We start from the raw sequence: 70,900 nt of genomic DNA, 5'->3' as shown, positions 1-70,900 counted from the left end.
AGTGTTTCTACCCCCGGTGAGTCTACACCAGTGATGGGTGGCTGCATTCTAGATGAATAGGCCCTAGTTTTTTTTAGCAGGCTAACCATCTGGTTTAGTCTATAGAGGTATCTGGATGACAGGTTCCAAGTAGTAGAAACTGGCTTAAACTAAAAAGATGTAGCAGAAGTTTTGGCATGGGTCCTCTTGCAGGACACGAGTTAAGTTTGGACTGATTTTTCCACTAGGGGTACCTTATCCGAGGGTCTGTAGTCTATGCTCCTGAGATGTGCAGGCGAAGTTGATCCAGTAGTACAGTATAACATGGGGCTTCATTTTTGAAGCCAAAAATGGTCTAAACTTCTTTTTTTTTTTTTTTTTTTTTTTTTTTTTTTTATATTGTCCTAGAGGCCAGACGCATTGTCAGGTGGTACTGGGATGCAAGGTCTACAGTCTCTAGCTACAGTAGATGGGCAGATGGTTGACACATGGATTTTTAGGGTTAGGTACTTGGTGGAGGATTAGACTGTGGAAGGGAAAGGTTAGGCACTGGGGGGGGGGGTTGTTAGGGTGAGGATTAGGGTCAAAATAACATGTTTCAATTTACTGACTGGGATCCACAGCCAGAGATCCTGACCAGGTGTGGATTTGAAGATCTACAGTACTCATACAAAGGTCCTCAAAGCACCTTAACAGTCCAGGTTTTAAAAATATCCATGGCTGAGCACTTATGGCTAAATCAAACTGACTGAAGTGCTATGTGAGGGGTCTATTTGCTAAGCCTTGGATGGAGATAGTGGACTGAGTGAAGTCCCAACAAATCTGCTCCTAGCTGTCCTTTTTTTTTTTTTTTTTTTTTTTTTTTTTTTTCAAACACAGACAGTTAGGAGCTGATTGGCTGGGACTTGACTCTGTTCACTTTATCCTCATCCAAGGCTTAGTAAAAAGACCCGCTAAGTCACCAGTAGCTCAGGCATTGATATCCTTAAAGCCTGGACTGTCGGGGAGCCTTGCTTTTACTCTATGCCATGTACTGGCTACTGTTACCCTCTTGTAGAAAAGGCCACCACAGAGTGGGCTGCATCTTTCCAGGAGAGATAGACCTGTGACTGCACAAGATCTCTTGGCAGCTACTGCTGAGGCTTCTGGAGTATAGTAATCTAGTATGTTGTCTTCAAAGGGGAGAACACCTGTGTACTGACACATGGCTGACTGGTCTTGTAGGACTCAACCATACTCTTCCATTGCAGGAAAGGAATACTGTTATATCTGAGGGTCTGTAATTTGCACTTTCACTATGACCTTCTCGTTAGCCAACATTTGATTGGCTATTCCTTTACAAGGTTCATTTTAACCAGTCTATAGACTGGTTTCTAGGATCTGAGGCTCTAGCCTTAATCTCTAGGATTTAATTAACTTGGAATATGTCTGTTTTAGATTTGCTTAGAGGAGCAGGAAGTAATCATTATCACATAGATTGGATGTTGGCAATTCTGCTTTCATTTGTTTAACACTGGGATACTGTTGGTGGGTTTTCTCTTCTGTAGACATGGTAATGTGAGCAATGAGGCCATCAAACCAACATGGGTTCCGTTCCATTCCACCGCATCCTCAGAAGAAAGGCTGTCCTTCTCCTTGCAGTTGATGACTGGTAAGTGAGGTGGTGGTTATGGTGGTACTGGGTCTAGTTTGGTCTCTAACCCTCTGATTACCTTACAGATGACTGGAGCACCCCCAGACCTTCCTCTGTCTTCCAGCTGGGGGACATGTTCAACATAGAGGCATCTGTGGACACTCAGAACCACATCCCTATGATGCTATTTGTAGATGGATGTGTGGCCACGCTGTCTCCTGATGTCCAGTCTGACCCACACTATGACATCATTGCCTACAATGGGTATGTTATACTAGTGACTGTCCAGCTGCTGTGGTCATGGCTCCACTTTCTGCTAAACCTGTCCTGTTGTGCAGGTGCCTGGTGGATGGTAAGCAAGAAGATTCCTCTTCCACCTTCACATCCCCAAGGACCCAGCTAAGCCAGCTCCGGTTCATGGTTGATGCTTTCCGGTTCACTGGGACAGATGTCTCTCGGGTGAGAATTGGGATTAGATAGGCCTATACCTGATCTATGGTAGATAGTGCTGACAAGTGTTCATGTTCCATCCTATTAGCTGTATACATTAAGGCCTATAGTCTTTCCTGTGTCATAAGTATTATCTCTCTCCCTCCCCAGATCTTTATCACTTGTTCTCTGAGAGCTGCTGCAGCCACTCAGGTCCCTGATCCCATGCACAAGGCCTGTTCCTACATGAAGGTGTCCAGCAGGTGAGTTTGTTCTAATGTAGCTTCTATACATCTTGCACTTACAGCAATCAAGGAATATAAATATTGTGAGGAACTTGTTGCATCAGATTTTATCTGAGGCACAAGTTTTCTTCACTAAACCAAATGCTGACCTATATAAAAAATTAGTTTGTAATTGGAAGTAGCCATTTTGTGAGCTGCCTGTGTTCTCATAAGCTATATTCAGGCCACAAAATGGCTGCGGAATCACACTATCTTAGTGTAGCTATATGCTGTGTTCTCAGTAACTCATCAATCAGACTCTAGGGGCTCTATTTACTACAATCCACATATTGAATGCAGATTGTAGTGTGATATTATTTGACTGAATTCACGTTGCGAATTCAGGCAATATCACAAGGATTTACAACAAATTCCTTGCAGGGACAGGGCTTGTGAGAAAGCTCTGTCCCTGCAAAACCCCTCTGCACACTAGTCATGGCATTTTTGCAAAAAATACAGTGACAAATTGCCCACGCATATGATAGGCTGCTGCACCCCGGTTCTAAGCCCTGCCACCTGCAGATCAGACCCCCCCCCCCCCCTCCCTTAATGGTACTTGCCTGCGTGATCCGGGCCTTCGGTGTTGTCCTCCATGCGGCTGGTCGGGTGATTTCCCATACTGCACTGGGAGCTGATGACCGGGCTGCAATGCAGTATGGGAGAACAGCTGACCGGAGGGGAGACCTCACCGGAGGCTCGATCACCGGTCCCTGGAAGGAAAAAAAATAAATAAATTTAATCGGTTTGTTTAGACCACACAGCTGACTACTGGGACTGACTCCTGGCTCTACTCCAATTGCCCTGTTATAACTATAGGTGATACTAAAATGTGAAAAGGGTGTGAAAACACCCTTTTTCACTTTATTTTAGTAAAGTTAATAAATAAAGCCCTAGGACTCCCACCACCCCTAACTGAGCAGTACGAGACTGTAATGTGCGCTATCTAACTAGCCCGAGGCCTGGTTTGTCTCCTTAGCTGGACGGCTGTGGATGGCCCCAACTCAATCTGCCAATGCTGTGACTCTGGCAACTGTGCTGCTCAGAGCAGGAGCCTGGGACCCGTCCACGGGGGACCCAGAGGAATTGGCAAAAGAGAAGTTGCAGATGGTGAGTTCTGTACCTGATTCTTACATTGGAAATGGCTGCCTATGCCGGGTTATTTACACGAAGCATGGTAACTTTATCTCTGATTAGAGGGATTGAGGTTTAAATAATGGTCCACACTAGTGGGTGGACAAGAGTGTGGTTGCTTATGTTCCAACACTTGGATTCCACCAGTAAGTGTCTGCTCAGCATCTTGAACATTATTTGGGGAGATTAAGTTGCAGCTTCATATATCTTACCAGATGCTGGTCTGATTACTGTTCAGGTTCCTCTAGGATCCAATCTTCTAGCTAGAACTGTTTGGAGACTATTCCAGAGTCTGCGTTGCTGTTAATCTGATTTGCTTTTCATTTGGTCTTAACACTGTACAAGTAAGGCAATGGGCGCCCCCCCCCAGGCTAGGCACTTTCTGGGCTTGGGTGTCACTTACAGAAGATGGTATTCTCTCCTGCAGGCCCATCTACAGAAGAACATGGATCAGCGACTTTGGGTCCTCTGCTGGTGGTTGGAGCAGAACGTGTCCAGGCTTCCAGAACAGTGGCAGAGTCCGGGAACCTAGAGCAGTGGGTGCTGGTGGCCATTGTGTCTGTCAGTCTGGTTGTGTTACTTGGCTTTTTTGCTCTGACTGTAAAACGCATTGTGAAGAGACATGCTCGTGTACAGGCTCCAGGGAAATAAAATGCTTCACCAAGTCTTAATTCTTGTGTAATATTGTATGATGGGTTCAAACAAAACAAAAATGGTTTTATTGTCCTAGTACTGGCTTCATATAATCGCTGCTGTCAATGTTGGCTTAGATACAGCATAGACCCAAAACTTCAACAATGATCAAGGTTTTAGTCAGTGCGTTAGCTCTGGAGTCTGTGCTGTCTTCTGACCACACCATTCACCTGTAGGCAAGCACTGTCCAATTTAAAACTAAGTTGGTGGCATGGGTCTAGTGCTGGCTTTGTATAATCCCTGTAGGCAGTGCAAAATCTGCAACAATATCCAGTAACTGGTGTGAATGCAGCAGTGACCAAACACTTACACAATTATCAGTGTTATAGCCAGCAGAACACAGCGGTGCTTGTACATTGTCCATTGGGCCAACAGTGGTTCTGTCCTTTGCAATCTTTTTAACTTGGACACTTGCATGTATAGATGGTGTCCCCAGCATGTTTTTCTAAAAACCATTGCAGGCATACAATTGGTAAGGTGCTGGTGCTAGCTGCAACATTCAAGACGACAATAAGTGTTATATATTTAGCAGAGTGGTTCTTAACTGACCTAGTGGGTAATGTTTCAGGCTTTCTGCCTGTGGGATGACTGACTTGGCAACATGGCTTTAACTTGCATGTGCATCATTAAAGAAACTAACCCATGACTGGTTAGTGGTACCTGGGGACTGGAGATGAGTATTGGCAGAGGTGTGTGTGATGGAGGTCAGTCCATGCAATTAACTTAAAAAGGGGATGCAGTTTAAACAAAGCTATTGCGGCCAGTACACAGTGCAGTAATAGGTCCTGCCAGGAATACATTAGTGCAGGTGGTGTGCGGTACCTGGAGCACACACCTGTACATACACTCAGTGCAGTGTAATGTAATCTGTGACAGTGGTAATACACGGGCTCTATTGTGTCTGTGCAGTATCTCCCTCAAGGAGACACACAGGGGCAGGTCCTTGTCTCATGGAGGGCAGAGGAGAAAGATCCGATGTGCTTTGGGTTCGAAGGGACAGACTCCTGGGTACCCTGGAGCAGAGGAGATGGCACTGAGTGTTCTCTAACACTGAGAACCACTCATAGCTCTATGTAATACTGGGCTCGACACATTTTTGTAAAATCTAGGAGCCAGACCATCGGCTATTACCAAAATATATGAAAGCTTGTATAGACACCACACATGCCCTTTCAGTGCTTCTCAACCGCCTCCCCCACCCCATACAATCAAATCACCACACATGCCTCTTTGATGGTAATCCGATTCTGCAACATGCCCATACCAGCCCCTTGTAAAAGTGCCCCCAGTAGTAAGCCCCATGTAATAGTGTTGCACAAACAGAAGGTAAGAATACTTACCTTTAAAACCCGATCCTGCTGCTGTCCGCTGCTCTTCGGAACTATGGGAGAGACTTCATGACATCTCTCCCATAGTGCCCGTGGGGTGTGCTTGACGCCGGAGTTCAGGTGTGAGCTCCGGCTGCAGGGAGCCGGTCACCTGCTGGTAAAATTTCAGCAGGCGCCCGGCAAATGAGGCATCCCTGCGGCGGGGGGACACCCTTGGAAAACTCACTTGCCAGGACTATAATCTTAGTCGCCATGGCATCTGTGACTTGTTGAGCCCTGATTTAATATACTGCAATCAGGCTAAATTGGAAGAGTGTGTGTGTATATTAGTGGTGAGCGGGTTCGGATTTCTGAAATCAAGCGCTCCACCCCCCCCCCCCCCCCCCCCAATCCGAGTCAGGCTCGCTTTTTAACGCCTGACTCTGATTTGAAATTGAGGCAAAACTTCTTCATCCCGCCTTCCGGATCTCGCGGGTTTTGGATTCTATAAAAGGTCGGCTCACTCTGGCTGTGGACAGTGAAGAGGGAGGGTGGGAGCTAGGGCTGGCTGGGCTCTGTTGTGCTGCTGTCATAGGGGCTGGCTGGACTGTGTTGTGCAGTGTCCCATAAAGGCTGTAGGCCTAGAGGGGTGCTGTAGTGTTGTCCAGGGGGTGATCTGTGCATCAGGGGTGCTTCCCCAAAGTGCGCTCCAACAAAAATAAAATCTTTTTCTCCTGTTTGTGAATTGTGTGCGCAGTAGCCGCACATGCATCAACAAAGTAGCGCCAAGCGTGTGCCTGTGTAATAAGTAAAGGGCCAGCTGGCTTGTCCGTTAAAGGGTGCTGTAACCCCCCAAAGTGCACTCCAAACAAAATAAATATTTTTTTATGTCTGTTTGAATTGTGTGCACTGTGGCTGCACGTGCATCAACAAAGGAGCAGCGCCAAGCGTGCGCCTGTGTCCCATAAGTAAAGGGCCAGCTGGCTCATCTCATAAAGGGTGGTGTAAGCCCACAAAGTGCGCTCCAACAAAAATAAAATCTTTTTTTTGTGTGATGTGTGCGCAGTAGCCGCACCTGCATCCTCAAAGCAGCAGCACCAAGTGTGCGTCTGTCAAAAGGTAGTGTAACCCACAAAGTGCACTAGTCTCCAACAATAATAAAAAAATATTATCTGTTTGTGTGCGCCTTAGCCGCACGTATATATCAATATAACATAAATGGAGGACCAAACTTTCTCCGATAAAAATAAAATAGGGAAAGACCAAGAACCACTTCCTTAGTGCTGAAGCTGCTGCCACTAGTCATGACATAGATGATAACATGCCATCAACGTCATCTGCCAAGGCCGATGCCCAATGTCACAGTAGAGGGCATATACAATCCCAAAGTTCAGGAAAATGACCTTAAAAAGAAAATTAAATCATCTGAGGAGAAACGTAAACTTGCCAATATGCCATTTACGACACTGAGTGGCAAGGAACGGCTAAAGTCTTTCCCTATGTTCATGACTAGTGGTTCAGATTCACATGACGATGGAAGCCCTCACCCTGCTAAAAAAAAAAATCAAATGAGTTAAGCTGGCAAAAGCACAGCGAAGAACTGTGCGTTCTAAGAAGATATCACAAATCCCCGAGGAGAGTCCAAGTGTGGTGGTGGTTGCGATGCCTCACCTTCCCAGCACTGGACGGGAAGAGGTGGCTCTTTCCACCATTTGCACGCCCTCTGCAAGTGCTGAAAGGAGCACCCACAGTCCACTTGCTGATATGCAAATTGAAGATGTCACTGCTGAAGTACAACAGGATGAGGATACTGGTGTAGCTGGCGCTGAGGAGGAAGTTGGCGAGGTGGATTCTGATGGTGATGTGGTTTGTTTAAATCAGGCTCCGGGGGAGATCGTTGTTGTCCGTGGGATGAAAATGCCCATCACGGTCATACCTGGGCAGAAGACCAAACATTCCACCTCTTTGGTCTGGAAATATTTCTATCCAAATCCGGACAACAACTGTCTTGCCATATGTACCATATGTAAAGGTGAAATAAGTAGGGGTAGGGACGTTAACCACCTAGGAACATCTTCCCTTATACGTCACCTGCAGCGCGTTCATAAAAAGTTACTGTCAAGTTAAGAAGCTTTGGTTAAGACCGTAAGCAGTCCAGGGCCACCTAAATCCCTTCATCCTGTTGTATCCAAGCGCCTGCAAACCACACCGCCAACTCCCTCCTCGTCAATTTCCTCCTTAGTCAGGATCGGAAGTAGTCCTGCAGGCCATGTCACTGGCATGACTGACTCTCTTATCCGGGATTCCTCCGGAGGATCCTGCATTGCTACGCCTACTGCTGCCGCTGCTGCTGTTGCTGCTGGGAGTCGTTCATCATCCCAGAGAGGAAGTAGGAACGCCACTACTTTTACTAAACAATTGACCCTCCAACAGTCCTTAGCGAGGAGGATGAAGTACGACAGCAGTCATCCTGAAGCAAAACGTATAACTGAGACCTTGACTGCTATGACGGTGTTAGACGTGCGTCCGGTATCCACCATTAGTGCAGTGGGATTTAGACAATTGATGGAGGTAGTGTGTCCCCGGTTCCAAATCCCATCTAGATTCCACTTCACTAGGCAGGCGATACCGAGACTGTACAGAAACATCAGAAAAAGTGTCCTGAAAAATGCATTTGTACCCAATGTCCACTTAACCACGGATATGTGGACAAGTGGAACAGGGCAGACTAAGGACTATATGACTGTGATAGCCCACTGGGTAGATGTATCACCTTATGCAGCAACAACAGCAGCGTCACCAGTAGCAGCATCTCAGAAACACCATCTCGTTCCAAGGCATGCTACTCTGTGTATCACCAGTTTTAGTAAGAGGCACACCGCCGACAACCTCTTAGAGAAACTGAGGGAAATCATCGCCCAGTGGCTTACCCCACTTAGACTCTCCTGGGGATTTGTGATATCTGACAACGCCACCAATATTGTGCGGACATTACATCTTGGCAAATTCCAGCACGTCCCATGTTTTGCTCACACAATAAATTTGGTGGTGCAGAAATTTCTGAAAAGTGACAGGGGCGTGCAAGAGACGCTTTGGGTGGCCCGAAAAATTTCTGGCCACTTTTGCCATTCAGCGACTGCGTGCCGAAGACTGGAGCGCCAGCAAACACTCTTAAACCTGCCCCGCCATCACTTGAAGCAAGATGTTGTGACGTGGTGGAACTCAACCCTCTATATGCTTCAGAGGATGGAGGAGCAGCAAAAGGCCATTCAAGCCTATGTCCACCTATGACATAGGCAAAGCAGGGGGTATGCACCTGACTCAAGTGCAGTGGAGAATGATTTCTGTGTTGTGGTTTTCCAGCCCTTCGAACTTGCCACACGTGAAGTCAGTTCAGACACTGCCAGCTTGAGTCAGGTCATTCCCCTCATCAGGCTTTTGCAGAAGCAGCTGGAGAAAGTGAAGGAGGAGCTAAGACAGAGCGATTCCGCTCGGCATGTGGGACTTGTGGATGAAGCCCTTCATTCACTTTGTCAGGATTCCAGGGTGGTCAATCTGTTGAAATCAGACCACTACATTTTGGCACCGTGCTCGATCCTAGTTTTAAAGCCTATGTGGTGTCTCTCTTTCTGGCCGACACAAGCCTGCAGAGGTGCAAAGATCTGCTGGTGAAAACACTGTCAGCTGAAGCGGAAAGTGACACGTCAACACCTTCTTCTTCATTTTCTCCCGCAACTGGGGCTGCCAGGAAAAAACTTAGGTATCCTAAGCAACCCGCTGGCGGTGATGCAGGGCAGGCAGGACCAAGTTTGGACATCTGGTCGGGACTGAAGGACCTGGCAACAATTTCTGACATGTCTACTGTCACTGCATATGATACTGTCACCATTGACAGAATGGTGGAGGATTACATCGGTGACAGCATACAAGTAGGCATGTCAGACAGTCCATACCTGTACTGGCAGGAAAAAGAGGCAATTTGGAGGCCCCTGCACAAACTGGCTCTATTTTACCTGAGTTGCCCCCCCCTCCAGTGTGTACTCCGAAAGAGTGTTTAGTGCAGCCAGGAACCTTGTCAGCGAAAGGCGTAGGAGGTTGCTTCCACAAAATGTGGAGAAGATGATGTTCATAAAAATGAATTATCAACTCTTCCAGGGAGACCAGCCTCCAAAACGTACAGAGGGACCTGTGGTGGTGGATTCCAGCGGGGATGAATTAATACTCTGTGAGGATGAGGATGTACACAACACTGAAGAGGGTGAGGAATCGGTGGATGAGGAGGATGAGGACGACATCTTGCCTCTGTAGAGCCAGTTTGTGCAGGGACAGATTAATTGCCAGCTTGTTTTGTGGGGGCCAAAACGAACCAATCATTTCAGCCACAGTCGTGTGGCAGGCCCTGGCGCTGAAATGTTTGGTTTGTTAAAGTGTGCATGTCCTGTTTATACAACATAAGGGTGGGTGGGAGGGCCCAATGACAATTCCATCTTGCACCTCTTTTTTTTCTTTGCATTATGTACTGTTTGGGGCCTAGTTTTTCAAACTGCCATCCTGTCTGCCACTGCAGTTTCACTCCTAGATGGGCCACGTGTTTGTGCCGCCCACTCGTGTCGCTTAGCATAGTCATCCAGCTACCTCGGTGCAACCTTTTGGACATAAAAACACTAGTGTGAGGTGTGAGGTGTTCAGAATAGACTGGAAATGAGTGGAAATTAAGGTTATTGAGGTTAATAATAGCAAAGGAGCAGAAAAACCCACAAATTCTGTAGGGGTGAGCGGGTTCGGATTTCTGAAATCCGAACCCCCCCGAGCCCCCCCGATCCGAGTCCGATCCGAGTCAGGCTCGACTTTTCCCGCCAGACTCGGATCTGAAATCGAGGCAAAACGTCATCATCCCGCCTTCCGAGTCTCGCGGGTTTTGGATCCTATATAAGGTACCCGCGTCGGCGCCATTTTCTCACTCGGCTGTGGACAGTGAAGAGGGAGGGTGGGAGTTAGGGCTGTGTAGTGTAGTGTAGTGTAGTGTAGTGCTGCTGTTGTCCACTACTTCAAAGTCCATAGGGGCTGGCTGTGTTGTGCTGTGCTGCTGTTGTTAATAGGGGCTGTGTCCACTACTTCAAAGTCCATAGGGGCTGGCTGGACTGTGTTGTGCAGTCAGTTCTCCATAGGGGCTGTGTCCACTCCAAAGTCCTGTGCAGTGTCCCAGTCCTAAAGGGGTGCTGTAGTGTTGTCCAGGGGGTGCTCTGTCCATCAGGGGTGCTCCCCCCAAGTGCTAAAAAAATAATATATTTTCTGTGTTTGTGAATTGTGTGCGCAGTAGCCGCACGTGCATCAACAAAGTAGTGCCAAGCGTGCGCCTGTGTCATAAGTAAAGGGCCGGCTGGCTTGACCGTTAAAGGGTGCTGTAACCCCCAAAGTACACTCCAGTCCAAACCAAAAAAAAAATTATTTTCTGTGTTTGTGAATTGTGTGCGCAGTAGCCGCACGTGCATCAACAAAGTAGTGCCAAGAGTGCGCCTGTGTCATAAGTAAAGGGCCGGCTGGCTTGACCGTTAAAGGGTGCTGTAACCCCCGAAAGTACACTCCAGTCCAAACCAAAAAAAAATTATTTTCTGTGTTTGTGAATTGTGTGCGCAGTAGCCGCACGTGCATCAACAAAGTAGTGCCAAGCGTGCGCCTGTGTCATAAGTAAAGGGCCGGCTGGCTTGACCGTTAAGGGTGCTGTAACCCCCGAAAGTACACTCCAGTCCAAACCAAAAAAAAAATTATTTTCTGTGTTTGTGAATTGTGTGCGCAGTAGCCGCACGTGCATCAACAAAGTAGTGCCAAGCGTGCGCCTGTGTCATAAGTAAAGGGCCGGCTGGCTTGACCGTTAAGGGTGCTGTAACCCCCGAAAGTACACTCCAGTCCAAACCAAAAAAAAAAATATTTTCTGTGTTTGTGAATTGTGTGCGCAGTAGCCGCACGTGCATCAACAAAGTAGTGCCAAGCGTGCGCCTGTGTCATAAGTAAAGGGCCGGCTGGCTTGACCATTAAAGGGTGCTGTAACCCCCAAAGTACACTCCAGTCCAAACCAAAAAAAAAATTATTTTCTGTGTTTGTGAATTGTGTGCGCAGTAGCCGCACGTGCATCAACAAAGTAGTGCCAAGCGTGCGCCTGTGTCATAAGTAAAGGGCCGGCTGGCTTGACCGTTAAAGGGTGCTGTAACCCCCGAAAGTACACTCCAGTCCAAACCAAAAAAAAATTATTTTCTGTGTTTGTGAATTGTGTGCGCAGTAGCCGCACGTGCATCAACAAAGTAGTGCCAAGAGTGCGCCTGTGTCATAAGGGCCGGCTGGCTTGACCGTTAAAGGGTGCTGTAACCCCCAAAGTACACTCCAGTCCAAACCAAAAAAAAAATTATTTTCTGTGTTTAGCCGCACGTATATATCAAATCGATATAACATAAATGGAGGACCAAACTTTCTCCGATAAAAATAAAATAGAGAAAGATCAAGAACCACTTCCTCCTAGTGCTGAAGCTGCTGCCACTAGTCATGACATAGACGATAACATGCCATCAACGTCGTCTGCCAAGGCCGATGCCCAATGTCATAGTAGAGGGCACATACAATCCCAAATGGCAAAGTTCAGGAAAATGACCTTGAAAAAGACATTTAAATCAGCTGAAGAGAAACGTAAACTTGCCAATATGCCATTTACGACACGGAGTGGCAAGGAACGGCTAAGGTCGATCCCTAGTATGTTCATGACTAGTGGTTCAGCTTCACATGACGATGGAAGCCCTCCTCCCACTAAAAAAATCAAAAGAGTTAAGCTGGCAAAAGCACAGCGAAGAACTGTGCTTTCTAAGAAGATATCACAAATCCCCAAGGAGAGTCCAAGTGTGGTGGTGGTTGCGATGCCTGACCTTCCCAGCACTGGACGGGAAGAGGTGGCTCTTTCCACCATTTGCACGCCCCCTGCAAGTGCTGAAAGGAGCACCCACAGTCCACTTGCTGATATGCAAATTGAAGATGTCACTGTTGAAGTACAACAGGATGAGGATACTGGTGTAGCTGGCGCTGAGGAGGAAGTTGGCGAGGAGGATTCTGATGGTGATGTGGTTTGTTTAAATCAGGCTTCGGGGGAGACAGTTGTTGTCCGTGGGATGAAAAAGCCCATCACGGTCATGCCTGGGCAGAAGACCAAACATTCCACCTCTTTGGTCTGGCAATGTTTCTATCCAAATCCGGACAACAACTGTCTTGCCATATGTACCATATGTAAAGGTGAAATAAGTAGGGGTAGGGACGTCAACCACCTAGGAACATCCTCCCTTATACGGCACCTGCAGCGCGTTCATAAAAAGTTACTGTCAAGTTCAGAAACTTTGGCTAAGACCGTAAGCAGTCCAGGGACACCTAAATCCCGTTGTCCTGTTGTATCCAAGCGCCTGCAAACCACACCGTCAACTCCCTCCTCGTCAATTTCCTCCTTAGTCAGGATCGGAAGTAGTCCTGCAGGCCATGTCACTGGCATGACTGACTCTCCTATCCGGGATTCCTCTGGAGGATCCTGCATTGCTACGCCTACTGCTGCCGCTGCTGCTGTTGCTGCTGCTGGGAGTCGTTCATCATCCCAGAGAGGAAGTAGGAACACCACTACTTTTACTAAACAATTGACCCTCCAACAGTCCTTAGCGAGGAGGATGAAGTACGACAGCAGTCATCCTGAAGCAAAACGTATAACTGAGGCCTTGACTGCTATGTTGGTGTTAGACGTGCATCCGGTATCCGCCATTAGTGCAGTGGGATTTAGACAATTGATGGAGGTAGTGTGTCCCCGGTTCCAAATCCCGTCTAGATTCCACTTCACTAGGCAGGCGATACCGAGACTGTACAGAAACGTCAGAAAAAGTGTCCTCAGTGTCCTGAAAAATGCCGTTGTACACAATGTCCACTTAACCACGGACATGTGGACAAGTGGAACAGGGCAGACTAAGGACTATATGACTGTGACAGCCCACTGGGTAGATGTATCACCTTACGCAGCAACAGCAGCAGCGTCACCAGTAGCAGCATCTCAGAAACGCCAGCTCGTTACAAGGCAGGCTACGCTGTGTATCACCGGTTTCAGTAAGAGGCACACCGCCGACAACCTCTTAGAGAAACTGAGGGAAATCATCGCCCAGTGGCTTACCCCACTTAGACTCTCCTGGGGATTTGTGATATCTGACAACGCCACCAATATTGTGCGGGCATTACATCTGGGCAAATTCCAGCACGTCCCATGTTTTGCTCACACAATAAACTTGGTGGTGCAGAATTTTCTGAAAAGCGACAGGGGCGTGCAGGAGACGCTTTGGGTGGCCCGAAAAATTTCTGGCCACTTTCGCCATTCAGCGACTGCGTGCCGAAGACTGGAGCGCCAGCAAACACTCTTGAACCTGCCCCGCCATCACCTGAAGCAAGAGGTTGTGACGCGGTGGAACTCAACCCTCTATATGCTTCAGAGGATGGAGGAGCAGCAAAAGGCCATACAAGCCTATACATCCACCTATGACATAGGCAAAGGAGGGGGTATGCACCTGACTCAAGCGCAGTGGAGAATGATTTCCGTGTTGTGCAAGGTTCTCCAGCCCTTCGAACTTGCCACACGTGAAGTCAGTTCAGACACAGCCAGCTTGAGTCAGGTCATTCCCCTCATCAGGCTTTTGCAGAAGCAGCTGGAGAAAGTGAAGGAGGAGCTAAGACGGAGCGATTCCGCTCGGCATGTGGGACTTGTGGATGAAGCCCTTCATTCGCTTTGCCAGGATTCCAGGGTGGTCAATCTGTTGAAATCAGACCACTACATTTTGGCCACCGTGCTTGATCCTAGGTTTAAAGCCTATGTGGTGTCTCTCTTTCCGGCCGACACAAGCCTGCAGAGGTGCAAAGACCTGCTGGTGAACACACTGTCAGCTGAAGCGGAACGTGACACGTCAACGGCTCCTTCTTCATTTTCTCCCGCAACTGGGGCTGCCAGGAAAAAACTTAGGTATCCTAAGCAACCCGCTGGCGGTGATGCAGGGCAGACAGGACCAAGTTTGGACATCTGGTCCGGACTGAAGGACCTGGCAACAATTTCTGACATGTCTACTGTCACTGCATATGATACTGTCACCATTGACAGAATGGTGGAGGATTACATCGGTGACAGCATCCAAGTAGGCATGTCAGACAGTCCATACCTGTACTGGCAGGAAAAAGAGGCAATTTGGAGGCCCCTGTACAAGCTGGCTCTATTTTACCTGAGTTGCCCCCCCTCCAGTGTGTACTCCGAAAGAGTGTTTAGTGCAGCCGGGAACCTTGTCAGCGAAAGGCGTAGGAGGTTGCTTCCACAGAATGTGGAGAAGATGATGTTCATCAAAATGAATTATCAGCTCTTCCAGGGAGACCAGCCTCCAGAAGGTACAGAGGGACCTGTGGTGGTGGATTCAAGTGGGGACGAGTTAATACTTTGTGAGGATGAGGATGTACACACTGAAGAGGGTGAGGAATCGGTGGATGAGGAGGATGAGGATGACATCTTGCCTCCGTAGAGCCAGTTTGTGCAGGGACACATTAATTGCCAGCTTGTTTTGTGGGGGCCCAAACGAACCAATCATTTCAGCCACAGTTGTGTGGCAGACCCTGGCGCTGAAATGATTGATTTGTTAAAGTGTGCATGTCCTGTTTATACAACATAAGGGTGGGTGGGAGGGCCCAAGGACAATTCCATCTTGCACTTCTTTTTTTTCTTTGCATTATGTACAGTTTGGGGCCTAGTTTTTCTAACTGCCATCCTGTCTGCCACTGCAGTGTCACTCCTAGATGGGTCACGTGTTTGTGCCGCCCACTCGTGTCGCTTAGCATAGTCATCCAGCTACCTCGGTGCAACCTTTTGGACATGAAAACACTATTGTGAGGTGTGAGGTGTTCAGAATAGACTGGAAATGAGTGGAAATTAAGGTTATTGAGGTTAATAATAGCATAGGAGCAGAGAAACCAACAAATTCTGTGATTTTAGCTGTTTTTATGCTTTTTAAAAAAAAAATACAGATCCAAAACACAAAACCCAGAACCCAAAACACGGAAGGGTGGTTTTGTCAAAACCAATCCAGATCCAAAACACGAAGAAAGATCCAGATCCAAAACCAAAACACAAAACACGAAAAGTGGCCGGTGCACACCCCTAAAATTCTGTGATTTTAGCTGTTTTTATGCTTTTTCAAAAAAATACAGATCCAAAACACAAAACCCAGAACCCAAAACACGGAAGGGTGGTTTTGGCAAAACCAATCAAGATCCAAACACGAAGAAAGATCCAAATCCAAAATCAAAACACGAAAAGTGGCCGGTGCACACCCTTAGTGTGTATATATATATATATTATATATATACACACACAAACACACACACACACATTCTCTCTAAAAAAAACTGTTTAGCTGCCTATTTTATACAGTTCTAAATAGAGATGTGTGCTGACCCCAATTTTTTTGGATCTGTATCTCCCCTGGTTTTGGATCTCTTTCCTTGGTGGTCTTGGATTTATATTTTTTCCCAAAAAATGACAAACAGCTAAAACCACATAATTTGGGCCTATTTTTGTTCCTACAGTGTTATTAACCTTAATCATTTTCAGGCATTTCTCACCACCTCACAATATTAATTTCACTATTTTTCACCAATATAGGCCAAAGGCTGCAGTGAGCTGGCTGGCTAAAGTAAGCAACAGAGCAGCAGCACAAACGCACGGCACAAAAAAATATAGGTCATCTATGAAACATTGCCACACAGCAGTGGCAGACAGGATGGCAGTTTAATGAACTATAATAATGTCAGTCGGCAATGTTCCAAATTGTGCCAAATGTAAAGGAAAGAGGTGCAAGATGGTATTTCCCTCCCACCCACCCACTCTTATGTGGGGTATTAAAAAGGACATGCACAGTTTAACAAACCAAGCACTTTAGTGACTAGACTGACACTTTCGTGGCTGAACTCCTTGGTTTGTTTGGGCCCCCACAAAACATTTTTTCTAAGGACTACCTTCAGTTAGTGGTGGAGATTGCATGTGCTGGTCCAAACTGCTGGTAGCTGATACTGGACTGCTTGTTACAAATTCACAAATGATTATAATTTTGTTAAACAAATTGCATGAACTTGCTGCAAATGAATTAACAGGGAGGAGGTGCTTAGTTGGTTAACATCCCTTCCTCTGCTAACTTTGGCTTTACAAATGGAACAGATGCCTTCACAACTGTTGTCTAAATTTAGATTAAAATAATTCCACACCAAAGACGTGGCTTTTCTGGCTTTCTTTTTTCTTAATCATGAGCAAGAACTGCTGCCACTGGTGGCTGATTGACGCAGACCACATCCTCCTCAGCATCGGATAGGACACAAATTTCCCCCTCATCCTCCTTTTGCACTTCCTCCACACTATCATCCTCATTTTTTATTATTTCCCCATCTAATAATAGCACAGCTGTCATGGTGGCCATGATCTGCTGTGAAACTGGATGACATCTGTTATACTTCCTCTATCAAAGAACTGTTTAATAGTCAGTTTTTTATATATATATATATATATATATATATATACAACTAGTAGTCGTCTTCTTGGTCCCTTTCTGGGATGAAGATCCACCCACAGCAGCAGCAACAACAGGCGTAGCACTCAAGGATCCTTCTGAGGAATCACGGATAGGAGAGGAGTCAGTCATGCTTATGAAATTGGATGCAGCAGGACTACTTTTGATCATGAATGAGGATGATGATGCAGGTGTTGGTGGTGGAGATTGCAGGTGCTTGGATCCAGATAGAAGGGAGCAGCTAGGTGACACTGGACTGATCTTTATTTTTTTTTGTCCCCAAAGTTTTAGAATTTGAAATACTCTTTCCAATTTGATGAATGCACTGCATGTGACATAACAGGGAGGAGGTTCCAAGATGGTTAAGGTCCTTACCTCTACTCACGGTTACTTGGCAATGGTTACAAATGGCTTGGTAAAGGTTGTCCGAATTTGGGTGGAAATAATTCCACACAATGGAAGTGGATTTTTTGGTCCTTTGCCCAGGCATGGCAACAATGGGATTTTTCCCACCATGGGCAACAACTGTTGCCTGATTTACAGTTTTTACACAAACATCCTCACAATCAGCATCCTCATGATCCTTGTTGCTATCGCCAACTAGATCAATATCCTCCTCGTGCAATTCCACAGAAGCATCCTTGATTTCTATGTTAGAAGGCACACAAATGGTGGAAGGAGGATCCTCTTCAAGTGCAGTATTACTAGAAAGGTCAGGTCAACACATGGCAACAGCGGACACACTTGGACTCTCCTCGGGGATTTGTAATTTTTCAGAACACACAGTTGGTTCCGGTGTCTTACACATCTTAACAATTTTAATTTTTTTGTACCTCTCCTAAAAGCAGAGGGGCTTAAATTATCATTATAACCATCAGTCATCATAACTACAGGCCAATGCCTTATCCTTTCCTTGCCACTTTGTGTAGTAAATGGCATATTGCCAGTTTTTTGTTTCTCTAAAGCTGGTTTAGCTTTACATTTTTTTTGCTTTAACAGGGTAAAAGTTGATTTTTTTCTAGCCTGACTTAAGCCCTCGCACATCGGCCTTCATAGATGACGTTGACGGCCTTTTATTGTCATCATGCTTGCTGCTGGCAGCTACAAGACTGGTATGTCAATCCTGCTCTCCGGTCATGTGACTGTCCTCCATACTCACTGTGCACACAGCCACACACAAATTTTTTGACATTTTTTTTGGAACACTGGGGTGAACCCCTGAAGGAGACAGCAGCCCCTTGACAAACAGCAGCACAGCACCCCTGCGCACCTACGCCGATGACAGGTGTGGCTAACATGCACACAAAAAAAATTGTTGTTTTTTTTTGTCCAGCAGCCCCTTGAGTGACAGCAGCACAGCACCCCTTTTTTAACACTGGGGTGAACCCCTGAAAGAGGCAGCAGCCCCTTAACAGACAGCAACACAGCACCCCTGCACTGATGACAAGTGTGGTTAACACAGAAACATTTTTTTTTTTCACACTGGGGGTGGGTGAAGAGCATCCCTGAAGGACAGAGCACCCCCTGGGCAACACAGCACTACAGCCAGCCAGCCCCTATGGACAGGACAACAGCCAGCCAGCCCCTATGAACAGGACAACAGCCAGCCCCTCTATAGACAACAGTCAGCCAGCCCTTATGGACAGGACAACAGCCAGCCCCTATGCACAGTGTCAGCGTGCAACAACAGCATAGATCACAGATCCCAGCTCCCTCCCTCCTCCCTCTTCACTAACCACAGCCGGAATTAAAAAATGGCGGTGATCACGGGACCTTTATAGAATCCAAAACCCGTAAGAATCCGACAGCGGGATGATGACGTTTTGCTTCTTTTTCAGATGTGAGTCAGGTGGGGAAAACTCGAGCCGACTCGGATCTGTTTCGGATCCCTGTAGTTCGGGTGGGTTCGGATCACTGATATCCGAACTTGCTCATCCCTAGTTACAAATGACAGGAGCTGATTCTCCACTTTATCTCTCTCCAAGGCTTAGTGAAAAGACCCGTAAGTTCTTTAAGGGATCTGGACCCACTAGAAGATAATAGGCACTACGGTTCCTCATAAAAAAAACAAAGTTACATATAAACACATAAAATTTCCAGTTCTTAAATCCTCCATGACTGTCATTAATCTTTAGGGGTCTATTCATAGAGCAGTGATTAGTCCTATTTAGCTAAAAACCGGGCTTTTCCCTGCTTTCAGCGATTCAGAGAGGGGGTTACCATGGTGAAGGTTATTCCTTCTCCTGTGGCACCCCCACTTCATGTATGAATCGCATCACCATGCCGTTGCACGGTGAGCGCAATTCATAAAGGAACGGAAATCTCAGCTGTCCGTTCCTCTCCTGCATACAGATTCGCTATCTCAGGATGGCGTAATCCGTACCGCTAGCCGAACAGAGCAGGGAAGCTGCATACTTGCCTGCTGTCAGCCGGACACTTGCCCCGCCCACTTTTCCCAGCGTCCATTGCAGTAGATATGACCTGTTGCTCTCAGACGCTGGTGCATGCGCAGTGAGAATACAGACCTATTGGGGTCCCAGTGATCGCGGAGGGACCAGACACCGCCCGAAGACGTCGGACACGTAAGTCTAAATGAATGGCTACTAAATATTAGAGAAGTGCGGTTCGGTTTTACTAGGATTTACTCGGATATGTTTGGATCTCAAAAACGGCATCATATTGGCTATCCGGCTGTCACATGTTTTGGATAGCGAATAAGAGAAATCCCAACTTGCGATAAGAATCGAATAAAACCGAACCCGCACATCTCTACTAAATATCACTATATATCGCATCGATGTGATATATTTCAGTAGCCACTTCATGTTCTACATGAATAGACCCCATAGTCCCAAAGTCGGCTGAGTAGAGACAGGAATAAAATACCACATAAGTGACAGTATATACTGTAGCTCTTCCTTCCCTTTAACGTCTAAGAGAAACCTCCCATACTGTCCTACATGACATAAGTAGACAAGACAGGAAACATATGGCCGCCATGTATCCAAGGAAAGGATCTGGTCATCTATGTCCTCTTCCCTCCATGATAGTGGCCATGAGCAAATGGCAGGCAGCCAAGCAATATATGAAATGGAGGGTGCGCTAAGTATAATCACCGATACAAGTGCAAATGATGGTAACAAGAGACATTGAATGACGGAGAACCTACATAAAATCCCACATCCAGAAGACAGTGTCTGGGAAAAGCAGGAAGAGATGACCTGCTAAAGCCTGAGCCCTGCTCACCCAGGTTCTCCCCACCGCTCATGTAGCCTTTATTACTCCTGGCAACGTACGTCTGATCTCCATGTAGGCGGCATTATGACATCTCTGATCCTACCTGCAAGAATCTCCTCGGATGGTGGTTGTCAGTGATGAGTCCCTACATGAAGAACCAACAATAGATCCGTCTTTCTGATTCCTGTCACCAGGGAAAGATGCACAGAGATTGCCCCATTCAGAACCAGCGAATGCGAACATTTATATCAGCAGAACCTATGGTGTTGATAGGTGTCAGCGGTGTGTGACGGAGGTCAGTCCACGCTATGAATCGCATAACCAGGGATTGGCTTATTAATCAGGTAGAGCACAGGATCCGGTATACACAGGGTTATTGCATCAGGTATACAATGCAGGAACATATAGTATAACAGGTGCAGCCAGGAACAGGTTATCACAGTTGGTGTGAGGTACCTGGAACACCCCCCTGCACATACACTCTGTGGTGGCAGTGGAATGTGGGCCTAATTCAGATGCGCTCGCAAGCGGGTCGATGTTGGCACAGTGCGCATGCGCGAGACCCGGATAGCGACGGCCAAGCCATCGCTATGGGTCTCGCTACAAAGGGGGCGTGCTGTCGATGGTGAGTGACCGCACAGCCCCTTTGGTGGGGCGTGCTGGGGGCGTAGCTGCCCAGACGGAGGCGTTCCCATGGGAACGCCTACCGTCTGGGGCCGGCCCACTGTGATATCAGTGGGAGTGCTTTTGGCTGTGATAGAGCCAAAAGCACTCCAGGGCTTGCAGCCACGAGACCCTACCACAAGGGTCTCGTCGCAAGCCCGATGGTCGCGATGGTCTTGACCATCGCAACCATCTTTTTGGCCGTTTGCTATAGCTGTGGGTGGTCACCCACAGCTATGCGAGTGGCCTGGAGGCCGCTCTAAAATTAGGAAGGACGGCCCTGATTCAGAGCGAGCGCTCTGTCAGAGCGCCTGGCTCTGAATCAGGGCCTGTATGTGGTGCCCTAGTGGTGACAGTGGTAATGACAAGCTACGTGAAGTGTCTACACAGTCTCCCTCAAGGGGACGCTCAAACGTACATCCTAAGGACCGAGAGGAAGACTCGCCATAAAGGCGTGCATGCGTAGTAGCACATTAGGATGGAGGTCACGCATGTGACGTCAGCACACCTCTGTCACTATGGGAAACCTGCAGCAAAGAGGGGGCAGCGCAGAGCACTTCTCTGATCAGTTTACGCTTTGCTGACGGTGGCGGACACGGGGAAAGTGCTGTAATTTCCTGATTGATATGGAAATTAGAAGCTATCTGCGTCAGAAGGACGGAAACAGTGCGTAATCCCTCCATGTGCAGATTTAGGAAACGCCCTGAGCAGGGACGTTTCAAGAGAGGGGGTGGCCCGTGTGCAGACTCAGTGCGGGCTGCCTCCTCTGTCCGGCGGTCCCGCGGTGCAGCACTGGACGTAGATTCTGACTTTGTGTCAGAATCTGCTGTGTATGTGCGGGTCTTCGGGAAAATGGTAGCTGCCATTTTCCCAGTGATTTTTGCTGCTCTGCAGCGCCGGCTCGGTGCACTTCGGACAGGTGAGTGTAAGACTCTATGGGAGCAGGGTGTGTGGTGCACATGCTGCAACCATTATAGATATACACCCATGGCCCTGAGCCATGTACTTCTTCCACTCAGCTGGCAGAAGTGATTATGGCTATAAACAGCACTTTACGGCAGAGTTTCACAAACTTCGTCTTTACAGTGCAGGTTTTAAGGATATCCATACCTGAGTCCAGATGGTTAAATCAAATTGACTGAGGTACTAATTAGGTCACCTGTGCTCAAGCATGGATATCCTTAAAACCTGGACTGTAATGGTGGAGTTTGAGAACCTCTGCATTATGGGGAAGCCACTTGGGAGGAGCATCTGTAAAGGCTCAGATGGGTCAGAACAAAGGTTCTCAAACTCTGTCCCCAGGACCCAAACAGTGCATGTTTTCCAGGTCTCCTCACAGAATCACAAGTGAAATAATTAGCTCCACCTGTGGATCTTTTAAAATGTGTAAGCGAGTAATGAATACACATCTGTCCCTGCCAAGTGACCTGGAAAATGTGACCTATGTGGGGTCCTGACAGTGGCGGGCTGGGCCGGGGGGCAGGGTGCCATGTGTCCCCCGGGCCGCAGCGTCATGCGGGCCATGGGCAGTCTGTGTCACTGTATCACAGGCTGCACCGCGTGTGTAGCGCTGACCGGACGGAGTTTGGTCAGCGCTACACAAGTGACAGACACACGGCCGCTGGCTCCGGCAGCTGTGTGTTTGTTATGAGTGGCATTCAATGAGAGTCTGTCAGACTCTCATTAGCTGCTGCTGCTCCCACTGCAGGAGCCGCTCCATCTTCCGGCTCCCGCAGTGGGCAATGGGAGAGGCATCATGACATCATATGACGTCTCTCCCATAATGCAGAGCGGCCCGGCCCGGGAAGACAGACGGAGGAGCAGATGGCGACGGCTGGAGCGGGGATTCAGGTAAGTGTTTTTTTTTTTTTTACTACGTGTGTCTACTTTGGGGGAGGCTGGCACTACAAGGGGGAGACCACTACTGGGGGCACCACAAGGGGGGGACTACTACTAATGGGGGCAATACAAGGGGGGGACTACTACTACTGGGGGCAATACAAGGGGGGGACTACTACTACTGGGGGCACTACTACTGGGGGCACTACAAGGGGGAGACCACTACTGGGGGCACTGCAAGGGGGGGACTACTACTAATGGGGGCAATACAAGGGGGGGACTACTACTACTGGGGGCACTACAAGGGGGGAACCACTACTGGACTGGGGGCACTACAAGAGGGAGGGACTACTACTACTGGAGGCACTACAAGAGGGAGACCTCTACTGGGGGTACTACAAGGGGGAGATCACTACTGGGGGCACTACAGGGGGGGGCACTACAAGGGGGGACCACTACTGGAGATTATAACTGGGGGCACTTCAAGGGGGGGACTACAACTGGGGGGACTACTACTGGGAGCACTACAAGGGGGACTACTACTACTAGGGGCACTACAAGGGGGATGGGACAACTACTAGGGGCACTGCATAGGGGGGAGGGGACTGCTACTAGGGGCACTACATAGGGGGGAGGGGACTACCACTGGGGGCACTGCATCGAGGGACCACTGCTGGGGGCTCTATAAAAAGGGCAATACTGTGAGTACTGCATAGGGGGGAGACTACAACTGGGGCCACTATTTAAGGGGCACTGCATAAGGGTTACCAGTATGGGGGGCACTGCATGGGGTGCGGACTGCTACTGGGGGCACTATATAAGGAGCACTGCATAGGGGGTACCACTAATGGGGGCACTATATAAGGGGCTTACTACTGGGGGCACAAGGGGCACTGCACAGGGGGAATCACTACTGGGGGCACTACTGGAGGCTTGCATAAGGGGGTCCTCTCCTGGGGCACAGGGGAGCACTGCATATGGGCACCACGATAGGGCTGTCCCTAATCTTTATTTTTACTTTACATTAATCCCATATGGACCCGCCTCCTCCCTGGAACACTTGAGGGGGGGTGCCGTAGCACGCACGTTCTTCGGGCACCCTGGCTACACGCTACCCCTCTGCCAGGGCCGCCTGCATGCATTTGCCCCCAAAGCTAAAAGTTGCCAGCCAGCCCCTGGGTCCTGAGGTCCGAGGTTGAGAACCTCTGATTCAGACAATGGAACAAGTGGTGACATGCAAGTCCTGCTGCAGTACTTAGTAAATTTGACCCTCGGCTATATTTACTTAAGTGCAGGTTTTTACAAGTGGAGATGTTACCCATAGGAACCAATCATACTCTACTTATTTATCTAGCACCTTCTAGAACAGTGGTTCTCAAACTTGGTCCTCAGGACCCCACACAGGTCACATTTTCTAGGTCACCCAGCAGGTGCACAGGTGCATTCATTACTCTCTGACACAGTTTGAAAGAACCACAGGTGAAGCTAATTATTTCAATTGTGATTGTGAGGAGACCTGGAAAACATGCACTGTTTGGGGTCCTGAGGACCGAGTTTGAGAACCTGTGTTCTAGAAGATAATAGCTAGAATCTGATTGGTTGCCATGGGCAACATCTCCACCTAGACTTTAGTAAATATACCCCATTGAGCCTATTAGATCAGGTGCAGCAACATTGTTAGTACCAGCCGTAGGCATGCAAATTGTATGTGTGGTAACAGTAATAGTAATACAGCCATGTAACCTGTGTCTTTCACGTGTCTCAGGTTTTATATTACAGATATAGGTAATATTTGACTCAGCAGCTGTTGTGGAATTAAAGGTCTCATACAAAGGTTACCTACCCCTGTTTTGTATCTCTATGGTTATGGCATTTTTATTAGGTGGCGGCATGTGGTGAGAGGAGTTCTCAGGCGTGAGTGATCATTATCTGCCCCAGGTGGGGGTATTAGCAGCTGATGGGAGGGGTATAAAGGGCTGATCCCTGCACTCCTGTCCTTGTGCTGTGTGTCCTGCAGGCAGAATGGGGATGAGGTGGAGTTGGCTGCTGGTGGTTGCGCTGGTTTATGGATCAGGATTTGCCAGTGCTGGAGAGCATGTCTTGGTTAAGCGCCAGTCAGACAGTTGGTGGAGGCATTATCAGCCTGCTGAGAGGGGCTCTTCTAGAGGGTCTCATGTGGGGGCTGCTCAGCCTGTATCTGGCCTGGGGTCTCCCAGATGGGGTGCTCAGCCTGTGTCAGGATGGGGGTCCCCTGTTAGGTATGATGGGGGGGCTGCTCAGGCTAGACAGCTGGCACTACCCAGAGCTCTCCTATCAGTGTGCAGTGTGGTGAGGACACAATGGTGGTGACTGTGATGAGAGACCTGTATGGGAATGGGAAGCTGGTGAAGGCCTCAGATCTGAGCCTAGGACCCCAGTCCTGCAAACCTGGTTCCCAGAGCCCCGATACCAGTGTGGTCTTTGAGATTGGCCTTCAGGAGTGTGGAAATGGGTTACAGGTAATGCTGGACTGTACTTTGTTGGTATGACTCGTTTATTTTGCCTTGTGTTAGTGTCCCTCACCTGGCCATGGATGAGGCAGCCATTTTGTGGAGTGCTCCAGTATACAGCCTGTCCATTCTCTAGCATCTAGTGATGTGGCTGAGGCATGAGACCCTGGCTCCCAATGAATTCACAGGTTCTATGCGCTAATATGGGCAGGCCAGCGCCCTAATATGGGCAGGCCTTCAGATGGTGTAGTCACTACAGTCTATATATAAAGCATGCCGAGCAGTTACTGGATATAAAATCACGCATTTGGCACGGTCCTAACCATTCAGTGGCTCCTTCTCATGGCATATGTATGTTATTACTGACCAGCCCTGAGGCAATGACTTCTCATGCTTGGCAGAGGATTTAATTTTTCTCACTTGCTTGTCCATATCCACTGCTTGAATTGTGATGAATAACCTGCACCAATGAGGCTGTAAACTCTTCCCTACATGTATCTGATGTGGTTCCATCTGTGTTGGAATGGATTATGCTGTCAGTAGGAACATTCATGGTCCTGTTCTCCTACGCAGGATGACTCTTGTATATTTTCTATAGACCCCCCCTCCTCCTCCTCTGGAGTTATTTTAGACCCTCTTCCACTGACTCTCCTTCACACCTGCTAACTGGCCTTGTTGGGACCCAAACTTTTTCCTTCCAAGTCCCTCCATCTGTCATGGCAAAGCACTTCTGGCCTCTGTTCCTGTAAACAACTAGCTGGGAATAACTTCTGCAGACTGGGTGATAAAGAATTCTTTTTTTGTCTGACAGATAACTGCAGACTGGCTGATCTACTCAACTGCCCTGACCTACAGCCCAACATCCCCCAGAGGTGTCCCCATCACTAGGACTAACTCTGCTGTGGTTCCCATCCAGTGTTTCTACTCCCGGTGAGTCTACACCAGTGATGGGCGGCTGCATTCTAGATGGATAGGCCCTAATTTTTCAGCAGGCTAACCATCTGGTTTAGTCTCTAGAGGTATCTGGATGACAGGTTCCAAGTGGTACAAACTGGCTTAAACTAGAAAGGTGTGGCAGAAGTCTTGGCATGGGTCCTCTTGCAGGACACGAGTTAAGTTTGGATTGATTTTATTTTTTATTTTTTCCCACTAGGGGTACCTTGCCTGAGGGTCTGTAGTCTATGCTCCTGAAATGTGCAGGATAAGCTGATTCAGTAGTACAGTATAACATACTTGGTTTTTGAAGCCAAAAAACGGTTAACTTGGGGTTTTTTGTTTATAGTATGAAGCCAGATGCATTGTCAAATGGTACTGGGATGAAAGGTCTACAGTGTCTAGATGGGCAGATGGTCGACACATGAGATACTTATGGCTAAATCATACTGACTAAAGTACTAATTGTGGGGTCTATTTACTAAGCCTTGGATGGAGGTGACTCCGTTCACTTGAAGTCCCAACCAATCAGCTCCTAAATGTCATGTCACATGCTGTATCTTAAAAATGACAGGAGCTGATTGGTTAGGATTTAACATGAATGGAGTCATCTCCATCCAAGGCTTAGTAGATATACCCCTGAGTCACCAGTAGCTCAGGCATATGGATACTCTTCCATTGCAGGAAAGGAATACTGTTATATCTGAGGGTCTGTAATTTGCACTTTCAATATGACGTTCTCTTGTTATACAGCATATGATTGTGGCTGTTCCTTTATAAGATTCATTTTACCCAGTCTATAGATTCACTGCTGATATGCTGGTTTCTAGGATCTGAGGCTCTAGCCTTATTCTAAGTTTAAGCAAATCTAAAATCAGACATAACCTCTAGGATTTAATAGAGGACCAGGAAGTAATCATTATCACATAGACAAATTAAAGCAGAATTACCAACATCCAATCTAATACTGGGCCACTGCTGGTGGGCTTTATTCTGTTCTGTAGACATGGTAATGTGAGCAGTGAGGCCATCAAGCCAACATGGGTTCCGTTCCATTCCACCGCGTCCTCAGAAGAGAGGCTGTCCTTCTGCTTGCAGCTGATGACTGGTAAGTGAGGTGGTGGCTATGATGGTGCTGGGTCTGGTTTGGTCTCTAACCCTCTGATTACCTTACAGATGACTGGAGCGCTCCCAGACCTTCCTCTGTCTTCCAGCTGGGGGACATGTTCTACATAGAGGCCTCTGTGGACACTCAGAACCACGTCCCTATGATGCTATTTGTGGATGGATGTGTGGCCACGCTGTCTCCTGATGTCCGGTCTGACCCTCACTATGACATCATTGCCTACAATGGGTATGTTATACCAGTGACTGTCCAGCTGCTGTGGTCATGGCTCCACGTTCTGCTAAATCTGTGTCCTATTGTGCAGGTGCCTGGTGGATGGTAAACAAGAAGATTCCTCTTCTGCCTTCACATCCCCAAGGACCCAGCTAAGCCAGCTCCGCTTCATGGTTGATGCTTTCCGGTTCACTGGGACCGATGTCTCTTTGGTGAGAATTGGGATTAGATGGGCCTATACCTGATCTATGGTAGATAATGCTGACAAGTGTTCATGTTCCATCCTAGTAGCTGTATACATTTAGGCCTATAGTCTTTCCTGTGTCATGAGTATTATCTCTCTCCCTCCCCAGATCTTTATCACTTGTTCTCTGAGAGCTGCTGCAGCCACTCAGGTCCCAGATCCCATGCACAAGGCCTGTTCCTACATGAAGGTGTCCAGCAGGTGAGTTTGTTGTAATGTAGCTTCTATACATCTTGCACTTACAGCAATCAAGGAATATAAATATTGTGAGGAACTTGTTACTATACAGTTACATCCGGTTTTATCTGAGGCATAAGTATTCATCAGCAAACCAAATGCTGACCTATATTAAACATTAGTTTGTAACTGTAAGCAGCCATTTTGTGAGCAGCCTGTGTTCTCATAAGCTATATTCAGCCCACAAAATGGCTGCAGAGATCACACTGTATCTTAGTGTAGCTACGATGTGCTGTGTTCCCTGTAACTGACCATCAGACACAAGGACTCCCACCACTCTACCACCCTTAACTGAGCAGTATGAGACTGTAATGTGCGCTGTCTAACTAGCCCGGGGCCTGGTTTGTCTCCTTAGCTGGATGGCTGTGGATGGTCCCAACTCAATCTGCCAATGCTGTGACTCTGGCAACTGTGCTGCTCAGAGCAGGAGCCTGGGACCAGTCTACGGGAGACCCAGAGGAATTGGCAAAAGAGAAGTTGCAGATGGTGAGTTCTGTACCTGATTCTTACATTGGAAATGGCTGCCTATGCCGGGTTATTTACACGAAGCATGGTAACTTTATCTCTGGAACATTATTTAAACCTAATCACACTCCACACTAGTGTATGGACAAGTGTGGTTGCTTATGTTCCAACATTTAGATTCCACCAGTAAGTGTCTGCTCAGCTATGCATCTTGAACATGATTTGGGGAGATGAAGTTGCAGCTTGAAATCTTCCCAAAAAGCTCATCTGAATACTGATTAAAGCTAGAAGATTGGATCCTTGAGGCATTTGGAGTTGTTTGGAGACTATTCCAGAGTCTGCGTTGCTGTCAATATGATTTGCTTTTCATTTGGTTTTTACACTGTGCAACTAAGGCAATGGGCCCAATACTTTACCCTCCCCCCGGCTGTCCTGAGTGCACCCCAGGCTAGACATGCATTTTTTTGGGCTTGGGTGTCACTTACAGAAGATGGTATTCTCTCCTGCAGGCCCTGCTACAGAAGAACATGGATCAGCGACTTTGGGTCCTCTGCTGGTGGTTGGAGCAGAACGTGTCCAGGCTTCCAGAACAGTGGCAGAGTCCGGGCACCTAGAGCAGTGGGTGCTGGTGGCCATTGTGTCTGTCAGTCTGGTTATGTTACTTGGCTTTTTTGCTCTGACTGTAAAACGCATTGTGAAGAGACATGCTCGTGTACAGGCTGCAGGGAAATAAAATGCTTCACCAAGTCTTAATTCTTGTGTAATATTGTATGATGGGTTCAAACAAAGCAAAAATGGTTTTATTGTCCTAGTACTGGCTTCATATAATCGCTGCTGTCAGTGTTGGCTTAGATGCAGCATAGACCCAAACCTTCAACAATGATCAAGGTTGTAGTCTGTGGGTCGGCTCCTGAGGCTCTGTGCTGTCTTCTCCTGACCACACCATTCACCTCTAGGCAAGCACTGTCCAATTTAAAACTAAGTTGGTGGTATGGGTCTATTGCTGGCTTTGTGTAATCCCTGTAGGCAGTGCAAAATCTGCAACAATATCCAGCAACTTGTGTGTTTTTGGTCATAGCTACATTCACACAATTATCAGTGTTGTAGCCAGCAGAACACTGCGGTGCTTGTACATTGGGCTAACAGTGGTTCTGTCCTTTGCAATCTTTTTAACTTGGACACTAGCATGTATAGATGGTGGCCCCAGCATGTTTTTCAAAAACCATTGCAGACATACAATTGGTAAAGTGCTGGTGCTAGCTGCAACATCCAAGACAACAATGAGTGTTATGTTTAGCAGAGTGGTTCTTAACTGTGACCCAGTGGGTAATGTTTCAGGCTTTCTGCCTGTGGGATAACTGACTTGGCAACATAGATTTAACTTGGTGTGTCATTAAAGAAACTACCCATGACTGGTCAGTGGTACCTGGGGACTGGAGGTGAGTATTGGCAGAGGTGTGTGTGTGATGGAGGTCAGTCCATGCAATTAACTTAAACAGGGGATGCAGTTTAAACAAGGTTATTGTGGCAGGTACACAATGCAGTAATTGTGTAATAGGTCCTGCCAGGAATACATTAGTGCAGGTGGTGTGCGGTACCTGGAGCGCACACCTGTACATACACTCAGTGCAGTGTAATGTAATCTGTGACAGTGGTAATACACGGGCTCTATTGTGTCTGTGCAGTGTCGCCCTCAAGGAGACACCCAGGGGCAGGTCCTTGTCTCATGGAGGGCAGAGGAGAAAGACGAGACGTGCTTTGGGTATAAGGGACAGACTCCTGGGTACCCTGCAGCAGAGGAGATGGCACTGAGTGTTCTCTAACACTGAGAACCCCTCATAGCTCTATGTAATACAGGGCTCAACAAAATTTTGTAAAATCTGGGAGCCAGACCATCGTCCATTGCCAAAATATATGAAAGCTTATATAGACACCACACATGCCCTTTCAGTGCTCCTCCCCCCCCCCCCCCCCACCCCCATACAATCAAATCACCACACATGTCTCTATAATGGTCATCTGATTCTGCAACATGCCCATACCAGCCCCTTGTAATAGTACCCCCAGTAGTAAGCCCCATGTAATAGTGTTGCGTGAACACAAAATAAGAATACGTACCTTAAGCCCCGACCCTCTGCCGTCCGCCGCTCTTTGGAACTATGGGGGAGACGTCATGATGTCTCTCCCATAGTGCCCGTGGGGGGAGCCAGAGGCTGGAGCTCAGGAGTGAGCTCTGGCTGCAGGGAGTTGGGTACCTGCTGGTAAAATTTCAGAAGGTGCCCGGCAAATGGAGCATCCCTGTGGTGGGGGGGACACCCTTGGAAAACTCACTTGCCAGGACTATAATCTTAGTCGCCGTGACTTGTTGAGCCCTGATTTAATATACTGCAATCAGGCTAAACTGGAAGTGTGTGTGTGTGTGTGTGTGTGTATATATATATATATATATATATATATATATATATCTCTATCACACATTCGCTCTAAAAAAAAAAAAACTGTTTAGTTGCCCATTTTATATAGTTCTAAATAGAGATGTGTGCTGACCCCAATATTTTTTTTTTTTTTGGGATCTGTATCTCCCCTGGTTTTGGATTTGTATTTTTTCCAAAAATGACAAACAGCTAAACCCACATAATTTGGGCCTATTTTTGTTTATACAGTAATATTAACCTTAATCATTTTCAGGCATTTGTCACCACCTCACAATATTAATTTCACACCAATATTGGCCAAAGGCTGCAGTGGGCTGGCTAAAGTAAGCAACAGAGCAGCAGCACAAACGCACGGCAGCTTAAAAAAAAAAAATGTCAGACATCTATGAAACATTGCCACACAGCAGTGGCAGACAGGATGGCAGTTTAATGAACTATAATAATGTCAGTCGGCAATGTCCCAAATTGTGCCAAATGTAAAGGAAAGAGGTGCAAGATGGTATTGTCCCTCCCACCCACTCTTATGTGGGGTATTAAAAAGGACATGCACAGTTTAACAAACCAAGCACTTTAGTGACTAGGACGGACACTTTCGTGGCTGAACTCCTTGGTTTGTTTGGGCCCCCACAAAGCATTTTTTCTAAGGACTACCTTCAATTAGTGGTGGAGATTGCATGTGCTGGTCCAAATTGCTGGTAGCAGATACTGGTCTGCTTGTTACAATTTCACAAATGATTATAATTTTGTTAAACAAATTGCATGAACTTGCTACAAATGAAGTAACAGGGAGGGAGGTGCTTAGATGGTTAACATCCCTTCCTTTGCTAACTTTGGCTTTACAAATGGAACAGATGCCTTAACAACTGTTGTCTAAATTTTAGATTAAAATAATTCCACACCAAAGATGTGGCTTTTCTGGCTTTCTTTTTTTCCTAATCATGGGCAAGAACTGCTGCCACGGGTGGCTGATTTACGCAGACCACATCCTCCTCAGCATCAGATAGGACACAAATTTCCCCCTCATCCTCCTTTTGCACTTCCTCCACACTATACTCCTGGCCATGATCTGCTGTGAAACTGGGTGACATCTGTTATACTTCCTCTATCAAAAGACTGTTTAATAGTCAGTTATATATATATATATTATATATATATATATATATATATATATATATATATATATATATACATACACTACTACTACTAGTAGTAGTCTTCTTGGTCCCTTTCTGGGATGAAGATCCACCCACAGCAGCTGCAACAACAGGCGTAGCACTCAAGGATCCTTCTGAGGAATCACGGATAGTAGAGGAGTCAGTCATGCTTATGAAATTGGATGCACCAGGACTACTTTTGATCACGAATGAGGATTATGATGATGATGATGCAGGTGTTGGTGGTGGAGATTGCAGGTGCTTGGAATCAGATAGAAGGGAGCAGCTAGGTGACACTGGACTGATTATTGTTTTTTTTTTTGGTCCCCAAAGTTTTAGAATTTGAAATACTCTTTCCAATTTGATGAATGCGCTGCATGTGACATAACAGGGAGGAGGTTCCAAGATGGTTAAGGTCCTTATCTCTACTCACGGTTACTTGGCAATGGTTACAAATGGCTTGGTAAAGGTTGTCCGAATTTGGGTGGAAATAATTCCACACAATTAAGTGGATTTTTTGGTCCTTTGCCCAGGCATGGCAACAATGGGATTTTTCCCACCATGGGCAACAACTGTTGTCTGATTTACAGTTTTTACACAAACATCCTCACAATCAACATCTTCATGATCCTTGTTATCGCCAACTAGATCAATATCCTCCTCGTGCAATTCCACAGAAGCATCCTTGATTTCTATGTTAGAAGGCACACAAATGGTGGAAGGAGGATCCTCTTCAAGTGCAGTATTGCTAGAAAGGTCAGGTCAACACATGGCAACAGCGGACACACTTGGACTCTCCTCGGGGATTTGTAATTTTTCAGAACACACAGTTGGTTCCAGTGTCTTACACATATTAACAATTTAAATTTTTTTTGTACCTCTCCTGAAAGCAGAGGGGCTTAAATTATCATTAGAACCATCAGTCATCATAACTACAGGCCAATGCCTTATCCTTTCCTTGCCACTTTGTGTAGTAAATGGCATATTGCCAGTTTTTTGTTTCTCTAAAGCTGGTTTAGCTTTACATTTTTTTTTGCTTTAACAGGGTAAAAGTTGATTTTTTTTTATTTATTTTTTAGCCTGACTTAAGCCCTGGTACATCAACCTTCATAGATGATGTTGATGGCCTTTTATTGTCATCATGGTTGCTGCAGGCAGCTACAAGACTGGTATGTCAATTCTGCTCTCCGGTCATGTGACTGTCCTCCATACTCACTGCGCACACAGCCACACACAAATTTTTTGAAATTTTTTTGGAACACTGGGGTGAACCCCTGAAGGAGACAGCAGCCCCTTGACTGACAGCAGCACAGCACCCCTGCGCACCTACGGCGATAACAGGTGAGGCTAACGCGCACACAAAAAAAATTGTTTATTTTTTTTGGCTAGTAGCCCCTTGAGTGACAGCACCCCTTTTTTTAACACTGGGGTGAACCCCTGAAAGAGGCAGCAGCCCCTTAACAGACAGCAGCACAGCACCCCTGCACTGATGACAAGTGAGGCTAACACCCAAACATTTTTTTTTTTCCACACTGGGGGTGGGTGAAGAGCATCCCTGAAGAACAGAGCACCCCCTGGTCAACACAGCACTACAGCCAGCCAGCCCCTATGGACAGGACAACAGCCAGCCAGCCTCTCTATAGACAACAGTCAGCCAGCCCTTATGGACAGGACAACAGCCAACCCCTATGCACAGTGTCAGCGTGCAACAACAGCACAGATCACAGATCCCAGCTCCCTCCCTCCTCCCTCTTCACTCACCAAAGCTGGAATGCAAAAATGGCGGTGATCACGGGACCATTATAGAATCCAAAACCCGTAAGAATCCGACATTGGGATGATGATGTTTTGCCTCTTTTTCAGATCCGAGTCAGGTGGGAAAACTCGAGCCGACTCGGATCTGTTTCGGATCCCGGTAGTTCGGGTGGGTTCGGATCACTGATATCCAAACTTGCTCATCCCTAGTTACAAATGACAGTTAGGAGCTGATTGGTTGGTACTTTATCTTTCTCCACTTTATCTCTCTCCAAGGCTTAGTGAAAAGACCCGTAAGTTCTTTAAGGGGTCTGGACCCACTAGTAGATAACAGGCACTACGGTTCCTCGTGAAAAATATAAAGTTACATATAAGCACATAAAAAATTCATGTTCTTAAATCCTCCATGACTGTCATTAATCTTTAGGGGTCTTTCATAGAGCAGTGATTAGTCCTGTTTAGCTAAAAATAGGGCTTTTCACTGCTTTCGGCGACTGAGAGAGGGGGTTACCATGGAGGTTATTCCTTCTCCTGTGGCACCACCACTTCATGTATGAATCGCATCACCATACTTTTGTATGGTGAGCGCAATTCATAAAAGAACGGAAAGGTCAGCTGTCCGTTCCTCTCCTGAGTACAGATTCGCCATCTCCGGATGGCGTAATCCGTACCGCGAGCCGAACAGAGCAGGGAAGCTGCATACCTGCCTGCTGTCTGGCCGGTGCTTGCCCCGCCCCCTTTTCCCTGCATCCATTGCAGCAGGTCTGACCTGTTGCTCTCAGACGCCGGTGCATGCGCAGTGAGAATACAGACCTATCAGGCTCCCAATACGTCTGTATTCTCACTGCGTCCAGGAATCACGGAGGGACCAGACACCGCCCGAAGACGTCGGACACGTAAGTCTAAATGAATGGCTACTAAATATTAGAGATGTTTCAGTTTTACTTGCATATGTTCGGATCTCAAAAACGGCATCATATTGGCTATCCGGCTGTCACGTGTTTTGGATAGCCAACAAGAGAAATCCGAATTTCAATAATTTGGCGACAAGAACCGAATGAAACCGAACCCGCACATCTCTACTAAATATCACTATATATCGCATCGATGTGATATATTTCAGTAGCCACTTCATGTTCTACATGAATAGACCCCATAGTCCCAAAGTTGGCTGAGTAGAGACAGGAATAAAATACCACATAAGTTACAGTATATACTGTAGCTCTTCCTTCCCTTTAACGTCTAAGAGAAACCTCCCATACTGTCCTACATGACATAAGTAGACAACACAGGAAACATATGGCTGCCATGTATCCAAGGAAAGGATCTGGTCATCTATGTCCTCTTCCCTCCATGATAGTGGCCATGAGCAAATGGCAGGCAGCCAAGCAATATATGAAATGGAGGGTGCGCTAAGTATAATCACCGATACAAGTGCAAATGATGGTAACAAGAGAAATTGAATGACGGAGAACCTACATATAATCCCACAACCAGAAGACTGTGGCCCTCATTTAGAGGCGATCGCAAGAAGCGATCGCTCTCTATGAATGAGGGCATGTGCTGGTGTTTTCTAAGTGCGGCCTCCTGGTCGCAAAGCTAAGCTGTGGGTTACCACCCACAGCTTAGCTTGCGACCAGGGTGATGGTCGCGATGGTCATCACCATCGCGACCATCGGGGCTTACGACGAGACCCTCTGTTTGAGCAGGAAGCTCCCCACTGACATCATTGATTATGTCAGTGCGGCAGCCCACAAAACAGCAGGCATTCGCATGGGAATGCCTCCATTTTGGAAACCACCCCCCCGCCCCGTCTACAAAATGGGGGCAGCTGTCGATCAACATCGACAGCCGTCCCTTTTGTAGAGAGCTCCGGAGCGAGAGATTTTCTCTCTCGCTCCGGGGCTTGCCCGTGCGCAGTGCGGCTGCTGCGCGTGCGCAGACCTTAACATCGAGTCGGTTGCGAGCGCATCGGCGCTCGCGACCGACTCTGAATGAAGTTCCGTCTCTGGGAAAAGCAGGAAGAGATGACCTGCTAAAGCCTGAGCCCTGCTCGCCCAGGTTCTCCCTACCGCTCATGTAGCCTTTACCGCTCCTGGCAACGTACGTCTGATCTCCATGTAGGCGGCATTATGACATCTCTGATCCTGCCTGCAAAAATCTCCTCGGATGGTGGTTGTCAGTGATGAGTCCCTACATGAAGAACCAACAACTGATCCGTCTTTCTGATTTCTGTCACCTGTGAAAGATGCACAGAGATTGCCCCATTCAGAACCAGAGAATGCGAACATTTATATCAGCAGAACCTATGGTGTTGATAGGTGTCAGCGGTGTGTGACGGAGGTCAGTCCACGCTATGAATCGCTTAACCAGGGATTGGCTTATTAATCCGGTAGAGCACAGGATCCGGTCTACACAGGGTTATTGCAGCAGGAATACAATGCAGGAACATATAGTATAACAGGTCCAGCCAGGAGCAGGTTATCACAGTTTGGGCTCTATTTACTACAATCCGCATTGGGCTTGTGAATTTCATTGCGAATTCAGGCAATATCACAGGGATTTACTAAAAATCCCTTGCAGGGAAGGGAGCTTGTGGTAAAGCTCTGTCCCTGCGAATCCCCTCCGCAGTCTTATCACGGTAATTTCGCAAAAAATACTGTGACAAGTGCCCGCTCATGCGCCGACCAGCTGCCGCTGCTACCCGGCCCCTGGCACTAAACCCCGCCCCCCACGGTCACAGGCCCCCCCCACGCCCCTCCTCCCTTAATTGCACTTACGTGCATGATCCGGGCTCCGGTCAGCTGACATCCCATACTGCACTGGGACCCGGTCACCTGATGACCGGGCCACAGCACAGTATGGGAGACCAGCTGACCGGAGCGAGGACATCACCGGAGCCCCTAACTCCGGTCCCTGTTTTTTTTTTTTGCAGTGATCAGTGTGTGGTCTGTGTAGCAGTGAATCAGCGTGTGGTCTGTTTAGACAACACAGCTGATCACTGGGGCCTGCTCTGAGCTCTGCTCTGCATGTTAGAGCGGAGCAGGAGTCCGAGAACCGGGGAGACCCTGGATAACGCCACCTCCAGGTGGCGTTATTATCACAGGGCCTCCCCAGGTATTTTTTTCACAATTTATTTTTAGTAACTAGCACACAGATCGCATTTCCCATTACAATTATGGGAAATGCGATCTGATTACTAAAAATAAGTGATACTTAGGGGTTGTAGTGGAATTTTATGAATTCTACTCCAGTTGCCCTGTAGTAACTTTAGGTGAAACTAAAATAATGTGAAAAGGGTGTGATAACACAAAACAGCCTTTTTCACTTTATTTAGTAAAAATAATGATAATAAATAGAGCCCTTGGTGTGAGGTACCTGGAGCACCCCCCTGCACATACACTCTGTGGTGGCAGTGGAATGTATGTGGTGCCCTAGTGGTGACAGTGGTAATGACAAGCTACGTAATGTGTCTACACAGTCTCCCTCAAGGAGACGCTCAGACGCACGACCTAAAGACAGAGAGGAAGACTCGCCTTAAAGGCGTGCATGTGCAGTAGCACATTAGGACGGAGGTCACGCATGTGACGTCAGCACACCTCTGTCGCTATGGGAAACCTGCAGCATTAGCAAAGAGGGGACAGCGCAGAGCGTTTTCCTCAACAGTTTTCGCTTTGCTGATGGTGGCGGACATGGGGAAAGTGCTGTCATTTCCTGATTTATATGGAAATTAGAATCTATCTGCGTCAGAAGGACGGAAACAGTGTGTAGTCCCTCCATGTGCAGATTTAGGAAACGCCCTGAGCAGGGGCGTTTCAAGAGAGGAGGTGGCCCGTGTGCGGACTGCCTCCTCTATCTGGCGGTTCCGTGGCAGCACTGGACGTAGATTCTGGCTTTGTGTCAGAATCAGCTGCACATGTGCGGGTCTTCGGGAAAATGGCAGCCGCCATTTTCCCAGTGATTTTTTCCTGCTCTACAGCGCCGGCTCGGTGCACTTCGGACAGGTGAGTGTAAGACTCTATGGGAGCTGGGTGTGTGGTGCACATGCTGCAACCATTATAGATATACGCCCATGGCCCTGAGCCATGTACTTTTCCCACTCAGCTGGCAGAAGTGATTGTGGCTATAAACAACACTTTACGGCAGAGTTTTCCAAACTACGTCTTTACAGTGCAGGTTTTAAGGATATCCATGCTTGAGTCCAGATGGTTAAATCAAATTGACTGAGGTACCAATTAGGTCACCTGTGCTCAAGAATGGATATCCTTAAAACCTGGACTGTAATGGTGGAGTTTGGGAACCTCTGCATTACGGGGAAGCCACTTGGGAGGAGCATTTGTAAAGGCTCAGATGGGTCAGAACACAGGTTCTCAAACTCTGGACCTGATTCAGACCCGGTTGCAAGCGCTGAGCGCTCGCAACCGGGTCGATGGTGGCCCAGAGCGCATGCGCACGACGGAGCCGGCTCCGTCGGCGCATGCGCGAGACCCGGATAGCGATGGGCAAACCGTCGCTCCGGGTCTCGTACCAAAGGGGGCGTGCTGTCGATGTTGAGTGACAGGACGCCCCCTTTGGTGGGCGGGCCGGGGGGGGGGGGTGGCTGCCCAAACGGAGGCGTTCCCATGTGAACACCTACCGTTTGGGGCCGAAATCTCTCTGGGGCTTGCGGCAACGAGACCCTACCACAAGGGTCTCGTCGCAAGCCCGATTATCACGATGGTCATGACCATCTCGACCATCTTCCTGGTCGCTCGCTATAGCTGTGGGTGGTAAAAAAAAAAAAAAGACCGGCCCTGATTCAGAGCGAGCGCTCTGTCAGAGCGTCCGGCTCTGAATCAGGGCCTCTGTCCTCAGGACCCCAACAGTGCATGTTTTCCAGGTCTCCTCACAGAATCACAAGTGAAATAATTAGCTCCACCTGTGGATCTTTTAAAATGTGTCAGTGAGTAATGAGTACACCTGTGCACCTGCTGGGTGACCTGGAAAACGTGACCTGTGTGGGTTTCTGAGGATCGAGTTTGAGAACCTCTGGATCAGACAATGGAACAAGTGGTGACATGTAAGTGCTGCTACATTACTTAATTAATTTGACCCTCGGCTATATTTACTAAAGTGCAGGTTTTTACAAGTGGCGATGTTGCCCATAGCAACCAATCATACTCTACTTATCTAGCACCTTCTAGAAGATAATAGCTAGAATCTGATTGGTTGCCATGGGCAACATCTCCATCCAGACTTTAGTAAATATACCCCATAGAGTCTATTAGATCAGGTGCAGCAACATTGTTAGTATCAGCCGCATATTGTATGTGTGGTAACAGTAATAGTAATACAGACATGTAACCTGTGTCTTTCACGTGTCTCAGGTTTTATATTACAGATATAGGTAATATGTGACTCAGCAGCTGTTGCAGAATTAAAGGTCCCATGCAAAGGTTACCTGCCCCTGTTCTGTATCTCTATGGTTATGGCATTTTTATTAGGTGGCTGCATGTAGTGAGAGAAGTGCTCAGGTGTGTGTGATCATTACCTGCCCCAGGTGGGGGTATTAGCAGCTGATGGGAGGGGTATAAAGGGCTGATCCCTGCACTCCTGTCCTTGTGCTGTGTGTCCTGCAGGCAGAATGGGGATGTGGGTGAGGTGGAGTTGGCTGCTGGTGGTTGTGCTGGTTTATGGATCAGGATTTGCCAGTGCTGGGGAGCATGTCTTGGTTAGGCGCCAGTCAGACAGTTGGTGGAGACATTACCAGCCTTCTGAGAGGGGCTCTCCTAGAGGGTCTCATGTGGGAGCTGCTCAGCCTGTATCTGGCCTGGGGTCTCCCAGATGGGGTGCTCAGCCTGTGTCAGGATGGGGGTCCCCTGTTAGGTATGATGGGGGGGCTGCTCAGTCTAGACAGTTGGCACCACCCCAGAACTCTCCTATCAATGTGCAGTGTGGTGAGTACTCAATGGCGGTGACTGTGATGAGAGACCTGTATGGGAATGGGAAGCTGGTGAAGGCCTCAGATCTGAGCCTAGGACCCCAGTCCTGCAAAGCTGGTTCCCAGAGCACCGATACCAGTGTGGTCTTCGAGATTGGCCTCCAGGAGTGTGGAAATGGATTACAGGTAATGCTGGACTGTGCTTTGTTGGTGTGACATGTTTATTTTGCCCTGTGATAGTGTCCCTGTTACCTGGCCATGGGGGAGGCAGCCATTGTGTGGAGTGCTCCAATAGACAGCCTGTCCATTCCCTAGCATCTAGTGATGTGACTGAGGCAAGAGACTCTGGCTCCCAATGAATTCACAGGTTATATACTCTGGAAAATCTACCTGCAATCTAACATGTGCAGGCCTTCAGATGGTGTAGTCACTAGTCTATGTATATAGCATGCTGTGCAGTTAGTTGATATAAAATCAGGCATTTGACAAGGTCCTAACTAGGGGTGAGCGGGTTCGGATTTCTGAAATCCGAACCCCCCCGAGCCCCCCCGATCTGAGTCAGGCTCGACTTTTCCCGCCTGACTCGGATTCTGAAATCGATGCAAAACGTCATCTTCCCGCCTTCCGAGTCTCGCGGGTTTTGGATCCTATATAAGGTATCCACGTCGGCGCCATTTTCTCACTCAGCTGTGGACAGTGAAGAGGGAGGGTGGGAGTTAGGGCTGTGTAGTGTAGTGTAGTGCTGCTGTTGTCCACTACTTCAAAGTCCATAGGGGCTGGCTGTGTTGTGCTGTGCTGCTGTTGTTAATAGGGGCTGTGTCCACTACTTCAAAGTCCATAGGGGCTGGCTGGACTGTGTTGTGCAGTCAGTTCTCCATAGGGGCTGTGTCCACTCCAAAGTCCTGTGCAGTGTCCCAGTCCTAAAGGAGTGCTGTAGTGTTGTCCAGGGGGTGCTCTGTCCATCAGGGGTGCTCCCCCCAAGTGCTAAAAAAATAATATATTTTCTGTGTTTGTGAATTGTGTGCGCAGTAGCCGCACGTGCATCAACAAAGTAGTGCCAAGCGTGCGCCTGTGTCATAAGTAAAGGGCCGGCTGGCTTGACCGTTAAAGGGTGCTGTAACCCACAAAGTACACTCCAGTCCAAACCAAAAAAAAAATTATTTTCTGTGTTTAGCCGCACGTATATATCAAATCGATATAACATAAATGGAGGACCAAACTTTCTCCGATAAAAATAAAATAGAGAAAGATCAAGAACCACTTCCTCCTAGTGCTGAAGCTGCTGCCACTAGTCATGACATAGACGATAACATGCCATCAACGTCGTCTGCCAAGGCCGATGCCCAATGTCATAGTAGAGGGCACATACAATCCCAAATGGCAAAGTTCAGGAAAATGACCTTGAAAAAGACATTTAAATCAGCTGAAGAGAAACGTAAACTTGCCAATATGCCATTTACGACACGGAGTGGCAAGGAACGGCTAAGGTCGATCCCTAGTATGTTCATGACTAGTGGTTCAGCTTCACATGACGATGGAAGCCCTCCTCCCACTAAAAAAATCAAAAGAGTTAAGCTGGCAAAAGCACAGCGAAGAACTGTGCTTTCTAAGAAGATATCACAAATCCCCAAGGAGAGTCCAAGTGTGGTGGTGGTTGCGATGCCTGACCTTCCCAGCACTGGACGGGAAGAGGTGGCTCTTTCCACCATTTGCACGCCCCCTGCAAGTGCTGAAAGGAGCACCCACAGTCCACTTGCTGATATGCCAATTGAAGATGTCACTGTGGATGTACAACAGGATGAGGATACTGGTGTAGCTGGCGCTGAGGAGGAAGTTGGCGAGGAGGATTCTGATGGTGATGTGGTTTGTTTAAATCAGGCTCCGGGGGAGACAGTTGTTGTCCGTGGGATGAAAAAGCCCATCACGGTCATGCCTGGGCAGAAGACCAAACATTCCACCTCTTTGGTCTGGCAATATTTCTATCCAAATCCGGACAACAACTGTCTTGCCATATGTACCATATGTAAAGGTGAAATAAGTAGGGGTAGGGACGTCAACCACCTAGGAACATCCTCCCTTATACGGCACCTGCAGCGCATTCATAAAAAGTTACTGTCAAGTTCAGAAACTTTGGCTAAGACAGTAAGCAGTCCAGGGACACCTAAATCCCGTTGTCCTGTTGTATCCAAGAGCCTGCAAACCACACCGTCAACTCCCTCCTCGTCAATTTCCTCCTTAGTCAGGATCGGAAGTAGTCCTGCAGGCCATGTCACTGGCATGACTGACTCTCCTATCCGGGATTCCTCTGGAGGATCCTGCATTGCTACGCCTACTGCTGCCGCTGCTGCTGCTGGGAGTCGTTCATCATCCCAGAGAGGAAGTAGGAACACCACTACTTTTACTAAACAATTGACCCTCCAACAGTCCTTAGCGAGGAGGATGAAGTACGACAGCAGTCATCCTGAAGCAAAACGTATAACTGAGGCCTTGACTGCTATGTTGGTGTTAGACGTGCATCCGGTATCTGCCATTAGTGCAGTGGGATTTAGACAATTGATGGAGGTAGTGTGTCCCCGGTTCCAAATCCCGTCTAGATTCCACTTCACTAGGCAGGCGATACCGAGACTGTACAGAAACGTCAGAAAAAGTGTCCTCAGTGTCCTGAAAAATGCCGTTGTACACAATGTCCACTTAACCACGGACATGTGGACAAGTGGAACAGGGCAGACTAAGGACTATATGACTGTGACAGCCCACTGGGTAGATGTATCACCTTACGCAGCAACAGCAGCAGCGTCACCAGTAGCAGCATCTCAGAAACGCCAGCTCGTTACAAGGCAGGCTACGCTGTGTATCACCGGTTTCAGTAAGAGGCACACCGCCGACAACCTCTTAGAGAAACTGAGGGAAATCATCGCCCAGTGGCTTACCCCACTTAGACTCTCCTGGGGATTTGTGATATCTGACAACGCCACCAATATTGTGCGGGCATTACATCTGGGCAAATTCCAGCACGTCCCATGTTTTGCTCACACAATAAACTTGGTGGTGCAGAATTTTCTGAAAAGCGACAGGGGCGTGCAGGAGACGCTTTGGGTGGCCCGAAAAATTTCTGGCCACTTTCGCCATTCAGCGACTGCGTGCCGAAGACTGGAGCGCCAGCAAACACTCTTGAACCTGCCCCGCCATCACCTGAAGCAAGAGGTTGTGACGCGGTGGAACTCAACCCTCTATATGCTTCAGAGGATGGAGGAGCAGCAAAAGGCCATACAAGCCTATACATCCACCTATGACATAGGCAAAGGAGGGGGTATGCACCTGACTCAAGCGCAGTGGAGAATGATTTCCGTGTTGTGCAAGGTTCTCCAGCCCTTCGAACTTGCCACACGTGAAGTCAGTTCAGACACAGCCAGCTTGAGTCAGGTCATTCCCCTCATCAGGCTTTTGCAGAAGCAGCTGGAGAAAGTGAAGGAGGAGCTAAGACGGAGCGATTCCGCTCGGCATGTGGGACTTGTGGATGAAGCCCTTCATTCGCTTTGCCAGGATTCCAGGGTGGTCAATCTGTTGAAATCAGACCACTACATTTTGGCCACCGTGCTTGATCCTAGGTTTAAAGCCTATGTGGTGTCTCTCTTTCCGGCCGACACAAGCCTGCAGAGGTGCAAAGACCTGCTGGTGAACACACTGTCAGCTGAAGCGGAACGTGACACGTCAACGGCTCCTTCTTCATTTTCTCCCGCAACTGGGGCTGCCAGGAAAAAACTTAGGTATCCTAAGCAACCCGCTGGCGGTGATGCAGGGCAGGCAGGACCAAGTTTGGACATCTGGTCCGGACTGAAGGACCTGGCAACAATTTCTGACATGTCTACTGTCACTGCATATGATACTGTCACCATTGACAGAATGGTGGAGGATTACATCGGTGACAGCATCCAAGTAGGCATGTCAGACAGTCCATACCTGTACTGGCAGGAAAAAGAGGCAATTTGGAGGCCCCTGTACAAGCTGGCTCTATTTTACCTGAGTTGCCCCCCCTCCAGTGTGTACTCCGAAAGAGTGTTTAGTGCAGCCGGGAACCTTGTCAGCGAAAGGCGTAGGAGGTTGCTTCCACAAAATGTGGAGAAGATGATGTTCATCAAAATGAATTATCAGCTCTTCCAGGGAGACCAGCCTCCAGAAGGTACAGAGGGACCTGTGGTGGTGGATTCAAGTGGGGACGAGTTAATACTTTGTGAGGATGTACACACTGAAGAGGGTGAGGAATCGGTGGATGAGGAGGATGAGGATGACATCTTGCCTCCGTAGAGCCAGTTTGTGCAGGGACACATTAATTGCCAGCTTGTTTTGTGGGGGCCCAAACGAACCAATCATTTCAGCCACAGTTGTGTGGCAGACCCTGGCGCTGAAATGATTGATTTGTTAAAGTGTGCATGTCCTGTTTATACAACATAAGGGTGGGTGGGAGGGCCCAAGGACAATTCCATCTTGCATTTCTTTTTTTTCTTTGCATTATGTACAGTTTGGGGCCTAGTTTTTCTAACTGCCATCCTGTCTGCCACTGCAGTGTCACTCCTAGATGGGTCACGTGTTTGTGCCGCCCACTCGTGTCACTTAGCATAGTCATCCAGCTACCTCGGTGCAACCTTTTGGACATGAAAACACTATTGTGAGGTGTGAGGTGTTCAGAATAGACTGGAAATGAGTGGAAATTAAGGTTATTGAGGTTAATAATAGCATAGGAGCAGAGAAACCAACAAATTCTGTGATTTTAGCTGTTTTTATGCTTTTTTAAAAAAAAATACAGATCCAAAACACAAAACCCAGAACCCAAAACACGGAAGGGTGGTTTTGGCAAAACCAATCCAGATCCAAAACACGAAGAAAGATCCAGATCCAAAACCAAAACACGAAAAGTGGCCGGTGCACACCCCTAGTCCTAACCATTCAGTGGCTCCTTCTCATGGCATATGTATGTTATTACTGACCAGCCCCGAGGCAATGACTTCTCATGCTTGGGTGAGGATTTAATTTTTCTCACTTGCTTGTCCATTTCCACTGCTTGAATTGTGATGAATTAATGTGCACCAATGAGGCTGTAAACTCTTCCCTACATGTATCTGATGTGGTTCCATCTGTGTTGGATGGGATTATGTTGTCAGTAGGAACATTCATGGTCCTATTCTCCTATGCAGGGATAACGCTTTGTATATTTTCTTTATTCCCCCCTCTTGCGTTATTTTAGACCCTATCCCACTGACTCTCATTCACACCTGCTAACTGGCCTTGTCAGGACCCAAACTTTTTTCCTTCCAAGTCCCTCCATCTGTCATGGCAAAGCACTTCTGGCCTCTGTTCCTGTAAACTAACAACCAGCTGGGAATAACTTCTGCAGACTGGGTGATAAAGAATTCTCTATTTTGTCCTACAGATGACTGCAGACTGGCTGATCTACTCAACCACCCTGACCTACAGCCCAACATCCCCCAGAGGTGTCCCCATCATTAGGACTAACTCTGCTGTGGTTCCCATCCAGTGTTTTTACCCCCGGTGAGTCTACACCAGTGATGGTCGGCTGCATTCTAGATGGATAGGCCCTAATTTTTCAGCAGGCTAACCACCTGGTTTAGTCTCTAGAGGTATCTGGATGACAGGTTCCAAGTGGTAGAAACTGGCTTAAACTAAAGGTGTGGCAGAAGTCTTGGCATGGGTCCTCTTGCAGGACACGAGTTAAGTTTGGATTGATTTTTCCACTAGGGGTACCTTGCCTGAGGGTCTGTAGTCTATGCTCCTGAGATGTGCAGAATAAGTTGATTCAGTAGTACATGATACTTGGTTTTTGAAGCCAAAAACTGTTAACTTGGGGTTTTTTTTGTATATAGTATGAGGCCAGATGGCACTGGGATGGAAGGTCTACAGTGTCTAGATGGGCAGATGGTCGACACATGAGAGATGCCCATGGCTTAGCACTTATGGCTAAATCATACTGACTAAAGTAGTAATTGAGGGGTCTATTTACTAACCCTTTGGATGGAGATAACTTTGCTCACTTTAAGTCCCAACCAATCAGCTCCTAACTGTCATGTCACATGCTGTATCTTAAAAATGACAGGAGCTGATTGGTTAGGACTTAACGTGAATGGAGTCATCTCCATCCAAGGCTTAGTAGATATACCCCTGAGTCACCAGTAGCTCAGGCATATGGATACTCTTCCATTGCAGGAAAGGAATACTGTTATATCTGAGGGTCTGTAATTTGCACTTTCAATATGACGTTCTCTTGTTATACAGCATATGATTGTGGCTGTTCCTTTATAAGATTCATTTTACCCAGTCTATAGATTCACTGCTGATATGCTGGTTTCTAGGATCTGAGGCTCTAGCCTTATTCTAAGTTTAAGCAAATCTAAAATCAGACATAACCTCTAGGATTTAATAGAGGACCAGGAAGTAATCATTATCACATAGACAAATTAAAGCAGAATTACCAACATCCAATCTAATACTGGGCCACTGCTGGTGGGCTTTATTCTGTTCTGTAGACATGGTAATGTGAGCAGTGAGGCCATCAAGCCAACATGGGTTCCGTTCCATTCCACCGCGTCCTCAGAAGAGAGGCTGTCCTTCTCCTTGCAGCTGATGACTGGTAAGTGAGGTGGTGGCTATGATGGTGCTGGGTCTGGTTTGGTCTCTAACCCTCTGATTACCTTACAGATGACTGGAGCGCCCCCAGACCTTCCTCTGTCTTCCAGCTGGGGGACATGTTCTACATAGAGGCCTCTGTGGACACTCAGAACCACGTCCCTATGATGCTATTTGTGGATGGATGTGTGGCCACGCTGTCTCCTGATGTCCAGTCTGACCCTCACTATGACATCATTGCCTACAATGGGTATGTTATACCAGTGACTGTCCAGCTGCTGTGGTCATGGCTCCACGTTCTGCTAAATCTGTGTCCTATTGTGCAGGTGCCTGGTGGACGGTAAACAAGAAGATTCCTCTTCTGCCTTCACATCCCCAAGGACCCAGCTAAGCCAGCTCCGCTTCATGGTTGATGCTTTCCGGTTCACTGGGACCGATGTCTCTTTGGTGAGAATTGGGATTAGATGGGCCTATACCTGATCTATGGTAGATAATGCTGACAAGTGTTCATGTTCCATCCTAGTAGCTGTATACATTTAGGCCTATAGTCTTTCCTGTGTCATGAGTATTATCTCTCTCCCTCCCCAGATCTTTATCACTTGTTCTCTGAGAGCTGCTGCAGCCACTCAGGTCCCAGATCCCATGCACAAGGCCTGTTCCTACATGAAGGTGTCCAGCAGGTGAGTTTGTCCTAATGTAGCTTCTATACATCTTGCATTTGCAGCAATCAAGGAATATAAATATTGTGAGGAGAACTTGTTGCTGTACAGTTACATCTGGTTTTATCTGAGGCAAACCAAATGCTGACCTATATAAAACATTATTTTGTAACTGGAAGCAGCCATTTTGTGAGCAGCCTGTGTTCTCATAAGCTATATTCAGCCCACAAAATGGCTGAAGAGCTCACACTGTATGTTAGTGTAGCTATGATATGCTGTGTTCTCCGTAACTGACCATCAGACACAAGGACCCCCACCACTCTACCACCCCTAACTGAGCAGTATGAGACTGTAATGTGTGTTATCTAACTAGCCTGAGGCCTGGTTTGTCTCCTTAGCTGGATGGCTGTGGATGGCCCCAACTCAATTTGCCAATGCTGTGACTTTGGCAACTGTGCTGCTCAGAGCAGGAGCCTGGGACCAGTCTACGGGAGACAAAGAGGAATTGGCAAAAGAGAAGTGGCAGATGGTGAGTTCTGTACCTGATTCTTACATTTGAAATGGCTGCCTATGCCGGGTTATTTACACAAAGCATGGTAACTTTATCTCTGGAACATTATTTTAAACCTAATCACACTCCACGCTAGTGTATGGACAAATGTGGTTGCTTGTCTTCTAACATTTAGATTCCACCAGTAAGTGTCTGCTCAGCTATGCATCTTGATTTGGGGAGATTAAGTTGCAGCTTGAAATCCCAAAAAGCTCAATTGAATACTGATCAAATGTCTCAAGGATCAAATCTTCTACCTTTAGAGTTGTTTGGAGACTATTCCAGAGTCTGCGTTGCTGTCAATATGATTTGCTTTTTACACTGATTTGGGTTTTACACTGTACAACTAAGGCAATGGTCTGAATACTTTAGCCTCCCCCCGGCTGTCCTGGGTGCACCTCAGGGTAGACATGCATTTTTTTGGGTTTGGGTGTCACTTACAGAAGATGCTATTCTCTCCTGCAGGCCCTGCTACAGAAGAACATGGATCAGCGACTTTGGGTCCTCTGCTGGTGGTTGGAGCAGAACGTCTCCAGGCTTCTAGAACAGCAGCAGAGTCCGGGCACCTAGAGCAGTGGGTGCTGGTGGCCATAGTGTCGGTCAGTCTGGTTGTGTTACTTGGCTTTTTTGCTCTGACTGTAAAACGCATTGTGAAGAGACATGCTCATGTACAGGCTGCAGGGAAATAAAATGCTTCAAGTCTTAATTCTTGTGTAATATTGTATGATGGGTTCAAACAAAGCAAAAAAATGGTTTTATTGTCCTAGTACTGGCTTCATATAATCGCTGCTGTCAGTGTTGGCTTAGATGCAGCATAGACCCAAAACTTAAACAATGATCAAGGTTGTAGTCTGTGGGTCGGCTCCTGAGGCTCTGTGCTGTCTTCTCCTGACCACACCATTCACCTCTAGGAAAGCACTCTCCAAAACTAAGTTGGTTGCATGGGTCTAGTGCTGGCTTTGTATAATCTCTGTTGGCAGTGCAAAATCGGCAACAATATCCAGTAACTAGTGCGAATGCAGCAGTGACCAAACACGTACACAGTTATCAGTGTTGCAGCCAGCAGAACACTGCGGTGCTTGTACATTGTCCATTGGGCCAACAGCAGTGGTCCTGCCCTTTGCAATAATCTTTTTAACTTGGACACTTGCATGTATAGATGGTGGCTCCAGCATGGTTTTCTACAAACCATTGCAGGCATACAATTGGCAATAGCTGCAACATCCAAGATAACAATGAGTGATATATATTTAGCAGAGTGGTTCTTAACTGTGACCCTAAGTCTTCCCAGTGGGTAATGTTTCAGGCTTTCTGCCTGTGGGATGACTGACTTGGCAACATAGATTTAACTTGCATGTGCGTCATTAAAGAAACTAACCCATGACCAGTCAGTGGTACCTGGAGGTGAGTATTGGCAGAACCTATAGGTGCCAGCGGTGTGTGATGGAGGTCAGTCCATGCAATTAATAACTTAAACAGGGGATGCAGTTTAAACTAAGGTTATTGTGGCAGGTAGGCAATGCAGTAATTGTCTAATAGGTCCTGCCAGGAATACATTAGTGCAGGTGGTGTGCAGTTCCTGGAGTACACCTGTGCATGCATGAAGTGTAATGTAATCTGTGCTGACAGTGGTAATACACAGGCTCTATTGTGTCTGTGCAGTGTCTCCCTCAAGGAGACACCCAGGGGCAGGTCCTTGTCTCATGGAGGGCAGAGGAGAAGGACAAGATGTGCTTTGGGTCTAAGGGACAGAATCCTTGATACCCTGCAGCAGAGATGGCACTGAGTGTTCTCTAATACTGAGAACCACTCATAGCTCTATTTAATACAGGGCTCGATAAAATTTTGTAAAATCTAGGAGCCAGACCATCGTCCATTACCAAAATATATGAAAGCTTATATAGACACCACACATGCCCTTTCAGTGCTCCTCAACCTCCCCCACATACAATCAAATCACCACACATGCCTCTTTAATGGTCATCAGATTCTGCATGCCCATACCAGCCCCTTGTAAATGTGTGCCCAGTACTAAGCCATATGTAATAATGTTGCGCGTGCACAAAATAAGAGTACTTACCTTTAAGCCCCGATCCTGCTGCCATCCACCACTTTTCAGAACTATGGGAGAGATGTCATGACATCTCTCCCACAGTGCCAGTGGGGGGAGCCAGATGCCGGAGCTCAGGTGTGAGCTGCGGGGAGTTGGTCACCTGCTGGTAAAATTTCAGCGGGCACCCAGTAAATGGAGCCTCCCTTGGGGGGTGGGGAGGAGGGATGTTGACACACCCTTGAAAAAAACCTGTGGCTGGGACTAAAGATCTTGTGTTACCCTGGCGCCCGGGATTTGTTTAGCCCTGATTTAATATACTGCAATAAGGCTAAATTGGAAGTGTGTGTGTATACTGATATATATCTCACAAATTTTTTATTCTCTAATAAAACTTTGACTGCCTATTTAATATAGATCTAAATAGAGATGTGTACTGAACCCCATGTTTTGGATCTGTATCTCCCCTGGTTTTGGATCTTTTCCCTTGGTGTTTTTGGATCTTTATATATATATTTTTTTTTTTTTTTTTTTTTTTTAAAGCAAAAACCACAATTTGGGTCGTTTTGTTGTTGTTCTTAATAATTTCTAACCAGCTCACAATATTGATTTCACTATTTTTCACCAATATAGGCCAAAGGCTGCAGCAAGCTGGCTGGTTAAAGTAAGCGACACAAACACATGGCAGTTTAAAAAGACAATGGATATCTATGAAACATTGCCACACAGCAGTGGCAGACAGGATGGCAGTTTAATAAACTGTCACTCCCACCCACTCTTATGTGGGTTAGTAAAAAGGACATGCAGTTTTAGAAACCAAGCACTTTAGCCACTAGGACTGACTCTTTCGTGGTCTACCTTGTTAGTGGTGGAGATTGCATGTGCTGATACTGGACTGCTTGTTATAAATTCACAAATGATAATAATTTTGTTAAACAAATTGCATTAACTTGCTGCAAATAAAGTAACAGGGAGGAGGTGCACAGATGGTTAACGGCGCTTCCTCTGCTAACTTTAGCTTTACAAATGGAACAGATGCCTTCACAACTGTTGTCAGAATTTAGATTAAAATAATTCCACACCAAAGACGTGGTTTTTCTGGCTTTCTTATTTATAAGCAAGAACTGGTGGCTGATTTACGCAGACCACATCCTCATCAGATAGGACACAAATTTCCCCCGCATCCCCCTTTGGCACTTCCTCCACAAGATCAGCCTCATTTTTTATTATTTCACTATCTAATACTAGCACAGCTGTCATGGCTTCCGTGAACTGCAATGAAACTGGGTGACAGCTGTTATACATACTTTCTCCATCAAAGGACTGTTTAATAGTCAATAGGGTTTTTTTTTTAATTTACTACTAGTAGTCGTCTTCTTGGTCCACCCCCAGCAGCAGCAACAGGTGTAGCACTCAAGGATCCTTCTGAGGAATCATGGAGAGGAGTTGGTCATGCTTATGAAATTTAATGCAGCCGGACTACTTTGATCACGAATGAGGATGTTGATTGTGGAGATTGCACATGCTTGGATCCAGATAGAAGGGAGCAGCTAGGTGACACTGGACTGATGGTGGTTAATTTTTTTGTTCCCAAAGTTTTAGAATTTGAAATACCCTTTCCAATTTGATGAATGTGCTGCATATGACTTAACAGGGAGGAGGTTCCAAAATGGTTAAGGTCCTTATCTCTACTCACTGTTACTTTGCAACGGTTACAAATGGCTAGGCAAAGGTTGTCTGGATTTGGGTGGAAATAATTCCACACAATGGAAGTGGATTTTTGGTACTTTGCCCAGGCATGGCAACAATGGGATTTTTCCCACCATGGGCAACAACTGTTGCCTGATTTACAGTTTTTACACAAACATCTTTGACGTAAACATCCTCATGATCATTGTTATCGCCAACTAGATAAATATCCTCCTCATGTAATTCCATAGAAGCATACTCGATTTTGATGTCAGAAGGCACACATGGTGGAAGGAGGATCCTCTTCAAGTACAGTATTACTAGAAAGGTCAGGCTCACACATGGCAACAGCAGACACACTTGGACTCAACACAGTTGGTTCCGGTGTCTTACTCATCTTAACAATTTTTTAAGCAGAGGGGCTTAAATTATCATTAGAACCATCGGTCATAACTACAGGCCAATGCCTTATCCTTTCCTTGCCACTTTGTGTAGTAAATGGCATATTGCCAATTTTTTGTTTCTCTAAAGCTGACTTAGCTTTAAAATTTTTTTTTGCTTTGACAGGGTAAAGGTTGATTTTTTTTTTTTAGCCTGACTTTAGCCCTGGTACATCAGCCTTCATAGATGACGTTGATGGCCTTGCATCGTCATCATGACTGCTGCCGGCAGCTACAAGACTGGTATGTGGATCCTGCTCTCCTGTCATGTGACTGTCCTCCATACTCACTATGCACACAACTACACACATTTTTTTTTATGGAACACTGTGGGTGAGCCCCTGAAAGAGACAGCAGCCCCTTGACAGACAGCAGCACAGCACCCCTGCATACTACGCCGATGACAGGTGTGGTTAACATGCACACAAAAAAATTGTTTTATTTTTGGCCAGCAGCCCCATGAGTGACAGCAGCAAAGCACCCCTTTTTTAACACTGGGGTGAACCCCTGAAAGAGGCAGCAGCCCCTAAACAGACAGCAGCACGGCACCCCTGCACTGATGTCAAGTGTGGCTAACACACACACACACTTTTTTTTTCACACTGGGGGTGGGTGAAGAGCATCCCTGAAGGACAGAGCACCCCCTGGACAACACAGCACTACAGCCAGCCAGCCCCTATGGACAGGACAACAGCCAGCCAGCCCCTATGGACAGGACAACAGCCAGCCCCTATGCACAGATCCCAGCTCCCTCCCTCCTCCCTCTTCTCTCACCAAAGCCGGAATGCAAAAATGGTGGTGATCACGGGACCTTTATAGAATCCACAACCTGCGAGAATCCGACAGCGGGATGATGAAGTTTTGCCTCGTTTTCAGATGCGAGTCAGGCAGGAAAACCCGAGCTGACTCGGATTTGCCTCGGATCCCTGTAGTTTGAGCGGGTTCGGATCGCTGAGATCCGAAACCCGCTCACCCCTAGTTACAAATGACAGTTAGGAGCTGATTGGTTGGTACTTTATCTTTCTCCACTTTATCTCTCTCCAAGGCTTAGTGAAAAGACCTGTAAGTTCTTTAAGGGGTCTGGACCCACTAGTAGATAACAGGCACTATGGTTCCCCCTAAAAAATACAAAGTTACATATAAGCACATAAAAAATTCCTGTTCTTAAATCCTCCATGACTGTCATTAATCTTTAGGGGTCTATTCATAGAGCAGTGATTAGTCCTGTGTAGCTAAAAACCGGGCTTTTCCCTGCTTTCAGCGATTCAGAGAGGGGGTTACCATGGAGTTTATTCCTTCTCCTGTGGCTCCACCACTTCATGTATGAATCACATCACCATACTTTTGTACGGTGAGCGCAATTCATAAAGGAACAGAAAGCTCAGCTGTCCGTTCCTCTCCTGCATACAGATTCGCCATCTCAGGATGGCGTAATCTGTACCGCAAGCCGAACACAACAGGGAAGCTGCATACCTGCCTGCTGTCTGCCTGGCGCTTGCCCAGCCCCCTTTTCCCAGCATCCCTTGCAGCAGGTCTGACCTGTTGCTCTCAGACGCCGGTGCATGCGCAGTGAGAATACAGACCTATCAGGCTATCAATACGTCTGTGTTCTCACTGTGTCCAGTGATCGCGGAGGGACCAGACACCACCCGAAGACGTGGGACACGTAAGTCTAAATGAATGGCTACTAAATATTAGAGATGTGCGGTTCGGTATTACTCGCATATGTTCGGATCTCAAAAACGGCATCATATTGGCTATCCGGCTGTCACATGTATTGGATAGCCAATAAGAGAAATCCAAACTTGCGATAATTTGGCGATAAGAAACGAATAAAACCGAACCCGCACATCTCTACTAAATAGCACTATATATCGCATCAATGTGATATATTTCAGTAGCCACTTCATGTTCTACATGAATAGACCCCATAGTCCCACAGTCGGCTGAGTAGAGACAGGAATAAAATACCACATAAGTTACAGTATATACTGTAGCTCTTCCTTCCCTTTAACATCTAAGAGAAACCTCCCATACTGTCCTACATGACATAAGTAGACAACACAGGAAACCTATGGCTGCCATGTATCCAAGGAAAGGAAAGGATCTGGTTATCTAGATATTTTTCATAGATCCTTCAAAGATCTTTCAAAGATATCTGTCAGTGAAGTCATCCTGCCACATCTCTGTACAGGGAAAATTTACGATAACGTCCAAGTTGGCCTGCATGGACCATGTGCAGGTCTCCGGGAAAATGGCAGCCACCATTTTCCAGTGATTCTTGCTGCTGTGCAGCGCCAGCTCGGTGCTGCAAAACATCACCATGGACAGGTGAGTTTAAGACTCTATGAGAGCTGGGTGTGTGGTGCGCACGCTGCAACCATTATAGATATACGCCCATGGCCCTGAGGCATGTACTTCTCCCACTCATCTGGCAGAAGTGATTGTGGCTATAAACTACACATTATGGCAGTGTTTTCCAAACTACGTCTTTACAGTGCAGGTCTTAGGGATATCCATGCTTGAGTCCAGATGGATAAATCAAATTGACTGAGGTACTAATTAGGTCACCTGTGCTCAAGCATGGATATTCTTAAAACTGGACTGTAATGGTAGAGTTTGGGAACCTCTGCATTACGGGGAAGCCACTTGGGAGGAGCATCTGTAAAGGCTCAGATGGGTCAGAACAACGGTTCTCAAACTCGGTCCTCAGGACCCCAACAGTGCATGTTTTCCAGGTCTCCTCACAGAATCACAAGTTAAATAATTAGCTCCAGTGAGTAATGAGTACACCTGTGCACCTGCTGGGTGACCTGGAAAACGTGACCTGTGTGGGGTCCTGAGGACCGAGTTTGAGAACCTCTCCATCAGACAATGGAACAAGTGGTGACTTGTAAGTCCTGCTACATTACTTAGTTAATTTGACCCTCAGCTATATTTACTAAAGTGCAGGTTTTTACAAGTGGAGATGTTGCCCATAGCAATGAATCATACTCTACTTATCTAGCACCTTCTAGAAGATAATAGCTAGAATCTGATTGATTGCCATGGGCAACATCTCCACCCGGCTTTAGTAAATATACCCCATTGAGTCTATTAGATCAGGTGCAGCAACATTGTTAGTATCAGCCGCATATTGTATGTGTGGTAACAGTAATACAGCCATGTAGCCTGTGTCCTTCACGTGTCTCAGGTTTTATATTACAGATATAGGTAATATATGACTCAGCAGCTGTTGTGGAATTAAAGGTCTCATACAAAGATTACCTGCCCCTGTTTTGTATCTCTATGGTTATGGCATTTTTATTAGGTGGCTGCATGTGGTGAGAGGACTGCTCAGGTGTGTGTGATCATTATCTGTCCCAGGTGGGGGTATTAGCAGCTGATGGGAGGGGTATAAAGGGCAGATCCCTGCACTCCTTTCTTTGTGAAGTGTGTCTTGCAGGCAGAATGGGGATGTGGATGTGGATGTGGATGTGGATGTGGATGTGGATGGGGATGTGGATGGGGATGGGGATGGGGATGGGGATGGGGATGGGGATGGGGATGGGGATGGGGATGGGGATGGGGATGTGGATGGGGATGTGGATGTGGATGTGGATGTGGAGGCTGCTGGTGGTTGCACTGGTTTATGGCTCAGGGTTTGCGGCTCAGGGTTTGCCAGTGCTGGGGAGCATGTCTTGGTTAGGCGCCAGTCAGACAGTTGGTGGAGGCATTACCAGCCTTCTGAGAGGGGCTCTCCTAGAGGCTCTCATGTGGGGGCTGCTCAGCCTGTGTCTGGCCTGGGGTCTCCCAGGTGGGGTGCTCAGCCTGTGTCAGGATGGGGGTCACCTGTTAGGTATGATGGGGGGGCTGCTCAGTCTAGACAGCTGGCACCACTCCAGAACTCTCCTATTAATGTGCAGTGTGGTGAGTACTCAATTGCGGTGACTGTGATGAGAGATCTGTATGGGAATGGGAAGCTGGTGAAGGCCTCAGATCTGAGCCTAGGACCCCAGTCCTGCAAACCTGGTTCCCAGAGCACTGATACCAGTGTGGTCTTTGAGATTGGCCTCCAGGAGTGTGGAAATGGATTACAGGTAATGCTGGACTGTACTTTGTTGGTGTGACATGTTTATTTTGCCCTGTGATAGTGTCCCTGTTACCTGGCCATGGAGGAGGCAGCCATTGTGTGGAGTGCTCCAGTATACAGCCTATCCATTCCCTAGCATCTAGTGATGTGACTGAGGCAAGAGACCCTGGCTCCCAATGAATTCACAGGTTCTATGCTCTCAAATCTGCCTGCACCCTAATATGGGCAGGCCTTCAGATGGTGTAGTCACTACAGTCTATGTATAAAGCATGCTGAGCAATTACTGGCTATATAATCTTGCATTTGGAAAGGTCCTAACCACTCAGTGGCTCCTTCTCATGGCATATGTATGTTATTACTGACCAGCCCCGAGGCAATGACTTCTCATGGCATATGTATGTTATTACTGACCAGCCCCGAGGCAATGACTTCTCATGGCATATGTATGTTATTACTGACCAGCCCCGAGGCAATGACTTCTCATGGCATATGTATGTTATTACTGACCAGCCCCGAGGCAATGACTTCTCATGGCATATGTATGTTATTACTGACCAGCCCCGAGGCAATGACTTCTCATGGCATATGTATGTTATTACTGACCAGCCCCGAGGCAATGACTTCTCATGGCATATGTATGTTATTACTGACCAGCCCCGAGGCAATGACTTCTCATGGCATATGTATGTTATTACTGACCAGCCCCGAGGCAATGACTTCTCATGCTTGGCTGAGGATTTAATTTTTCTCATTTGCTTGTCCATTTCCACTGCTTGAATTGTGATGAATAACTTGCACCTAGGAGGCTGTAAACTCTTCCCTACATGTATCTATGTGTAGGGCTTCTTCTCTGCCTTTTTTTTTTTTTTTTTTTTTTTTTTAATATATTAACCGGCATCTTCCCAGGCTGTGTAACATGTGGCTCCATCTGTGTTGGATGGGATTATGATGTCAGTAGGAAAATTCATGGTCCTGCTCTCCTAATGCAGGGATAACTCTTGTATATTTTTCTTTATTTCACACCCCCCTCCCCTTCTGGAGTTAATTTTAGACCCTCTCCCACTGACTCTCATTCACACCTGCTAACTGGCCTTGTCCGGACCCAAACTCTTTGCTTCCAAGTCCCTCCATCTGTCATGGCAATGCACTTCTGGCCTATGTTCCAATAAACAAACAACCAGCTGCGAATAACTTCTGCAGACTAGGTGATAAAGCATTATCTCTGCTTTGTTCCACAGATGACTGCTGACTGGCTGATCTACTCAACCGCCCTAACCTACAGCCCAACATCCCCCAGAGGTGTCCCCATCACTAGGACTAACACTGCTGTGGTTCCCATCCAGTGTTTCTACCCCCGGTGAGTCTACACCAGTGATGGGCAGCTGCATTCTAGATGGATAGGCTCTAATTTTTCAGCAGGCTATCCATCTAGTTTAGTCTATAGCGGTATCTGGATGACAGGTTCCAAGTGGTAGAAACTGGCTTAAACTAGAAAAGTATGGCAGAAGTTTTGGCATGGGTCCTCTTGCAGGACACGCGTTAAGTTTGAACTGACTTTTTCCACTAGGAGTACCTTATCTGAGGGTCTGCAGTCTATGCTCCTAAGATGTGCAGGATAAGCTGATTATGTAGTACAGTATAACATACTTGGTTTTTGAAGCCAAAAATGGTTAACTTGTCTAGATAGATGGGCAGAAGGTTGACACATGGGCTTTTAGCGTTAGGCACTTGGTGGAGGATTAGGCTGTGGAAGGGAAAGTCTGGGCACAATGGGGGGGAGAGATACCCGTGGCTGAGCACTTATGGCTTAATAAAACTGACTGAAGTGCTAATTGAGGGGTCTATTTACTAAGCCTTGGATGGAGGCAACTCCGTTCACTTTAAGTCCCAACTAATCAGCTCCTAACTGTCATGTCACATGCTGTAATTTAAAATGACCGTTGGGACTTAAAGTGAACAGAGTTGCCTCCATCCAAGGCTTGGTAAATAGACCCCGGAGTCACCAGCAGCTCAGGCATGGATATCCTTAACCTGGACTGTTGGGGTGCCTTGCCTTTACTCTACGGCATGTACTAGTTACTCTATTGCCCTCCTGTAGAAAAGACCACCACAGAGTGGGCTGTTTCTCTCCGAGAAGGATAGACCTGTGACTGCTCAACATCTCTTGGCAGCTACTGCTATGAGACTTCTGGAGTATAGTAATCTAGTATGATGTCTTCAAAGGGGAGAACACCTGTCTCCTGACACATAGTTGACTGGTCTTGTAGGCCTCAACCATACTCTTCCATTGCAAGAAAGGAATACAGACACTCTGTTCTCTCTGAGGGTCTGTAATTTGCACTTTCACTATGACCTTCTCGTTATACAACATATGATTGGCTGTTCCCTTACAAGGTTCAATTTAACCAGTCTATAGATGCACTGCTGGTTTCTAGGATCTGAGGCTCTAGCCTTAATCTCTAGGATTTAATTAACTTGGAATACATCTGATTTTAGATGTGCTTAGAGGAGCAGGAAGTAATCATTATCACATAGCTTGGATATTTGTAATTCTGCTTTAATTTGTCTAATACTGGGCCACTGCTGGTGGGCTTTATTCTCTTCTGTAGACATGGTAATGTGAGCAGTGAGGCTATCAAGCCAACTTGGGTTTCGTTCCATTCCACCGCGTCCTCAGAAGAGAGGCTGTCCTTCTCCTTGCAGCTGATGACTGGTAAGTGAGGTGGTGGCTATGATGGTGCTGGGTCTGGCTTGGTCTCTAACCCTCTGATTACCTTACAGATGATTGGAGTGCCCCCAGACCTTCCTCTGTCTTCCAGCTGGGGGACATGTTCTACATAGAGGCCTCTGTGGACACTGAGAACCACGTCCCTATGATGCTATTTGTGGATGGATGTGTGGCCACACTGTCTCCTGATGTCCAGTCTGACCCTCACTATGACATCATTTCCTACAATGGGTATGTTATACCAGTGACTGTCCAGCTGCTGTGGTCATGGCTCTGCTTTCTGCTAAATCTGTCCTATTGTGCAGGTGCCTGGTGGACGGTAAGCAAGAAGATTCCTCTTCCGCCTTCACATCCCCAAGGACCCAGCTAAGCCGGCTCCGGTTCATGGTTGATGCTTTCCGGTTCACGGGGACCGACGTCTCTCTGGTGAGAATTGGGATTAGATGGGCCAATACCTGATCTATGGTAGAGAATGCTGACAAGTGCTCATGTTCCATCCTAGTAGCTGTATACATTTAGGCCTATAGTCTTTCTTGTGTCATGAGTATTATCTCTCTCCCTCCCCAGATCTTTATCACTTGTTCTCTGAGAGCTGCTGCAGCCACTCAGGTCCCTGATCCCATGCACAAGGCCTGTTCCTACATGAAGGTGTCCAGTAGGTGAGCTTGTCCTAATGTAGATTCTATACATCTTGCACTTACAGCAATCAAGGAATATAAATATTGTGAGGAGAACTTGTTGCTGTACAGTTACATCTGGTTTTATCTGAGGCACAAGTATTCATCAGCAAACCAAATGCTGACCTATATAAAACATTAGTTTGTAACTGGAAGCAGCCATTTTGTGAGCAGCCTGTGTTCTCATAAGCTATATTCAGCCCACAAAATGGCTGCAGAGATCACACTGTATCGTAGTGTAGCTACTGTATGATACTGTTCTCAGTAACTGATCCATCAGACACAAGGACTCCCACCACTCTACAGTCTCATACTGCTCAGTTAGGGGTGGTAATGTGTGCTGTCTAACTAGCGTGAGGCCTGGTTTGTCTTCCTAGCTGGACGGCTGTGGATGGCCCCAACTCAATTTGCCAATGCTGTGACTCCGGGAACTGTGCTGCTCAGAGCAGGAGCCTGGGTCCCGTCTACGGGAGACCAAGAGGAATTGGCAAAAGAGACATTGCAGAAGGTGAGTTCTGTACCTGATTCTTGAATTAGGAATAGCTACCTGTGCTGGGTTATTTAGAGGGATTGAGGTTTAAAAAATGCTCCAGAGATAAGTTACTATGCTTCCTGTAATCATACTCCACACTAGTGGATGGACAAGAGTGTGGTTGCTTATGTTCTAACATTTAGATTCCACCAGCAAGTGTCTGCTCAGCTATGCATCTTGAACATGATTTGGGGAGATGAAGTTGCAGCTTGAAATATCTTCCCAAATGCTGGTGTGAATACTGTTCAGATGCCTCAAGGGTCCAATCTTCTAGCTTTAGAACTGTTTGGAGACTATTCCAGAGTCTGTGTTGCTGTTAATCTGATTTGCTTTTAATTTGGTCTGAACACTGTACAAGTAAGGCAATGGGCCCAATTACTTTACCCCCCCCCAAGCTTACCTGGGTGTACCCCAAGGGTAGACATGCATTTTTTTGGGGGGGCTTTGGTGTCACTTACAGAAGATGCTATTCTCTTCTGCAGGCTCTGCTACAGAAGAACATGGATCAGCGACTTTGGGTCCTCTGCTGGTGGTTGGAGCAGAACGTGTCCAGGCTTCTAGAACAGCAGCAGAGTCCGGGCACCTAGAGCAGTGGGTGCTGGTGGCCATTGTGTCTGTCAGTCTGGTTGTGTTACTTGGCTTTTTTGCTCTGACTGTAAAACGCATTGTGAAGAGACATGCTCGTGTACAGGCTGCAGGGAAATAAAATGCTTCACAAAGTCTTAATTCTTGTGTAATATTGTATGATGGGTTCAAACAAAGCAAAAATGGTTTTATTGTCCTAGTACTGGCTTCATATAATCGCTGCTGTCAGTGTTGGCTTAGATGCAGCATAGACCCAAAACTTAAACAATGATCAAGGTTGTAGTCTGTGGGTCGGCTCCTGAGGCTCTGTGCTGTCTTCTCCTGACCACACCATTCACCTCTAGGCAAGCACTGTCCACTTTAAAACTAAGTTGGTTGCATGGGTCTAGTGCTGGCTTTGTATAATCCCTGTAGCAAGTGCAAAATCTGCAACAATATCCAGCAACTGGTGCAAATGCGGCAGTGACCAAAAATTTACACAATTCTTTAGTGTTGTAGCCAGCAAAACACTGGTGCTTGTACATTGGGCCAAAAGCAGTGGTTCTGCCCTTTGCAATAATAACCTTTTACACTTGGACACTTGCATTTATAGATGGTGGCCAGAACCATAATTAGACTTTTTGCTGCCCTGTGCCAGAAAGGGCATTGGTGCCCCTCCCTTTTTTTTTTTTCAAAGGGACATAATGCACCCAAAAAAGGGCGATGGCTTCATGGGGAAGGGCCAGGGAAGAGATGGAAGAGGCCAGGAGATGCTGGGCATGAAATAAGAGGAAGCTACAAGCAAGAATGATAATAAACAGAAATTTGACAGGTCCAAACAGTGCCTCCTGCCCTGTGGTGCGATGGCACCGGCCACACTAGCCTAGCTACGTCCATGGCCCCAGCATGTTTGTCTAAAACCATTGCAGGCATACTATTGGTAAAGTGCTGGTGCTAGCTGCAACATCCAAGACCACAATGAATGTTTTATATTTATTTAGCACAGTGGTTCTTAACTGCGACCCAGTGGGTAATGTTTCAGGCTTTCTGCCTGTGGGATGATGACTGGCTTGGCAAAAGATTTAACTTGCATGTGCGTCATTAAAGAAACAAACCCATGACCGATCAGTGGTACTTGGAGGTGAGTATTGGCAGAACCTATAGGTGCCAGCGGTGTGTGATGGAGGTTATTCCATGCAATTAATAACTTAATCATGGGATGCAGCTTAAACAAGGTTATTGCAGCAGGTACACTATAGGTCCTGCCAGGAATGCATTGGCACAGGTGGTGTGGTTCTTGGCGCGCACACCTGTACATACTCAGTGCAGTGTAATGTAATCTGTGCTGACTGTGGTAATACACGGGCTCTATTGTGTCTGTGCAGTGTTGCCCTCAAGGAGACACCCAGGGGCAGGTCCTTGTCTCATGGAAGGCAGAGGAGAGAGACCCAAAGCACATCTGGTCTAAGGGACAGAATCCTGGGTACCCTGCAGCAGAGGAGATGGCATGGAGTGTTCTCTAACACAGAGAACCACTCATAGCTTGATTTAATATACTGCAATCGGGCTGAATTGGATGTGTGTGTGTGTATTAGGGGTGTGCATCGGCCACTTTTCGTGTTTTGGATCTGGATTGGTTTTGCCAAAACCACCCTTCTGTGTTTTGGATCTTTTTATGCTTTTTAGAAAAAAAAAAAACAGCTAAAATCACAATTTGTGTGTTTTTCTGCTCCTATGCTATTATTAACCTTAATTTCCAGTCTATTCTGAACACCTCACAATAGTGTTTTTTTATATCCAAAAGGTTGCACCGAGGTAGCTGGATGACTATGCTAAGCGACACGAGTGGGCGGCACAAACACGTGGCCCATCTAGGAGTGACACTGCAGTGGCAGACAGGATGGCAGTTTGAAAAACTAGGCCCCAAACAGTACATAATGCAAAGAAAAAAAAAAAAGAGGTGCAAGATGGAATTGTCCTTGGGCCCTCCCACCCACCCTTATCCTGTATAAACAGGACATGCACACTTTAACAAACCAATCATTTCAGCGCCAGGGTCTGCCACACGACTGTGGCTGAAATGATTGGTTCGTTTGGGCCCCCTCAAAACAAGCTGGCAATTAATGTGTCCCTGCACAAACTGGCTCTATGGAGGCAAGATGTCGTCCTCATCCTCCTCATCCACCGATTCCTCACCCTCTTCAGTGTTGTGTACATCCTCATCCTCAGAGTATTAATTCGTCCCCGCTGGAATCCACAACCACAGGTCCCTCTGTACGTTCTGGAGGCTGGTCTCCCTGGAAGAGTTGATAATTCATTTTATGAACATCATCTTCTCCACATTTTGTGGAAGCAACCTCCTACGCCTTTCGCTGACAAGGTTCCCGGCTGCACTAAACACTCTTTCGGAGTACACACTGGAGGGGGGGCAACTCAGGTAAAATAGAGCCAGTTTGTACAGGGACCTCCAAATCGCTTCTTTTTCCTGCCAGTACAGGTACGGACTGTCTGACATGCCTACTTGGATGCTGTCACCGATGTAATCCTTTAACAGACAGATGCACGTTTGTTGCTGCTGCTTTAAGGATGCAGGTGCGGCTACAGCCCACACATTTCACAAAGACAAAAAAAAAAAAAAGAATATTTTTATTGTTTGTGGAGCGCACTTTGAGGGTTACACCACCCTTTAACAGACAGACACACGCTTGTCGCTGCTGCTTTGAGGATGCAGGTGGAATCTAGACGGGATTTGGAACTGAGGACACACTACCTCCATCAATTGTCTAAATCCCACTGCACTAATGGCGGATACCGGACGCACGTCTAACACCAACATAGCAGTCAAGGCCTCAGTTATACGTTTTGCTTCAGGATGACTGCTGTCGTACTTCATCCTCATCGCTAGGGACTGTTGGAGGGTCAATTGTTTAGTAAAAGTAGTGGTGTTCCTACTTCCTCTCTGGGATGATGATCAACTCCCAGCAGCAGCAACAGCACTAGGAGGAAGTGGTTCTTGATCTTTCCCTATTTTATTTTTATCGGAGAAAGTTTGGTCCTCCATTTATGTTATATTGATATATACGTGCGGCTAAGGCGCACACAAACACAGAAAATATTTTTTTATTTTTGCTGGAGAGTAGTGCACTTTGTGGGTTACACCACCCTTTAAGAAATGAGCCTGCCGGCTCTTTACTTATGGAACACAGGCGCACGCTTGGCGCTGCTCCTTTGTTGATGCACGTGCAGCCACAGTGCACACAATTCACAAACACAGAAAATATTTTTTTTATTTGGTTTGGAGTGTACTTTGGGGGTTACAGCACCCTTTAACGGTCAAGCCAGCCAGCCCTTTACTTATGACACAGGCGCACGCTTGGCACTACTTTGTTGATGCATGTGCGGCTACTGCGCACACAATTCACAAACACAGAAAAAAATATTTTTTTTTAGCACTTGGGGGGAGCACCCATGACTGACAGATCACCCCCTGGACAACACTACAGCACCCCTTTAGGACTGGGACACTGCACAGGACTTTGGAGTGGACACAGCCCCTATGGACAACTGACTGCACAACACAGTCCAGCCAGCCCCTATGGACTTTGAAGTAGTGGACACAGCCCCTATGGACAACAGCAGCACAGCACAGCACAACACTACTCTGCACTACACTACACAGCCCAGCCAGCCCTAACTCCCACCCTCTCTCTTCACTGTTCACAGCCGAGTGACAAAATGGCGCCGACGCGGGTACCTTATATAGGATCCAAAACCCGCGAGACTCGGAAGGCGGGATGATGATGTTTTGCCTCGTTTTTCAGATCCGAGTCAGGCGGGAAAAGTCGAGCCTGGCTCGGATCGGCCTCGGATTTCAGAAATCCGAACCCGCTCACCCCTAGTGTGTATATATATATTTATATTTCATTTTAGCTGTCTTTTTAATATAGTTCTAAATATAGTGAGCTGCTGGAAAGCTTACAGCTGCTAGGAGGTGATTTAGAGATTGGCATGTCTCTCTGCAGTGTTTAGGTTTGTTTGTAGATGGGCTCAGTGGAAAAGGCCACAAAAAAAAATCTGAGCTGGTTAATTGCCAGCTCTGTAGAATCTGTGGCTCTATAGCTTAGTATTCCTATTAGGAAATTGCCAGTCAGGGCCGTAACTAGGGTAGTTCCACTGTACAGGTGCCCTATGAGCAGAATTGGCCACCACATGGAACTGTAAGTGCCCCTAGTGCTTGCTGCAATGCGTATTAGTAGCGGTGCACCCAGCTCTGTCACTGCTGGGCATACTACTATTAAATATATTGGAGTGGGTAATGACTGTCTTCTGTAAAAGTCTCCCACAGTGTCTGCAGGGATAGATGTCACGTCTCTCCTGCAGATGGGGAACGAGGCAGCAGAAGGTAAGTGACTTGCTGGGGCCAAAGGTGCCACTGGGAGCTCGTGCTGGAAATGACACTAGGGGCTGGAGTGAATGTAATCATGATTTACTAATAGAATCATAGGAAGGGGTTTTTTTTTGTTGGGGGTGACTTATGCTGTGTGTAGAGACCATTACTGGGTTGCATACTGTTAAGGGTGTTACTGTGGCTTAATGTGTTTAAGGGCACTAATGTGTAGGGCAATACTGGCAAAATGTGCATAACTCTGGCTTAATGTGTAAGGCACTACTGTATGGTATTATGTGTAGAAGGGGCTACAGGGCAGAGTAATCTGAATAAGTTTGCACCATAGTTGCTGACAGTCGTTCCCCGTAGATCTGGCTGCTCCCTGGCATGACAGGGGTGGGGGGGGGGGGCGCGGGGTCACGTGATTGTGTAATTTTGGCCATGCTACACAATGCCGATAATACAGGCATTGAAGCAGGTGGTGGGGCCAAAATGATGCAGTTCAGCGTGAATTGTCACCGGCCCCCTTCGCTGTGGAGGTTTAACAGTTAATTGTGGGGGGGGGGGGGAGGGACGGAGAAGAGATCAGGCTTGCCTGCCTTTCCAGGGGGCTGGGAGCTGCACCAGATTATTGGAGGCTCCCGGACGAATCGGAAGGGTAGGCAACCCTGGGTTGCACTAAGCCGTGCAAGAGCATGCCCTAGGGAGGGGGCACCAATGCTTTTTCTGGCACAGACCACCAAATTGTCTAGTTACAGCTCTGTTGCCAGTACATTTATTGTGGGTTTTTTTAAGCCAAGATGCGTACTGCATTGCAGGTGGGGCAAGTATACAATGTGCTGATAGATATGGGAGAGGTGTAATTAGTTCAAAAATAAATTGCAATGTAAAAAATAAAGCTGTCCAGCATCTGTAGGCTACATGCAAAAGCAGCCACAATTTACCCTGCATACAGAGAATGTTTTATACACCTGGCTCCATGGAAGCTAATGGCTGCTGTAATTTACATAGACAAACCAGCAGCAGGACGGTGGTCTGGGCAAGCGCAGTTAAGACTGGAAGATGCTCGAGTGGGGTGTGGTGCCGCAGGTATACTGTGAGAGACTGGCAACTCTGCAAAGCATTATTTCTGAGGTGGTGAAGGAGACATATGCCACTGAGAACCTGGTACGCTGTGAGCGAGTAAAAGTGAGATGTCTCTGCAGAGCTATTGACAGATACTGAATCCTTGAGAAATACTCTGTACCTGAAATATAGCAGCTATGTAAACTTGACCTGTGCAAGTGACTGAGTTTGTGCCGACAGCATGATATTCACCTTGTATGTTCTACTAGGGCAACAGTGCCGGAGTCTGCCAGTGTGAAGTGCTGTATCCATTTTATGTGAATCATAAGCTAAGAGCACTCTGGGACTCCTACTGAGAAGTGCTGAAGATAATTGCTATCTTGAAAGTGGAGCTGTTGTGCCTTATCGTTGGAAAGCCAAAGCTATTGCTCTCTGGAATCAGGAAAGAACCGCATTGGGTGCAAAGCTTATTGCTATTGCCTACAAGTACATGCATCTTATAGGTCTGTGATTGTTTACTCTAAAGTACTGTCAGAGTACTCTGATGCTAAACTACTCTACAGTTTTGAGGTTTTTGCTAATTCTAATGTTGCTGTAGCATCTAAGATAAAGAAGCCATTTAACTATTAAGGTTATTACCCATTGCCTGTTCACGACTGTATTGCAAACTACTTTGCTAAATTCCTTTTGTGTATCTAAGTCTTCTTGATTATTCTATTTACCAAGTTATGTTACTGTGTGTATGGGGCTGGCTTCTCTGCTACAGCCTGAGGTGGGTAAAGCTCATAGAATTGTTGCCAAAAAACAAGGCAGATCCGCTGAAGCTACTGAGTCAGCCATGGGGTACAATCTACACCTAACTTACATGTGCCTGCCACAATACCCAAGGTACCACATTTGCACCCCATTGCATTGCAGCATGGCTGCTTTTTGCTCCCAATTCTGAATAGGTGGCTAACTAATTGTACTTACAGGATAGGACCTAAGTTGAAACTTGTAGCTCTCAATATTTGCAAACTGCAACTTCTCATATTGGGCTCTATTTATTAACATTATTTTTACTAAAATAAAGTGAAAAAGGGTGTTTGGTGTTTTCACACCCTTTTCACATGATTTTAGTATCACCTATAGTTATTACAGGGCAATTGGAGTAGAATTCGTAAAATTCTACTCCAACCCCTAAGTATCACTTATTTTTAGTAATCAGATAACATTTCCAATAATTGTAATGGGAATTGTGAGCCGACCAAAGTTACTAAAAATATATCGGGGAAAACCCTGTGATAATAATGCCACCTGGAGGTGGTGTTATCCAGGGTCTCACCTGGAGGTGGTGTTATCCAGGGTCTCCCCTGGTTACCGGACTCCTACTCTGCTCTAACGGGCAGAGCAGAGCCAGTCCCAGTAATCAGCTGTGTGGTCTAAACAGACCGCAAGCTGATTACTGTAAAAAAAAAAAAAACTGTCAATTTTTTTTTTACTTACCTGATTCCAGGGACCCGTGATCGGGCGTCCGGTGATGTCTCCCCTCTGGTCAGCTGGTCTCCCATAGTGCACTGTGGCCCGGAGGGAGAGAGGGGGAGTCTGCAGGGGCGGGGCTTGGTGCCAGGGGGAGGAGCTTAGTGCTGGTGGGGGGATGGGGTAGCAGTGGCGGCTGGTCGACGCAGGCGCGGGCACTTTGTCATGGTATTTTTTGCAAAAATACCGTGACTAGTGTGCGGAGGGGATTCGCAGGGACAGGGCAATGCGAATTCATTCGTTAATATCACACTACAATCTGCATTCAATATGCGGATTGTAGTAAATAGAGCCCCTTGTCACTTTCAAAACTAGATCTTGTTCATTAAACTAGTTACAATTCCAACTTATGTTGGCGCTCCTGGCCCCCCCCCTCCAACTGTTGGTTGTCGCTCCTGGCCCCCCCCCCTCCAACTGTTGGTTGTCGCTCCTGGCCCCCCACCCTCCAACTGTTGGTTGTCGCTCCTGGCCCCCCCCTCCAACTGTTGGTTGTCGCTCCTGGCACCCCCCCTCTCCAACTGTTGGTTGTCGCTCCTGCCCCCCAACCCCCGATACCCCCCCCACCTCTCCAACAGTTTTTTTTTTTTTTCTTCTTCTAATCTCCAATGTGTTCTGGGGTGTATTATTTCTGATGGCTTCCTGCAGCAGGCTGTATTGGGCATCAGTGAAAGTGATACCTGCAAAAATGTGGGGTATTGCACACAAGGGGGGGAGATTTATCAAGCCTTGGAGAGAGATAAAGCATCTAACTGTCATTCCAAAGACTGTTGTAGATAAATTACAGTCAGAAGCTGATTGGTCACTCATATCTATAATGGGAGAAGACTGTGCAGGGTACATTGGCACCTGGATCAAGAGGGCCCACACCACTCACAACTTACTTTCACATCAGTGCCACGGATATCATCAGGAACACTGTGCATGCACCATTTTTCCAGAGACCAGCACGTGCACAAAAGACTTTGGCTCTACTGAGGAAAATTTCCTTAGGGGAGGGGAAGTATACAAAGGCTGCCCACTCTTGATTTGTCCCTGATCACTTGCACAGGAACGGACCATGCCGATTGGTCAGAGTGAGGAAACTGGCACACTTTGACCAATAGTCTAGTCCAGAGGATCGTTATGATGCCTTAAATACAGAGTTTGGGAACCTCTGGTCTAGTCTATTGGAGAAGACTAATGGAGCACACACACGGTCAGATTTGTCAGATGAACGAATTTTGACTGCATTAAAATGAATGGAATCGTCCAAGTCTGACTGCAAACACATCAGATGTCAGATATCGTTATCTGACCATCGGGAACGCGCATCGTTCATCGTTCAGGCATGTCAGATATGTCAGATTTTCCGTCAGATATGAATGACTGAACGATTTTTAAATCATTTTCATTCATATCTGAAGGAAAAATCTGACTGTGTATGCATCATAACACAACTGAGTAGGATGGATGTATGACAGAGTAAGTTTGATATGGGAACTAAGGGCCAGACTAATTTACAGGAACACTTGTAGCTCCCAAATTAAGTGCCAGGTACAATTTGATTACAGTCCGCTGTAAACCCAGTACAAATTAAGGAAAACGCTGATGTTACACAACTATGTCAGTACGTAGCATACATACAGGAGCTATGGCCATGATGGTGTTCAATAAACTAAAAGTTGCAGTGAATTACAACACAGGGAAATTTGCAATGTAAATGCAATTAAAGCATGAGTTGTGGAAAGTGACAGTTGACGGTCCAAACCCAGATGATGTAGAGAGAGCCATGGGAACAATTGGCTTAAGTGGTGAGCAACACATGTATTCTGTCCTACATGGGAAAGTGTCAGCAAAAGACATGTGGACAGCAATGCAGGCAGCATATAAGGATGGGGGTCTGATGAGAAGAATTAATTTGAGATGGGTTCTATATAACACCAAATTAAGTGTATGCTAGGGGGCATAGGCTAAATGTGGATGGTAGTGGAGAGAGGGTAAATGGAGATGGTGGGGACCCAGGGTCAATGCAAATTGCTGCAACAATCGATAGCAGCTGTAGTCACACAAAATATATATATATATATATGCAAAATTGTAAAAAAAACTATACCACAGCGCAACTAGACAGGCAGCATGGAAATGTCATAAAGCAAGTCACCCTAACTTGTAAGATACATATAAGAACAGAAAATTATGACAAACAATCCTTGCGCCAAACTCCTTCCAATGTACGTTCACTGTGTGAATTGCAGATTAATGAAAGGGTCTTCTTATATTTGTAGAATAAAATGGCTCCGTAGATATAAAAACAAAAGATATATAAAAAACTGTGTTAAGGGGGGCATCCACTAGACGATTTTATCCCTGTCCAACCTCTTAACGATTTTCCTTTGAAATTTGATCTTCCACTCTGAACGATTTGCAAACGATCTAACGATAAACTATGTTGTTTCAATCTGTGATTGACAGCTTTCAGCTATAGTGGGCAGATAGTGGTTCATCGTTTGATCGTTCAGCGTAAACGATGTGTAAATGATTTGTTAGCAATCAAGTGAAATTGACCTGCATGTTCAGTCAATGGAGGAGAAGATCAAATGACCAGCGGGAGCGCTCATCGTTCGTCGTTAGAAACAATTACTGCACGATTTGCAAACGATTTTTGAACGATAACGATATCGTTATCGTTCAATCGCCTGCTAAAATCGTCTAGTGGATGCCTCCCCATTAGAGATTAGTCAAAAACAGGTAACTTGTCATCAGGACCTCAGAGGGAAACCATAGACGAGACCCTTCCACAAATGATCCTCAGGTGTCAAACAAAATTAAAACACCCCACAGAGTGTTTGGTAATAGTAATCAATGCTCACATGATTGTTACCTGTGAACAATGTGTAAAATCACATAAAGGTTTCTTTACCCAAAGAATAATGATGACACAATATATGGTGCTCACATAAAAGCTTACTTGGAGCTGGTAAGTAGAAAGCTTATAAAGGTTTCTTTGTCTTCTTAACTCATATATGATCCGATAAAGGCTCCCAAAAATAAGAGAAATACAGATAGATGATAAACAGCATTCACAAAGGTATGTACACCAACAGATTGATAAAACCCGGGGATTCCACCGTGATGAATACATACAAAAGATCCAGCCTCAGGTACTATGGAAAAACCTCCACCGGCACTCCTCCTGACATGGTTCGACAGCCCTGGATGTCTTTTTCAAAGATAAATTAAATCTAGCAATATTAATTACATGTAATCGGTGTCCTTCATGTGTGTCAGGTTTTATATTATTTATCCCACAGTTCTATTCATAGAAATGTTACATGGAAAGTTGGAGATGTGAAAAATATTATTTAACTTCTGTGCTGTAAACCAGACATAGGTAATATTTGGCTCACCAGCCATTGTGGAACGTATACCTCTTTTCCACCAAAACCCAGGTCAGACCTGGGTTTTTGGACATGGTTCCAACCCTGGTCAGACCCAAGTCAGACCCATTTACACTGCACCTTCAATCTGAGTTACTCCCAGGTCAGCCCTGTTCACACTGAACTCAGGTCTGCCCTGCTAAACCTGTGA

At 46.8% G+C, this 70,900-nt stretch overlaps 4 protein-coding genes across 5 annotated transcripts in view; all 4 read left to right on the top strand.

Annotated features, from left to right (window-relative positions):
- Positions 1-4,127, top strand: part of LOC148473758 (zona pellucida sperm-binding protein 3-like) — a 5,911-nt gene extending 1,784 nt beyond the window's left edge. The window contains exons 2-8 of the mRNA XM_088459543.1: positions 1-16; positions 1,527-1,630; positions 1,699-1,876; positions 1,951-2,071; positions 2,213-2,304; positions 3,302-3,432; positions 3,884-4,127. The exon at positions 1-16 is cut by the window's left edge and continues 103 nt beyond it. Of these exons, the coding sequence (XP_088315669.1) occupies positions 1-16; positions 1,527-1,630; positions 1,699-1,876; positions 1,951-2,071; positions 2,213-2,304; positions 3,302-3,432; positions 3,884-4,107 (866 nt within the window). The 3' untranslated portion in view covers positions 4,108-4,127. The remainder of the gene's footprint in view (positions 17-1,526; positions 1,631-1,698; positions 1,877-1,950; positions 2,072-2,212; positions 2,305-3,301; positions 3,433-3,883) is intronic.
- Positions 4,128-22,758: 18,631 nt separating this feature from the next.
- LOC148473757 (zona pellucida sperm-binding protein 3-like) lies at positions 22,759-29,265 on the top strand. Of its 2 annotated transcripts, none has more exons than XM_088459548.1 (8): positions 22,759-22,804; positions 26,093-26,211; positions 27,219-27,322; positions 27,391-27,568; positions 27,645-27,765; positions 27,907-27,998; positions 28,390-28,520; positions 29,009-29,265. In XM_088459548.1, the coding sequence occupies exons 1-8, from the start codon at positions 22,778-22,780 to the stop codon at positions 29,230-29,232; spliced, it is 996 nt and encodes a 331-aa protein (XP_088315674.1). In that variant the 5' UTR covers positions 22,759-22,777; the 3' UTR covers positions 29,233-29,265. The 2 variants fall into 2 exon arrangements, with proteins under 2 accessions (XP_088315674.1, XP_088315673.1); XM_088459547.1 differs by lacking the exon at positions 22,759-22,804 and adding an exon at positions 24,809-25,290.
- Positions 29,266-39,433: 10,168 nt separating this feature from the next.
- On the top strand, positions 39,434-48,317 carry LOC148473756 (zona pellucida sperm-binding protein 3-like). The gene is made up of 8 exons (XM_088459525.1): positions 39,434-39,949; positions 45,192-45,310; positions 46,303-46,406; positions 46,475-46,652; positions 46,729-46,849; positions 46,991-47,082; positions 47,460-47,590; positions 48,077-48,317. Exons 1-8 carry the CDS (start codon positions 39,467-39,469, stop codon positions 48,298-48,300), a joined length of 1,452 nt encoding a protein of 483 aa, XP_088315651.1. The 5' UTR covers positions 39,434-39,466; the 3' UTR covers positions 48,301-48,317.
- Positions 48,318-55,444: 7,127 nt separating this feature from the next.
- On the top strand, positions 55,445-60,505 carry LOC148473755 (zona pellucida sperm-binding protein 3-like). Its single transcript, XM_088459524.1, has 8 exons — positions 55,445-55,869; positions 57,101-57,219; positions 58,472-58,575; positions 58,644-58,821; positions 58,896-59,016; positions 59,158-59,249; positions 59,645-59,775; positions 60,282-60,505. The coding sequence occupies exons 1-8, from the start codon at positions 55,726-55,728 to the stop codon at positions 60,503-60,505; spliced, it is 1,113 nt and encodes a 370-aa protein (XP_088315650.1). The 5' UTR covers positions 55,445-55,725.
- Positions 60,506-70,900: the final 10,395 nt, after the last annotated feature.

The sequence above is a fragment of the Taudactylus pleione genome, unplaced genomic scaffold, assembly GCF_031769625.1.
Source record: "Taudactylus pleione unplaced genomic scaffold, aTauple2 ptg000913l, whole genome shotgun sequence".
NCBI lineage: Eukaryota > Metazoa > Chordata > Amphibia > Anura > Myobatrachidae > Taudactylus > Taudactylus pleione.
Note: the sequence above shows the minus strand (reverse complement) of the source record. Positions and strands in the feature narration are given on the sequence as shown.

Bases quoted from the DNA above. Each gene is read 5' to 3' on its own strand.
- LOC148473757 (XM_088459547.1), top strand. From the start codon at position 25,132: ATGGTGGTGACTGTGATGAGAGACCTGTATGGGAATGGGAAGCTGGTG. The intron at 27,766-27,906 runs GTGAGAATTGGG...CTCCCTCCCCAG, and splicing joins CTGGGACCGATGTCTCTTTG to ATCTTTATCACTTGTTCTCT. The intron at 27,999-28,389 runs GTGAGTTTGTTG...TTGTCTCCTTAG, and splicing joins TACATGAAGGTGTCCAGCAG to CTGGATGGCTGTGGATGGTC.
- LOC148473756 (XM_088459525.1), top strand. From the start codon at position 39,467: ATGGGGATGTGGGTGAGGTGGAGTTGGCTGCTGGTGGTTGTGCTGGTT. The intron at 46,407-46,474 runs GTAAGTGAGGTG...ATTACCTTACAG, and splicing joins CTCCTTGCAGCTGATGACTG to ATGACTGGAGCGCCCCCAGA. The intron at 47,083-47,459 runs GTGAGTTTGTCC...TTGTCTCCTTAG, and splicing joins TACATGAAGGTGTCCAGCAG to CTGGATGGCTGTGGATGGCC.
- LOC148473755 (XM_088459524.1), top strand. From the start codon at position 55,726: ATGAGAGATCTGTATGGGAATGGGAAGCTGGTGAAGGCCTCAGATCTG. The intron at 57,220-58,471 runs GTGAGTCTACAC...TCTCTTCTGTAG, and splicing joins ATCCAGTGTTTCTACCCCCG to ACATGGTAATGTGAGCAGTG. The intron at 58,576-58,643 runs GTAAGTGAGGTG...ATTACCTTACAG, and splicing joins CTCCTTGCAGCTGATGACTG to ATGATTGGAGTGCCCCCAGA.